The 72,089-nt window shown below is 41.6% G+C and overlaps 1 protein-coding gene across 1 annotated transcript; it reads left to right on the top strand.

Annotated features, from left to right (window-relative positions):
• Window positions 1-6,681: 6,681 nt before the first annotated feature.
• LOC130092594 (uncharacterized) lies at window positions 6,682-56,443 on the top strand. Its single transcript, XM_056260495.1, has 8 exons — window positions 6,682-6,855; window positions 13,864-13,980; window positions 51,298-51,402; window positions 53,250-55,218; window positions 55,344-55,436; window positions 55,550-55,577; window positions 55,820-55,922; window positions 56,396-56,443. Exons 1-8 carry the CDS (start codon window positions 6,682-6,684, stop codon window positions 56,441-56,443), a joined length of 2,637 nt encoding a protein of 878 aa, XP_056116470.1.
• The last annotated feature ends 15,646 nt before the right edge of the window (window positions 56,444-72,089 follow it).

Raw genomic sequence — 72,089 nt, forward strand, 5'->3', positions numbered from 1 at the left:
TAGTGCGGAAAATACGGTACACAAGACTGTAAACCATTTACACCGTTTCTTTCACAGTTTTATGCATGTTCATTTATAGATCAGTTAGTCTATGATTAATGCAGCAAAGTCTGTATTAAAGATTGTCTCTCTCTTGCGCATGTGGCCAAAGGAATGTGGTCGTAAAATTTCCTTATCAGCCCTGTAACATGACACTGTTTCAGCCCTGGGGTGTTCGTTTCATTTGGGATGTTAGTTTTGGAGTTTCATAAACCTTTGTATATAATGAATAATTAGTGTGTGTCTGATCATCTGATGGGTCCAGACCCTACAGAACATTTAAAACGAAAACAGAAGTTACACAAAGTTATATTTTTCACACAGAGTTTGTATTTCTTATCTTTTCCTCACATGACAAAACCGTAAGAACAGTAAGAAGATTGCTTCGAGTTCAATTCAAGATTTCACAAACAAAACAAAAAAGTCACGAGAGTCCTTGATTCATTAATGTCTTAAGTTCGTTCTTTTTTTCAAACTCAGTCCTTCGTGGTCAATTCCAACCAAAAGAAAAGAAATGGAAAACAAACCAAAGAAAAATAAATAATCAAAAAAATATATATATATATATAATTGGGCGTGTGTAGTGTGTGTGTATGGGTGTGTGTATGTGTGTTTGGCCACGTGAAACAGTCTGTGTAGCGGACGCAAATCCAGGCCCGGGAAAGGGTTTGGAGATTTCAGATTTGGCGTGAGGTTAAAAGATGATGGACATCAAGACTAGTACCTGAGGCAGGCGAACCAGGCTGTATAGTGTTGCACCAGGCAAGCGGAGCGAACCATGCAGAGCTCAGATTCTCCGTCACTTTGGCGATCGATCGCACCCAGTCAGCGCATACACAGAAATTCCAGCACAGAATAGTAACGACGTCCTTCAGGTAACTTGTGTCCCACTTCGATAACCTACTCGTTTGTTTGTTTTGTTTTTTCTCTTTCCGTTTCTAGCTCTCTTTTATACCTATTAAATTTCCTCATTGGTTTACGGCCATTAGAGAAAGTAAAAAGCTGGTGGTATGGTTTTCTTCCATATTGCCACAAACCCTTCAAAGTTGACTGACTCTCTAGACTAGAGTGTTAAAGTGCGCACCCCTGACATATCTATTAATAGCTTCGGAATGGATTAAAGGGATAGTTCGGCCAAAAATGATATTTAAACCATGCATTACTCACCCTCAAGCCGTTCGAGATGCATATGTCAATCTTGTTTCAGACGAACACATTTTCAGTTATTTTAGAAAATGTCTTAGACCCTTCAGTGGATATAATGTGAAGCAATGGGGTCCACCTCTTTCAAGTCCCAAAATGTGCATACATCCTACACAAAAGTAATCCATCCGGCTCCAGGGGGATAAACGAAGGCCTTATGAGGGTAATCCGTGCGTTTTTGTCGTAAAAATATACATATTTAAAACTTTATAAATGAAAATATCTGACTTCCGGCAACGATCGACGCGCGTTCACGGGTGATGTTTTGCTCTGCTCTCTGGCTGCGCGGGCGCGTTCTTTCTACGTCACGACGCTACGTCCTACCTCGTACGCCGACTTCCATCACCCGTGGACGCCCGTCGATCGTTGCCAGAAGTCAGATATTTTCATTTATAAAGTTTTAAATATGTATATTTTTACGACAAAACCGCACGGATTACCCTCATAAGGCCTTCGTTTATCCCCCTGGTGCCGGTAGGGGTGGGCGATATGAGCAAAAATTCATATCACGATATTTTTCACTGTCCGGACGATATCGATATTATATCGCGATATGAGAAAAAAAATTGGAATCACATTTTAGTACACCTTAGTTAAATTACAGGCAAAATATGTATTGTAACAGTAGATAACTAGAAACAGGTGAGGCATTTCATTGGACATAGACCTTAAATGTTTTTTGTTTTTTTTGTGCCATTTTTTTCCTCAAAAAGTGCAAACGTGCAACATGAGGTAGGCCTGAATGCACTTGTTATGTCTTTCCACTTTTTGCTCGTCTTGTCATAATGAGAACCGGCAGCGAATGAAGACTTTATTGATTTCTGAGTGAGAGCCGTCTTCGGGTGTGCTCTGTCTCCGGGAATATCTGTTGTTATAGTTTTGCTTTTTTAAATTAGTTTTTATTTTAATATCGTTTTCAATTTTGCTTTAAATTTCAGTTTAGTTTTAGCTAGTTTCATTAATGGTTTTGTTAGTTTTTATTTAGTTTTATTTTGCAAAGACATTTCTATATAGTTTTTATTTTATTTAGTTTCAGTTTTAGTAATTATAGTTTAGCTTTAGCAGAGCGAGCAGAACACTTCCAGTGTAGACCAAAGCGAGACGTTTCATTTAAGTTTAATGTTTGCACAGATTACAGTTAACTCTTAAGCAGACATCTTAATAATAAAAATAAAATTATGGTTTGAGATTGAACAAAGCACCAAATAAATAGAACTTAAAAGTATACAAGAAAAAAACAATGAAAATTTTCATACAAACTATTTAATTAGTGTAAGGAGACAGAATAAAGGCCTACAGTTTGTACAGTATAAAACCCATTACGTCTATGGAGAGTCCCCACAAAGATAGTGGACCAGTGTGTGTGTTGTGGCGGATTTAGCAAATTGGGGGCCCAAAGCGAAGGTACGTATGGGGGCCCCCCATATCATCTTTAGCAGAACGGAAAAAAAAAAATTACAGACTGAATGGTAGGAAAAGCTAATCTACGGGGAAGTAAAGGTTGGAGAGGAGAAAAAAAACCTTCCCCAACAGAGAATAAGGTTTCAGATAACACCTGTCTTTGCCAAAATGCCAGGAAACCCAGCACTGTTTATTCTTTTTTTAAGATCAAATCAATATCAATATAACCAGCAAGACAAGTAGTTAGGGTAAACCCCCTCAAACAGCCATATTAGCAAATATTGCCAAGATTAATAGTAGACTTTGTATGAGTGAGTGAGGTTGCAATTGGCATTGCACTTGAGATTGACATTTCAAACATTCTACAAACAAACATTTGTATAGGTTTGTATTAGTTTATATATTTTATAATGTAATAATTTCACAGTTAATCTACAAATGAATGTAGAGACAACATAAAGACAGTATATTTTAAATACTTGTTTAATGGCATCTTTTTATGAAAGAAGGTCGATATCACTGATACTAATACAGCTATTGATGTCTGGATAGAAAATATTTTTTCCCCTAATTTTAAACATTAATTATAGCCATCCAACATTACAGTGTACAAAAAATTTACATTTTGTTAGGCTTCAAAAAATATATAACAACTTTTAATTTACGTGAACTTAAAACAATCATCAGATAAACCCATAATAAATGTCATATTTACTTTTGCCCTTTCAGTCTTAGTATAACTTACACGTCCTCCTCAACTAGCGGCACAGCTGCTGCTGTAGCGGCATGTATCCCCAACAGTAGGCGTAAAAAGGTTTGTCATTTTTGGCAGCGTTGCCAAATACATATCGGCGTCTTTTGTCTTTTTTTCTTTTATTTGAGCCGCTTGGGTAACTTCGTTTCATTTTCGCGTTTAGACTCGTCTTGCTTCGTTGTCCTACTTCCCAGTCCTCCTGTCATGTTTATCTTTCGCGGTTTCGCGCCGCGCGCCGGTCGGACTAGTCCATTTTATTGCGAAAGTAGGGGGTGTTATGTGTAGGGACAGATAACCATGAACTGGACATTTTAACTACTACTTCAACATTTCAACGTATTTCTTAAGAATATTAATAACATTTACTATGCTTTTGAAGCGTTCATGAGGATAAGGGGCTTTTTCTTTTCTTTTATATATATATTTTTTGAGGTTGGTTGGGGGGCCCCCCTACTACGACCGCTGGTAGGGGGCCCCAAGCAGCCGCCTACCTATGCCTCTGTTAAGACCGCCACTGTGTATGCTCGCGCTTATGTGTGTGTCGTGTGTATGCGGGCGCTTATGTGTGTGTCGTGTGTATGCGGGCGCTTATGTGTGTGTCGTGTCCTGTTATTCATAGCCTAACGTTACATTGCGGGGAAATGTCTCCACGTGGATAAAATTATTAGCAGTAAATGCTTTGTAAAAACAAAGATAATAATAGCAGCTTTCAACCTTCATGAAAACATGACATCTCAAACATACAGAAGCCACAAAAAAACTTTAAAGTTTTTTTGTGCTTGAGGCACTTGTTTTGGTGTTGCACCCGCGTCTCGCAAATGAAACGGCATTCTAAAAATGCTGTGCTTAAATTAAAAGTCAAACTTGCGTCTCATTACCTTGTTATTTCCCATTCCACCGCAAAAGATGCATCCTTTATGAACAGCCGCTTAGCACTAGCGATGTGTTCTACGTTACGGTCCTTCATTGAACGCGTCACAGGACAGCGGTTAATCGCCTCAGCAACTTCACGCATGAAGCGCCAAATCAGCCATTTCCTTAAACAGCGTATTCGATTCTGTATCGTCATTAGTGTTAACAGTTGTAAAGAGTTGGCTACCAAATTGAACAAAACAATATAACTGCAAAATTTGAATTTATGAATACGGTATCCTCGGTATCGCAAAATCCATATCATGGCACAACATAATACCGGTATTCACGTTCATACCGGTATAGCGCCCACCCCTAGGTGCCGGATGGATTACTTCTGTGAAGGATATATGCACATTTTGGGACTTGAAAGAGGTGGACCCCATTGCTTCACATTATATCCACTGAAGGGTCTAAGACATTTTCTAAAATAACTGAAAATGTGTTCGTCTGAAACAAGATTGACATATGCATCTCGAACGGCTTGAGGGTGAGTAATGCATGGTTTAAATATCATTTTTGGCCGAACTATCCCTTTAAGGTATTAACTTACTTTAGGTATTAAAATTAAAATTAGGTATTAACTAAGGTATTAGCTGTGTTGACTTCCGCGAATGATAAGCCTTTGCACTAATGAGTGCAAATCTATAGCATTTTACCGCAAAACAGAGAAATGGTACTTTACCCTATCTAATGATAAAAAATGCTGTTGGTGTGTGAACCAATCACAGACCAATATAAAACAAACAATGACGTTGTCAGGTGTCCTAGGAACGTAAAAAAGGGGAGTGGTTTTGAATAAATCCCGCGTCTTCCCAGACACAGCTTTTAATATTCGGTCTTTGGACACAACACATTTGTATTGCGTATTTGTTCTGGTCAGATTTCAAAGAAAATCTTTTCAAATAAAATCAACATGGCCAAACGAAGATTCACTGCCGAGCTAGCTGCTAAAATAATTTTTGCCGAGAGCAATGAGAGTGATAACGGATCTGATCCAGATCGATTTGATTCAGATGAAGAGGATCAAATTCTCGACGGAATCGATCCATTTGAGGAGTAAGTATGAATGAAATATTGCTGATAATATTGTCTAATATATATTGTATCGTTTTTTTTTTTTTTGTCAAATTATTTTATTGTAGCTTTTCAGAAATAACGGTGCATTAATCAAATAATGTGCGCCATTACTATTATTAAGTAGATTTAAAAATGCATGGGCCTTTCTCTGCTACATAAACGGTAGTACAGTACCCTATTGCTAAAATGAGATTGCAGTTTTGGAAAAATAACATTTTATTGTAATGTTTTTAGGGAAATTTTATTGTAGCTTTTTTTTAGAAATAATAGTGCAGTAAGCCTTATCTAAGGCCTGTACTATTTGTACAGTGGGGAGGGGGTTTGGTTTAGACATTGTATTTACTATATGCGTATAATACAATGATGAAGGCTCCAGTAATAATTTAGTAGTTCAATGGATCTTTACTTGATGTAAAAATACACAAATGATGAGGAATCACATTGTAATAAAGGCTGTACAACTTTTGATATGTGGGAATGTAAACTAATTACAAAATCTGTGTGTTTTAGTCTAAATCAGGAAACCCCAGAGCAGCTGAGTACATCATCTGCTGAACTCAGGACCCCGACGGCTCGCCCTCTTCCACACTCTTAAGCACTTTGGTTCACCTATCGGTTGATGTGAAATAAAATACATTTACATTTACACTGCTCCTCCTGCAGCCCGCACATCCAGGTCTCCTCCTGCAGCCCGCACATCCAGGTCTCCTCCTGCAGCCCGCACATCCAGGTCTCCTCCTGCAGCCCGCACATCCAGGTCTCCTCCTGCAGCCCGCACATCCAGGTCTCCTCCTGCAGCCCGGAGATCAATTTCTCCTCTTCGACCCCGGCTCCTCCAGCACTGCCACAAAGCCACCAAGAGGACAGTCTGCGACCCCTACCTTGAGGTCACGCCCATCACCTGGAACAAGGATGGAAGACAGAAAAGGATCCTGATGTGGCCCCCATTCCACAAAGATTTTGCCCCAGATTGGAACCTGGAGTGCAATTGGACACGTCTGTAGAGCAAAGCCCCCTCTGCCTTTTCAAGCACTTTTTTAGTGCTGATTCAATCAGGACATTGTGTGCCAACACAAACAAGCTGGCAGAGAGAAACATTGCTGCTGGGAAAAAGTACAAGTGGACCACCATCAACCCTGCAGAGATTTTCAAATGTATTGGATTAGTTTTGTACATGGGAGTTCTAAAGCTGCCAGCAGTAAATGACTATTGGAAGAGAAAAAAAAATGTCTGTGACTCCGAACACTGTCACGACACGGGATAGGTACCGTACCATATCTTGGAATATCCATATGAGTGACCCAGAGGAAGATGTAGTAAATGACAGAAAGAAGCAGACCCAGCCAGATGAGTATGACACACTCTTTCGTTTGAAGCCACTGATGACTGAGATAAAGGCCGTCTGTCAGTCTGCCTACCATCCCAGGAAGCAGCTTTCCATTGATGAGAGGATGGTGGCCACCAAGGCAAGAACTGGGATGACCTAGTACATATAATCCAAACCCACCAAGTGGGAAATAAAGCTGTTTGTGCTGGCAGACTCCAGCAATAGCTGTACCTGTAACTTCAACATAAACACATGTAAAAGCAGGTTGGCCTCTGGGCTAGGGCTCTCATTTGACTCTGGTGTAATTGATGAAGCCATATTTCCTAGGCAGTGGTTATTATCACTTCTACTGTGATATTTTCTACACCTGCTCAAAACTCTTTCAGGCACCTGCTGTCCCTCAAATTTGGAGCCCGTGGTACCATACTTGAAGGGAGGAAGGAGGCTAAAAAAAAAAAAAAAAAAAAAAAACATAAACTGACCAAGAAATCCCCCAGAGGATCTCTCAGGTGGATAAGAGAAGATAACCTTGTCTTCACCAAGTGGATGGACAACAGGGAGGTGGCAATGTGCAGCAGTGTCCATGTTGCTTGTGATGGGGACACTGTCAAGAGGAAGCAGAAAAATAGGGATGGATCCTGGGAGACAACAAACATACCAGTACAAAAACCTATTGTGGATTACAACATATACATGGGGGGAGTGGACTTATTAGACTAGCTGATACAGTACTACTCAGTTCATCACACAACCAGAAGAACTGGACATACACCTGTGCCAATCTCAAAACCAATTGCAAGGCTGAGGTGTGAGAAATGTAAGGCAGATGGGGTCCCAAGAAAGGACACTTCATGGAAATGTAATGAGTGTAATGTGCCAGTCTGCCTACAGCCAGAGCGTAACTGCTTTCACATGTGGCACAACATAAGTATAATGTTGAAAGACTGATGTGCAAATACAGTGCCATCTAGTGGTTGTTTTTAGATGTGTTTGATAAATTGAGACAGAATATTAAATTCAAAATTAACATTTATGTTCCCTTTACATTTTCTTATATGTATAGGCGGACATAAAACCCCTTAGACCTTAAAGGGGTTAAAACTTGTAGCACGAGCAAGGCTGATGTAAAGGAAAGGGTGCCTCTTCAAAAAGGCAGTAAACCAGTCACAGCCAGCTTGCTGCAGCTCTGACCAGAGCTGTGTCCCAATGTGAAGGCTGCATCCTCCAAAGGCCGTATTTGAAGGCCGCTTGGCCCTATTTGAAGGCCGATTGCGTCACAGCGGCGCGACGAAGGACGTCCCAATTCAAAGGCTGCACCCTCAGAAGGTCGCATTTGAAGGCCAATTGCGTCATCGCAGCGCGATGAAGGCTTTCCCAATTCAATTCTGTGTCCTCCAAAGGCCGTATTCGAAGGCCGGTTGCGTCATTGCGGCGCGACGAAGGCTACCTTGATTCAAAAGCGAGGCCAAATGCACCCTTCGTTTCCCCGTGAAAGAGAGGATACATAAATGGATCCTAAGTTGATCCTAAGCGGCCTATCCTACCCCATAAGTCATTGCGCTGATGACGACAGCATTTTTTTTTTTTTTTTAAAGGGCGGCCGAGAGTTCGGTGGTGGGCGGCAAATTAACATTTAAATGTAAAAGTATTATGTGGAAACGTGACAAATAAAAAAATAAATTTCTGTATATTTCTTTATTCATCATTTTTTATTATTTTATGCAACTTTAAATGTGTAAATAAAATAAAATTCATGGCTCTGGACATTGTTTATTTTTGTAATGGTATCTGAGTGTTTGCAAGGTTGATAGGCTACATTTAAACTATATACTTTCGTGTAGTTTAATGTAACAATGCGCAGTGTTGCTGACCTGTGAGGGAAAAAGTAGGCTACTTCACATTTGTACATGAATACTTAATGCAGTATGAAGTTCCTTACATTCCCCCACTGGTTATTTTGAAAATTAAAGTAACAAAATGTAGGTCTATTGTCAATATTAACAAATTGTTACTAATTTACATGTCCGGTCCCCTCAGATTTCTGATTGCTTAAAAAAAAAAAAAAAAAGACTTTAGGAGGCAAAATATTTTTTTTGTGATTATTTTTAATTTTTTTATTTAACCTTTATTTATCCAGGTAAACTGTTTGAGAACCACTTCTTATTTACAAACATGACCTGGCCAAGATGTGAATTACACTGCGCAAACCAGGCTATACCCACCGGATGAATAAGGGTTTGCTCTCAGTCTCCACAGTACATAAAATATTCATTTTATTTTATTTTTCGTGTTCGCATTTATGAGGAAAAAAAACAATGTTCCGGACGTGTTCTCCGTTATGGACGTGAGCGCTCTGAAAGCGGCACTAAAAGATCATCAAACAGAAAGCACAAAACCTTTCTTTAACCCGAATTTCGTTTTATATTAATTGTATCTTAATTTTAATCAATGTTTCATCAACCAATTGCCTGGATTTAATAAATAAGAAGTAAATATGAACTGGAGCTCGTCTCATAAATTAACCGAAACTCAGCATATAAGGTAGCCTACTTGCCTCACATGTATACTTTTAAACAGAACAATTCAAAACGAAAGAAAACAGACTACAGACTGCTCTCTGCCTATGTAATCCTTATGAAATGTGCATTTCTCTCTGGCACCTTCACTACTGAAGATCGCGAGTCAGCATCGTCAACTTCATCTTAGCCGACAAAGAAAACACTTGTTTATTAATAAACAATTACAATATCTCCTTGCTATATTTTACATATTCATAATCATACTTTTGCCGGTTCTTTGTGACAGCTTTTAGGTGCTTTATTGGCAGCGCCACCCTTACGTTACATGAGTCGCCACCGCATCACCGCACCCACCACCAGAATAGACCTGTATATAAAATTCTGGCTATATATATATATATGTTGCCCCCTCATTTAAAAACGGGACTCCCCAAAAATAAAATTCTGGCTACGCCCCTGCTCCCATGTCCTTCAGTAAAATATAAAACAAAAAAATGACAATAGCCAATTCTGGCTCCATAGCTGTTTACTCAATTATATCAAATGAATGATCAGGATGGCAGCTGTACTCTCGCACTGTTGCTTGGCACCTGGAGCGGTAATCGGGAACACCTGGTTGCGCAATTAGGAAATCCCACGAAGGCTACATGGTGCGTCCTTCGAAGGACGGATAGGCTGCATCCTTCGAAGTCCGCGACCTTCAAAGGATGCAGCCTTCACATTGGGACACAGCTCGAGTCTCAGGCACCTTGATGTTATATGACACAGCAAGCTAAGGCTTGATGATAGGCCTAAGTAAATGTCGGCTGACTTGGACAGATACTTAAACAGCTCCACTTCCAAATCTGGGGAAAATATTTGTCTGTTCCTGATGTAACCAACAGCTACACCTAGCTCTTTCTTTGCCGCTACACCTAGCTCTTTCTTTGCCTTAAATCTCATGCTGGCTGGTTTTGTGGCAGTATCTACTTAGTGTGTTGAATGGTATTTTTTAAGTCCTTTGCTGTGCTCCTAATACTTCTGTTTTGAGTCTTCACCTGTCTGGCTGCCTCTAGCATAATTTGTGCCAGTGTCTATCCCCTGTCTGTTGTTATTAAATATTTTCTGACCATTTTGACTTCTAAAAGAAAAGTATTTCATACATAAGTTTATGTTCATAAGAATTTAACATACAATTCCAATAAAAATGTAAAGCATTATTATATTTATAAACATACAACATATATGGCTATACATGTGCCAACCAACCCCCAAATCAGTGTGTCAACCAACCCCACCCACATTAGGACACATCTCTTTACTGAAATGATCTTAGCCACATAGCATCACTCATCAGAGACTTTTAAATTTCATATAAAAATATAGCTGATCCTATCTCAATCAATTGAAATTCTTACATTTTATATAACTCTATCATAGTTCTAAAATGTATTTAGTGGGGGAAACTTTTTTTTTGTTTTGACTCTGTAAAATAGAGACAGTTACTTTAGTGTTTTTAGTAAATGGGTGTGTTCAGGTCAAGAGGGCAGTCATTTTGAAAAGACCATGTTGAAAATAAACAACAAAGTAAGTTGATCCACATATGACAGCCTCTGAACTTGGTCAATACTAATCTTATATACAGGCAGGCACTGGACTAAAAAAGCATTCAATCAGCCATCTCTCCCTAAATGAATTCGGGTAGTGACGGGTCATGTTGTTAAAGGTCCCCTGACATGGGGTTATTTTATTATTGTATAATGTTTCCTGGGTTGCCCTTATAATGTTAGGATGTTTTTTAGATCAAAAATAGTCATAATTTAGAAATAAAAGGCATTTTTCCTAGCCTGATTTTAGCCTCTGATTTGAACGCTCTGTTTGAAGGGGCGCGTCTGCTGTGTGTAACCGGCCTCTGCTGTGATTGGCTGACATGCTTGCATATGAAATAGCTATAACATGTGAAACTCTCTCGAATACTTTTACTACAGCTATTATATGTTTTTACTATTACAGCTATCGAGATTAACGAATCGTGAGAAGTTTTTAAAGTATTTAGATCTATTCCCATCACATAAAATGTTGCCGTGATGAGCATTGAGCAGATGACAGTGTGTTGATCGCGAGAATGAAGATCTTATCATTGCAACGCAGTTTCTGCACTCTCTTTAATGCTTTCACCAATGCAAAGACGATGATGTACATACAGTAAGAGCTTTGTTGTGCAGTATAACGTGCGTCATTGATATCATAACGAGTTGTCCAGATAAACTCGCACTGTGTGGAAAGATTGTTCTTTGACCGCTTTCTGTATAATTTGTTCACAATTTAAATAAGATTATTTTCATCCTACTAAAAGAAACAATGTGAAGTTGATATTTTAGTCACTGGCTTGACTTACTGATGCATAAACCGTATTGAATGATTTTGAGAGAAAGATTACCTGTCTGAACTTGAACAATTAGGCTACACATCAGAAATTGTTGCTTGGTAGCTCGATCGATTTATTTTCAGACGTTCATCGAGTTGAGGAAACAGTCGTCGGTGAAATGTTTGGACCATACAAAACTTTGGGAAGTTGTGTCTGCGCATTTCCAGAGAAAATAAAATTAACCCATTGTTTCTTCAGAGGCTCGGATGAAGGAACTAAAAAATACTTTTGTGTTCATTTGTACATCCGAACACTGATCAACTGCCATGCTTCGCTCGTTTGCAAGTCATGATATCTCTCGAGGAAAAACTCAAATCGCGCTCGCGCGTTCGTACTTCCTAGCTCATTTTCTCATGGGCGAGCCAAATTCTCTGGGCGGGCAAAGCAGAGAAAGGGGAGGTAACCTTTCCTCCGTATGACGTCATAAGGAGGAGATTCAAGATCAGCTCGTCTGAGCTGCAGAGAAGAGAAAAATAGCCAAAGCTCGGTTTACACAGATTGAAATTTCTAGCCATTGGGGGACCATATACAGGCTAGGGGAACTCATATTAATGTTAAAAAACCTCAGAAAGTGAAAATTTCATGTCAGGGGACCTTTAATGCTACAAATTAATTACAACAATAAACGGAAATTTCATCATGAACAACAATATCACATTAGACCACAGTAATTCCAAAATGACATTTCCCTTACATTCAACTCCGAAAAGTGCATTAATCTTTGACACGTTACATTAATTTAGTTGACTAGTGCTATACGCTGTATTAACAACAACATTAAATGGCATTAATAAAAACGTAAATAATAATAAAAACATACTTTGCCATATTAAGAACACTGTAGAGAAGAAAGATTCACATAGTATAAATTTTATGTCACTTGTAGGCCTAAAAGATTTTTTTAAGATATTAATCGAGCTATCGATAGGTAAAGGAATAGCTATCAATAGCTCACAGTGACCTTGCTCAACAGGGATATGGGTTGAATAATGCCAGAGTTATGCTTAAAGTTTTAAACAATTAATAAAAGTCACATTCATTTTTAAGACAATTTGTTGAATTTGTTGTCTTGTGCATACCAGTCAGAATTAAATTTTTGGGGGCTCCCATCTTAAAATGAGGGGGCAACTAATATATATATATATATATATATATATAGCCTATATAATATATATATATATATATGTATAGCTTAACACCTATAAATAAAACAGCTTAACGCCTGCACACATTTAAAACAGTATATTGCGGTTCATCAATTGCAGACAAGTCATTGGGCATTGTGCCGATCTGTGTCGTGGAAGTCTCACACTACACTCCTGTGATGAAATAGGCCTATGCGTTTCTGTGTCCTGAGAAGCCTCAGGTGCCACTTCACTCGCTGTCGCCTCGTAGTAAGCTGAAGCAGACTCAGATGTAGATGGCACATTTTCTCCTTCACGCTCATCTTTCCATGCTTTTTTGAAAAAATGTAATGTTGTACTTTGCGCACCTGCCATTGTCACGGCATATTAATGAACTCTCAAGCGAAGATGATAGCATAGGTTACGCACAACACGTGACATAATCAAATCAAGTTTGAAAACAGCCAAATTTTACTGCGCTGCATTTTGATCGGTCAATCTATCAATTTCTTTTATTTTTTATTGATCAAACCTAGTAAAACAACACAGTAAGGCAGTAATTATATTCCTCCATCACCATGAAAGGTTTCTATGATCTGCAGCAACATATATATTTTCCGCTTTGCATTTACACTTTAAGACATCATTAGATTATGTGAAAAAATAATGATATTGTATAGCTAAACCTGACAACATTGGAAATGTAAATCTCCTGTGTTCACAGCAAGGTTGAACTCGGCACCAGGTGAAAGACAGACTGTTAACGGAGATCAGGAAAATTTCTTTGGATTCAAAAGTTTATGAAGTGCTTGTGCACCTCAGCCTAAAAACAGGTTTGAATATACAGTCTGAGGATTTTAGGTCCCTTTTTTTTCTACTTAAAGAAGCTTTGTAAATACAGGCCCTGTCCTGTCATACCAGTGCTTACAGTCCTAGTTATCATTGTCATCCTCATTATCACCATCATCATTGTATACTAGTGTCTGTATGCTTGACATGGGGAGGACGGCCTGACTCAAGTATGGGTTGTCTACAGGAACAATGTCTGTTACATGTGGGTGAAACATCACAGTGGCTTGATGTTGTTTTCTTTCCAGCTGTTGGAGGCGTTGGATGAGAGCAGCTTTTGCACCAGGCTGATCTGTGTCTTTGATGGCAGAGCACAGAAAGGCATGCTGCTGATGGAGGTGTTCAGTTACAGTTCTCATTTCCTGGTAAAGCATGTGCTTTTCCTCAGCTGCCCGAGTCTTCATATGTAAGGCATCAATCCCTCGCCTTTTTAGACTCCTTGAAATATTTTCTTCTTCAGTCTTGAAGACAAAAGAAATAAAAAGTGCTGTCATGTTACTGTTGTGGCAAAAATTCATCTCAAACAAACATCACTGCGTAAGAGACACTCAGAGTCAAATTATATAAAATAGAAGTATTTATTCTTGCAAGAATAGGAGCAGTCTAATACACAGTTGTTACCCTGTGCAGAAGAGTGACACACCCCCAGACAGACTGAACTAGCTTTTATCTTAGTTTCAAGGCCTTCTTCCCCCCAGAGCCTTCCTCCCAGTAGTTTTCCATAGACGTCACTAGTTGGCCCAATAAGCCCCCCTGCACCAAAATGGCCTTCTGACATCTAGGTCAGAGGTCCTTGTTCGTCTGTTCTCTGGAGTGCAGGGGCGGACTGGCCATCTGTGTGATCTGGAGAATCACAGAACGGCCGGTACTCCAGGACGGCCGGCGGGCCGGCCCACCACCCGCCACACACGCAGTCACAGACATACCAAGTCTCCCGGAAGTTCCGGGAGTCTCCCGCATATTGATAGCGGCTCCCTGATGCCCGCAAATTAGTTAAAATCTCCCGGAATCTAGAGCGAGTAAGAGCGCGCATGGCATAAATTGTTATTTACAGAGTGGAGCGAGCTAGAGACCTTGTGTGTGTGTGCTAGTGTGTGTGTGTGCCTCATGAAGCGCATACAAGGACCCAACCAGTGCGGGCTGGCTTTTATCTTTACTACTCCCGAACCGAATTAATCAGAAATTAATTAGCAAGTTACTTGCTAGGGATGATGTTAGGAAGTGATATTCAGCTTGCTACATTTTTAATGATTACAGTAGTTAAAACAGCTAAACTTCAACATTTTAGCTGTAAAATGCAACATGCAGTAGCTAATATTAAGAAATATGTTGTGCTTTTACTTTTAAAAATGTTTGTAACGTTACAGTTAATGCTTACAAACTTTGAAGATTTTTAATACAGAAGTTACATTTGTAATGGTGTAGGGCCAGCCTATTTTCATTTAGATGTGGTATTATTATTTGTGCAGTAGCTAAGATTAATTACTGCATAAATTAATTAAGATTATTAAGTAATAAATTCATTTTAAGACAGCATGGAATAGATTGTATAATATGCTGTTAGCTATAATTTGGATGGTAGTATCATGAGCCACAATTGAAGTCATGTGACAGGCGGCAGGCGTTATTGTTGTCGAGTTTCCGCGCGCCGATTTCTTTGGGCCGGGCCTAGTCAAAGTCCAGGGCCGTTTTTTAGTCCCAGTCCGTCCCTGCTGGAGTGTCTCCCTCTTCTGCCTCCCCAGGTACATAAACAGAATCTTCTCTCACTACAAGTGAGACACACATGTGACATTCTTTGAATCATCTATATTTTACTAAAGATCAATGAATATCATTAAAATTGCCACTACAACTCCTCACTTTTTATCATTCTGATTACCCATAATCACAATAATAAACAATAAAACAAATTTTAATTCATATCATCACACTTATACTCTTTATCTCTGATTTTTGCATAAATGATCACTCTCCTTGAACCTGTGAAGAAAAGTTTAGAATGAAGAAGCATAAGGCTGTTTTTGTGGGGGAAAGGCCCCGTAATATTTTAGCTAGCAAGGAAACATTTTTACGACGCCGGGCTAAGCGAGAAATCACTGTTCCTGCGCTCCTGTAAACAGACCCTCAGTCACGCCAGTAAGGAAAAAGGTAGTTATAACATAGTAAGGAAACAAACAGATAAAAGTATAATAAAAATCACTCAGTTTCAAACCCTATCTTTGTACGCCATCTCGTAACACGGATGACCGCTGCTTGTAACCTTCTTTAAATCTTTTGCCCTTAATCTTTCTCAGAAAATAAACAAATAGAAGAAAAACAAACAGAACATACATTTAACACATATCTCACTGTAGCTCCCGCTACCTGTATCGTCACATAATTTTGTTCATCCTTGGGATAGACTGTCATTTTCACCAATTGAACAGACAGCATGTTTCACCTGTCACTGTAATCATATTCAACCATGAATAACAAAATTATTAGAATAACAATCCTAACTCCTATCATTAAGCCTTTTCCATTAATCTACGCCCATCTCCATATTTCACCTCGGTTTTCCTAACCATATTTTGTTCACTTCTAATTCAATTTAGTAAGCTCTATTTAATGCCATATTTAACAAAATCTAACCAGAGAAGTCTTATAATTTTATCCATTCTTCCAACCAATGCAGTTGTTCAATATTAACTCTAATATTTCCATTACAGACACAATCAATATATTTTCTACATTTACAATCAAATCAATACCTAGTTTGATTCAATCAAACAAAATCATCACAAAAACAGATTCTTCTGTTAAACATTTACAATCAAATAAAATCCTCAAAATAATCACAAAACCACATTCTTAAACCATTAGTCGGTTCACATCCTCCTCCAGGCGTGTTGATCATCTCGTTCGCCCCATGGACTATGGGATGGTTGTGGCCTGTCGGTGTAGGTGAGAGGCTTGGACCCAGGTGTCACACTCTCCAACCATTTTCTGATCCTTATAAGGTTTTCCCTTATATCACGACCGCACCCCCACTGGAGTGAACTGTCATCTGTGAATGGAGACCTTAAGTATTTTGTTAGTGACCGCTTGTCTTGCCGCTCGTCCCCTTTGGTGTGACCTGTGGAATCAACAACCTGAAACATTATCTCCGGATAATTTCTTGCTCACTTAATAGCACTCGGGGTCCTTTTACCCTGAAAAACACTCAACCCACTTTGCTCATGTCCACACAATATTTATACATTTGGAACAGAATTAGTTCTGTTTGATCCAATCCATCCTGACATTCTGTAAAAGGAAAATTTTAAGTTATGCGCTGCGCAGGTGTAGCACCTTTCTGCCATACTAATAACCCAGGCCAGGACAGTTAGCCAAATTCATCCATAACCATTATTTTATTGGCACATTTTGCCCTGTCTCCCAATCCTGCATGCTCCCTGTAAAGAGAAACAAATTTCGAGGTTATTGTCAGATAGTAAAGTACGCAGTTTCTTTTGTCTACTGTTCTCCCGTGTCCTTCGATGCCCTGGCGTTTCCTGTTGAAACAATCTTTGTTATTGGTGTGTGCACACTCACAGACATCAATTTTGTTAGGCAGAAAAATGGCCCCTAGTGTTCTCCCAAAATGTATTCAGCAAATGTGAACCCCTTAATAAACCATATTTGGCAATTGTTATACCATCTCCCTCTTGATGCACGACACAACTCGAGCATCAATTTAACATAACATTTAACATAGTGTTTTTTATAAAGTTTGCCATCAACACTAACCCAAACGGCGTCCTTCAGCCAAATTTTGCCTCTGAAACAAAAATATTACATTCTTCACTTAAAGCCACAATCTCATCTTCTTCTCGAAGTATTTGAAAGGCAACGGCCCTCAGTCTCACAGCGAATCTTGCTTTTCAGGCCTGTTGTTTGGTCTCTCAAGTCAGTCATCTACAAACATTTCCAAAGTCATCAATTTTCCCTATCAGGTCAAGTCGTGCTGTACAGACTTGGTCAATGTCAGTCAATCATTTCTCCCCCTTTGTTCACAATAATCATAAATGTGAGAGGCTCTCTTGATAATTTCATGTTGACTTAGCCAATATGTCACTTTGTTGTTTCCCTCAAATCTACAACATTTTCATTTATCTCAGCCCATGCCAGATGGTGATCTACAACTACACAATTCCAATTTACTGATCTTCAAATCTACATTATGTATGACAAAATTATTACTACCAGACAGAGCTTGATGGCCAATCAACTTAAAGCTTGTCCCATGTTCTGTATTGTCTTTTCATCAGAATTATCAGCTCCTTTAAAATTTGTCATTTGCCTTACCCCATCTGTAATGATAAACTCATTCCAGAGGTTAATGACGCAATATACACACCATTCAGGCGGAATATTAGTGCCCCAAACTAATACATACAAGACATAAAGTGCTGTCACCATCACACGCACTCATATTAGACACACATATGTTAACTGTTCATTTTCAATATTCATTTTTCTTTATATTATTGCTAAAAGATTTAAATTTTAAATAAGATTTTAAACTTCCCATTTTCCGGTAGCTTCTACCTAATTTTACATGGTCTCCCAAACAGTTTCAAAGCATGTCTTGTTCATTATTCATTAGAATTTAACAAGGTCAGCTGGGTTGTTTTGTTTCATTATCATTATTTTGCTTCAGCTTGCTCTAGCAGGCCAATAACAGAAAGACAGACACAGTTACCATCCCTTCCTCCGCTCAAGCAGTCTCTCTCACTATAAACAAATAATTTTTTTTCACCAGCCTCCTAAGGCTGTAACTTAGTCAAAATTTGTATTCATTACAATAACCTTTGACCATTCACCTTTGTCATCCAGACTTTCCTTAAATCAAAAGCTGTCTTCATCTTTAGCCACCACCATGTCTAACGACCTTCAAGAGTTAAAACTATGTTATAACATATTAGTTCAAAATCAACACTATGATTTTCCTTGCCCATAAGGCAAACCAGTACATAAAAAGTTTTGCTACTGTCTCCACAACAACTAATGGGAATCACTTCATGGCCTCAGCTGGCTCCTGCTCGCCCACTCCTGTTAGCCCTTTATCTATAATCTCCATCAGGGTGTTTTCCCCTGGCATATTTGCAGACGCTTGTCACAATAAAAAAAAACAAGCCATACAATGAATGCGGTTTCTTCTGGCGAGTGGTAAATAGAGGAACTCACATTTTCTGGGTCAGACCGCCGTGACTGTTCCTCACAGCGCATCTCACCTCTCAATGCTCTGCTGACCCCGGTGGCCTCCAGTAATCAGCGCTCAACTCTCATACCTTTCTCACATATAACACCTCCATCCCGGAGGTGCCCAATGTTCGTGACCCCCTGCGTTAGGCTGTCCCCTGGCCAGGAAGATCAAACCCGTCATTGAGTAGCCACTGTACACACTGGTGACCGCTCTTTCCCATCACAGGCTGTTTGCTTCAACAGAACTCAGCTGTTTTCTAGAGCTTAGGAAAGGCACGTTCAAGAGTCACCAGAGCCATTCCGATTGCCTAATAGTGTTCACATAGGGAGACAGGTCAATAACAACAGTATTTAATCACTTAAATCCATTAACCATCTTAAAAGCAGAAACCTAGCTGCTTGGATTATACTCAGTGACTTTAGATCACAACCGTACATTCAGTGTACTTCATCTGTAGCCGGAGCCATCGGTCCTGAATGGTGGAGACTAAATGAGACAGAAGTTACTGGTCCTAAAATAAGCTAATCAAAATGTCATCTCTATCTGTATTATTGTTTTAAATACTTCTTTAAAGTCATTCAGTTTTATTTTTAAAACATCTCTGTGTCTATGATCCTTCAACTGAAACACTGTGCTTTACACATTATCACAGATACCAGCTTTTAGCTGACTCATTGAATGAGAGAGACTCTGAGACTCTATTGGATGGTACACTGCTCTCTCATATACTTCTAACATCAAACTTTTATCTATCATCTTTTAACTCTATCCCAGCTTAAGGCATCTTTGCCAGAAATTACATACGGTTTCAAATAAACATATTATTTATATTTGTCTTTTGCCCACCTCAGGGAATTTAGACATTACAAATTTCCCCTCAGATTGAGTCTCTGTCGCACTGGCAGTTTCAGGCACAGCACACATCAGATTTTAGATAAGCGAACTGTTTCAATACAGCCCATAACAAACTTATCTTTTGAAAGCAAAACATCAGCTTCTAGTTCTTTCATGGTCAACTTTTCAAGCTGTTTGTTTAATCAGATGCCTTTCAACACATTTTACATTTAGCAACTGTTAATTCAGTAGCCTACTGCTTCTGCTTATTTGTTCTTACATAATGGTAATTATTCTAGTTCTCAATAACGCTTCACATTTCTCAATCTCAATTTTAGTTGTCAAGTTCTCAATTACCATAACTTAATATCTGACTTCAAAATTTTCTCTTCTAGGAGTTTATCAGTCTCCAATCAGGATTCACACTAACTTTGACAAGGCTACTCTGCATCTTTTGCAGTTATTATAAATCATCTTTGAGATCTGTCTCTCTATATTACCTTTACATATTTTGCAACTCACATTTGTTGGAGTCACAAAAGGATTCACTTTAAGACTTCAATCTTTGACCTTGTTTTTTTATCTCTTATTTCTCAGACCAAAAATTGTCACTGTCGTCATTTAAACACTGATCTATTTTCAAACCAATATTATTACCAGAAATGTGTTGTCATTTTATCACATTTTTAAACACCTTCTCGGTGGTCATTTACAGTTACCTATTAAATTGTCCTGATGACCACCGTTAAAACACTCTCTGTCATCTAGTGAATTTGTTTCAGCCTCAACTTCAGCATCAGACACCTTGCAGTTTGATCACTGTGAGTTTCCAAAGGGCTTCAACTTAACACGCCCTTGAAGCAGTGTGTGTCCCATTCAGGAATGTAAACAGACCCACTGATAAGCAGTTCTCTGTATTCCTTTGACCATCCACCAATGGCGGATTCAATCACAATAGCCAAATCATACTCTTCATCATTATTATTGGCAGAACATAATTTCATGAGCAGCACAGAAAATGCTCAAAATATTCGAATTTGTTTTCTGTCTTTACCTTACTAATTTGGTATTATCATCAACAACACTAATTACAAGTACTGTTGCTGTTATCCCAGCTTATCTTTTACAAAACATCATCTGCAAATCTCTTCAAAGTGAGATCTTCAGAGCAGAGCTGTTTACAGCATTTGCTCTCTTCTGTCTCACTATTTATTTACTTATTTATTTTCCCGGACTGTTCCGTTACTCTTCATAAAGTGTAACAATTTGTACATCATCATTTTCATTTCCACTGGTTTGAAGCCTTTTTCCCTTCCATCACATTATTGTCTCAGTCTTATCTCTACTGTTTCTCCAAAACAGATTATATTACTCAGTCCGTAAATTACACAGACAACCATTATAGCTACTTGCTTCAATACCCTTATTTTCTTAACATTAATAAAATAAAGCAGATATATCATCATTTCAATCATTATTTTATCAAAATCTAGAATTGTTCCCCATTCTGCTTAAAACATTCTTCATATCATGTTAATCCCTGTCAATCATACAATGCCTTATTTTATTCTAAAACTTTTCATATCATTTAAACATTTTACATTTGACTTCCATAAATTCTATCAGACCATGTCTATTTTCATCACATATAGTTTTCTACTATATTCCTCCTTTCTTTTCCCTACATGCCAGTTCCTTCATTATCCTCTCCTTTCTTTTCTCAAACATGCCAGTTCCTTCATTATCTAACCAGTACATGATTGTTTGAACAATCCCCACACACACACATGTTGAACGCAGCCACAACAACCTTTTGTCCCGCTGCCCTGTTCCACTGATTCTCGCACATTCTTAATCTATTTGTGCTCAGTGTTCCCTCCCTGGGAAAATCATGGTATTTTCTCAGTTTTTTTCCCAATATCTAAAATATACATTTCCCCCCATACTTTCCTAGTTCTACAGAAAACCGGTGTATCAAATTTCGCAAGCTTGCTTTTGAGACAAGCAAGACAAGATTGAGACAATCCCCATACTGGCTGTTCCCTTTCGTTGTCACTCCGAGTTCCGTCGGATGACGACGAATGGGGTTTCGCTTAGAAAGCCAATCGACTTCGAGTACTACAAAACGAGCCAATGGCAAAGAAATGCCATGGGTCTGCGGAATTTGCATAGCGTAGCACCGCCCCACCTCGTGGGTATTTAAGGAGCTCGCTGGCAGCAAACCGGCATGTTTTCGCTTCGGAGCCAAGGTGATCCTTCGCTCCACAAGCCATTCCTGTACTGTCAGTTCTGCAGACGAGCGAGATTCTCTGGTGTTGGTGTGACGGCGATCTCCGGCGAGGACGCGCTTCCTGCTTTTCTGTCCGTGATTCGACAGCGAGTGTGTTTCTCCCCGGGCGCTTCAACACAGTCAGAGTTTCTTTTTCTCACAAAAGAGCTTGCACGCGGCACGTCTTTTTAAAGATGCCTCGCCCGTGCACTTCTGGTTGCGGTAGACTCGTTGATGACTCTGATGGGCACGAGTGGTGCATAGTGTGTTTGGGCGTTAATCACGCTAGAGCAGCACTCGTGGATGACTCATGTTCTCTCTGTGGGAACATGACCATCGCAGCATTACGATCAAGACTCGGTGATCTCGCAAGAGTGAGGGTCCCCTCATCCACACCCCGATCTACTGACTCTAGAAATAGAGCTAGTACTTCGGCTGGTGGCCAGGGTGATCTGAGGATGACGGTTTGGAACAAAGCGCCGACTATCAGTCCGTGCCCAGCCGCATCCTCTCCAGTGCTGCAACCCGTGAGTGTTCGGGGGATTCCGGCGGGATCATCTTCGGGTGTCCCGCGGGTTTCCTTTGACGCTCCAGAGGATGACGCGATGTCTATCGCAGCATCACAAGGTGGGTCTGAGTCTTCTGGAAGTGAAGACTCATCACAGCTGCCACCTTCGGGTGTGAATACAGTTGTGCTAGAGTCTGATCCAGAGATGACGGCCATGCTGTCTCGAGCCGCCGCGAGCATCGGGTTAGAGTGGAACCCTCCGCCCTGCCCCGAGCGCTCGCGGCTGGATGACTGGTATTTGGGTCAGGCTGCGGACCCCCGTCCGCGTCAGGCCCCGATACCTTTCTTCCCGGACGTGCATGATGAGATCTCGAAGTCCTGGAAGACTCCCATGTCTTCCCGTGACCGCTCGCTGATTTCATCCGCCTTTCCTCCCCTCGATGAGGCCGCTGCCCGTGGGTACACTGGGCTCCCCCCGGTTGAACGCTCTGTTGCGATGCAACTGTGTCCTCAGAGCGCTTCTTCTCGTGGTGAGCCTAAGCACCCATCCAAAGCCTGTATGTACTCGTCTGCGTTAGTGGCGAAGTCCTACAGAGCTGCGGGACAGGCAGCCGCCTCTTTGCATGCCATGGCCATTCTGCAGGTCTACCAGGCCCAGATGCTCAGGGACATGCACGAGGGCAGGACAGACCCGGGGCTCTTCAATGAGCTGCGCGCCGCCACCGACCTTGCTCTCCGAGCGACGAAGGTGACCGCACGCTCCCTGGGTTTGGTGATGTCCACAGCCGTGGTCCAGGAGAGACACCTCTGGCTTAATCTTGCTGATGTGGAGGATGCCGAGCGGTCCCGGCTGCTCGACACCCCCATATCGCAAGATGGCCTTTTCGGCGGTGCAGTCGAGGATTTTGCCCAACAGTTCTCGACTGCCCAGAAACAGACTGAGGCTATTAAGCACATTCTGCCCCGACGGCCCGCTGCTGCCTCCACTCAGCCGACCGGGCAGAATACTCAGTCTGTTTCCCGCCGAGGGCGCCCTCCTACGGCTCCCACCCCTCCCGCCCGGCCCAAGCAGCAGCCTTCACCCGGGCCCGGTCGCGGAGGAGGCCGTAGGAAGGCGCCCCAGCCCTCTCCAGTCCCGCCCCCCGCTAAATGCCGGGTCAAGCGGCGCTCCTGAGACGGGCTGCTCAGGGATGATGTACACTTCTCAGGAGGTGGTAGCAGGACCACTCCTTCCCCCGGTGGAGGGCCGGGGGAGAATCTTGAGAGAAGTGACACATTCATCCCTGAGCATACGGAGTTCTTGGACGACACGGTGCGCCGCCCCCGGGCCGTGCACCCCTCGTCCTCCTCTGTCCCAGAGCCGGATGACAGTGCGCGCCGTCCCCGGACCGTGCCGCTCTCATCCCCCTCTGTCGCCAGACCCCTGGCAGAGCAGACCCCCGTGGAACGTTCGTCCTTCCCTGGTCTGCTCTGTCAGGACGCGGTCTATGACTGTACCCCCACATCGGGCCGCTATGCCGTCCACGTCTGGGTCAGTCATACCGCCTCGCTGCCCCACCGACGGGAAGTCTGTGGTTCGCATGACCCCGCTGGTTCAGTCCTTGGGAGCCTGGCTAGAGCTTCCCAACCTGTCCCGCTGGGTCGCACGAACGATCAGGCTCGGCTACGCGATTCAGTTCGCGCGGTCTCCTCCCCGCTTCAGGGGAGTCCGCTCCACTTTGGTCGGTGGCAATGCCCCTATCATGAGAGCGGAGGTTGCTACCCTGCTGGCGAAGGGTGCGATCGAGACTGTCCCTCCAGCCGAAATGAAGACCGGCTTCTACAGCCCGTATTTCATTGTCCCGAAGAAAACCGGTGGGTTACGGCCAATCCTGGACCTGCGCGTTCTGAACCGCTCCCTTCACAGGCTGCCGTTCAAGATGCTCACCGCCAAACGCGTTTTCGAATGTGTGCGGCACCAGGATTGGTTTGCAGCGATCGACCTGAAGGACGCCTACTTTCATGTCTCCATTCTCCCTCGACACAGACCGTTCCTTCGGTTTGCTTTCGAGGGTCAGGCATATCAGTACGCAGTTCTCCCATTCGGGCTAGCCCTGTCCCCTCGCGTCTTTACGAAGGTCGTCGAGGCAGCCCTTGTTCCCCTCCGGGAACACGGGGTTCGCATTCTGAACTATCTCGACGACTGGCTGATTCTAGCTCACTCTCGAGATCAGCTTTGCGAACACAGGGATTTGGTACTCCGCCATGTAGCCCGTTTGGGCCTTCGGGTCAACTGGGAGAAGAGCAAACTTTGCCCCGTGCAGAGGATCTCTTTTCTCGGTATGGAGATCGACTCGGTCGCCATGTCCGCGCAGCTTACGAGCGAGCGCGCGCAGTCACTGCTGACTTGCCTGAGACAGTTCGAGGGCAAGAGTGCGGTTCCACTGAAACTTTTTCAGAGGCTCCTGGGGCATATGGCATCTGCAGCCGCGGCAACGCCGCTCGGATTGCTTCATATGAGACCGCTTCAGCTTTGGCTTCGCGACCGAGTCCCGAGGTGGGCATGGCAACACGGCACGCTCCGAGTACCAGTTACTCCGACCTGCCGTCAGACCTTCACCCCGTGGGGGAACCTCAGCTTTCTACGGGCAGGAGTGCCTCTGGAACGAGCTTCCCGGCATGTTGTTGTAACGACAGATGCCTCCACCACGGGCTGGGGTGCCATGTGCAATGGACGTGCTGCCGCGGGCTCCTGGACAGGACCCCACCGCTTATGGCACATCAATTGCCTCGAGTTGCAGGCTGTACGTCTTGCTCTGCGCCGCTTCCGGGCCGTGCTCAAGAATCAACACGTACTAGTCCGAACAGACAATACCGCCACTGTAGCGTACATCAACCGTCAAGGTGGTCTGCGCTCCCGCCGTATGTCGCAACTCGCCCGCCACCTCCTCTTATGGAGTCAGAAGCATCTGAGGTCGCTTCGAGCCATTTACATCCCTGGAGCCCTGAACTGTGCAGCCGACGAGCTGTCACGGCTTCAGCCCCTCCCCGGAGATTGGCGACTCCATCCCCAGACGGTTCAGCTGATTTGGGACCAGTTCGGGGACGCACAGATAGATCTGTTTGCCTCTCACGACTCGACCCATTGCGCCCAGTATTATTCCCTGACCGAGGGCACGCTCGGCACGGATGCTCTGGCGCACAGCTGGCCGCGGGGCCGCAAATATGCGTTTCCCCCAGTGAGCCTTCTTGCGCAACTCCTGCGCAAGGTCAGGGAGGACGAGGAGCAGGTCACTCTGGTCGCGCCGTACTGGCCCACCCGGACCTGGTTCTCCGAACTTGTACTCCTCGCGACAGCACCTCCTTGGCCGATTCCTCTGAGGAAGGACCTCCTTTCTCAGGGACGGGGCACCCTATGGCACCCTCGTCCCGATCTTTGGAACCTCCACGTGTGGCTCCTGGACGGGACGAGGCAGGTTTGAGTACCCTGCCACCAGCGGTGGCGGCTACCATCACTTCCGCTAGAGCGTCGTCCACGAGACACCTCTACGCGTTGAAGTGGAACCTCTTCGTCAGCTGGTGCTCTTCTCGCCGAGAAGAGCCCCGGAGTTGTTCGATCAGTGTTGTGCTTTCCTTTCTTCAAGAAGGGTTGGAGCGAAGGCTGTCTCCCTCCACCCTTAAGGTCTATGTAGCCGCTATTGCCGCACAGCATGACCTTATAGAAGGTAAGTCTTTGGGGAAGCATGACCTGATCGTCAGGTTCCTGAGAGGAGCGAGGAGACTGAATCCTCCTCGCCCTCCTCTCGTACCCTCTTGGGACCTCGCAGTGGTCCTAACTGCCCTGCGTAGTGCTCCCTTTGAGCCTTTGCAGTCAGTCGAGCTAAACTTCCTATCTATGAAGACAGCGCTTCTGACTGCATTGGCCTCCGTTAAGAGGGTGGGGGACCTGCACGCATTCTCCGTTGACGAAGCGTGCCTAGAATTCGGGCCGGGCTATTCTCACGTGATCCTGAGACCCCGGCTTGGATATGTGCCCAAGGTTCCTACCACTCCCTTCCGGGACCAGGTGGTGAACCTGCAAGCGCTGCCCCCGGAGGAGGCAGACCCAGCCTTGGCACTGCTCTGTCCAGTACGTGCTCTTCGCATCTATGTAGACAGAACGCAGTGTTTCAGGACCTCAGACCAGCTCTTTGTCTGTTATGGTGGGAAGCTGAAGGGAAAGGCTCTCTCCAAGCAAAGGTTGTCTCACTGGATAGTGGACGCCATTGCTTTGGCATACCAGCAGCAAGGTCGACCGTGCCCCCTTGGTGTGACTGCCCACTCCACCCGGAGTGTGGCATCCTCTTGGGCTCTAGCCTGTGTCCTCTCATGTACTCGCTTTAACCAGCTAGTACCGGACTCGCTCAGGTGTCTTCGCTTGCTCGCCATTCCACTCTACGGACTGGATACGTGCGATATTCTCCTCAGGTGAGCTTCTCCGAAAGCCCTGAGTTCCTCCAGCACTCCTGACGTCGGCGCCAGTGTCTCTTGCCTGCGCGTCGGCTAGGTGCCTCCCGTGTGCATGGTACCTCCCGGAGCTACCCCCACATGTGTATTCCCACTGTAAGCCTCTCTGAGCATGTGTCTTTCCCTTGGCAAGCCACCTTGCCACCCCTGGGGTTGAAATATTCCACCTGCGGCTGGATACCCCAGTGATTCCCCATATGCATCCCTCGGGTCATATGTGTATTTCTAAGTCCCCCCCTCTGGGTTGGCAGTAATTGCATACTTCCCTAAGACCTGGGATATGCTCCCCAGTGTACCTTGGTATTCCTGTGTTAAATAGGAGTCCTTCGTCCGTGCTAGTCTCACGACAGGGATCTCAGATTTACGCAGGGCACTGGAAGACAGCTGAGAAGTGGCGTGATTAGACTGGTATCCCCATTCGTCGTCATCCGACGGAACTCGGAGTGACAACGAAAGGGAACGTCTCGGTTACGGATGTAACCCTCGTTCCCTGAGTAGGGAACGGAGACGTTCCGTCTTCCTGCCACTTCCGCTGTACCGCGGGGATCGCCTGAGCTCAGTCTTGGCTCCTCAGCGAAGAAAACATGCCGGTTTGCTGCCAGCGAGCTCCTTAAATACCCACGAGGTGGGGCGGTGCTACGCTATGCAAATTCCGCAGACCCATGGCATTTCTTTGCCATTGGCTCGTTTTGTAGTACTCGAAGTCGATTGGCTTTCTAAGCGAAACCCCATTCGTCGTCATCCGACGGAACGTCTCCGTTCCCTACTCAGGGAACGAGGGTTACATCCGTAACCGAGACGTTTTCTGTTCTCTGTGGATTTCTCTTCAACGCGCGTTTTCTTTAATCTGTTAGGCGTCCCTAAACAAATCCGATTCTTTTCTTTTAACCCAAATCGGTCGGGTTGCACTATTAGTGCCCTCCTAATTATGGTTTACCAAAAAATTCTGGTTCCCCCTAATTAGCCTCAGTACCTAAAAACAATTTGCTCCGTCGTGGAACAACTAATTTTCAGGGTACCTATCTGTTTGAAATCTCTTGATACGTTACAGTTCTCACTTAATCCCAGATTATTTATCTGCTTGAAATTTCTTGTTCTGTTACAGACCTCAATTAATCTCAGATCATTTTTCCCTCGTATCTGTTTGAAATTTCTTGATCTATATAGATCTCAATTAATCTCAGATTACGTACCACAGAAACAGCCTTCAGCCAATATGGTTCAATTTCACTCTTCTCCCCAATTAAACTGAATTTAATTAACTTACCCAAAAGAAAATAAATTGAACTGTCTCTTACCAGAGATGCTTCTGTTGCCACCTGCGGGTTCTTTAGATTCCAGTGGTCGATTCTCCCGGCCCTGATATCGGTCGGCCCCTCTCTCTCAAGTTTACGAGGTAGAGCTGGAACTTACTTAGTCCAGGTGGCCAAACACCGTCCGATCTCAGGTCCAGGAGGCACGTCCAAGGAATATCACTTCTGACACCAAAACTGTTGTGGCAAAAATTCATCTCAAACAAACATCACTGCGTAAGAGACACTCAGAGTCAAATTATATAAAATAGAAGTATTTATTCTTGCAAGAATAGGAGCAGTCTAATACACAGTTGTTACCCTGTGCAGAAGAGTGACACACCCCCAGACAGACTGAACTAGCTTTTATCTTAGTTTCAAGGCCTTCTTCCCCCCAGAGCCTTCCTCCCAGTAGTTTTCCATAGACGTCACTAGTTGGCCCAATAAGCCCCCCTGCACCAAAATGGCCTTCTGACATCTAGGTCAGAGGTCCTTGTTCGTCTGTTCTCTGGAGTGTCTCCCTCTTCTGCCTCCCCAGGTACATAAACAGAATCTTCTCTCACTACAAGTGAGACACACATGTGACATTCTTTGAATCATCTATATTTTACTAAAGATCAATGAATATCATTAAAATTGCCACTACATTACAAAGTGGTTTCTAAAATGATGGGCAGGTAGTTGTGATTGGTAAGCGGTTGTCAGATTGTTTCTTGAGTGACTGCTGTGTGGTTACTAGGGTTAGGTAATTATACTAAGAGTGTCATCAAAGCAGAAGTAGACTTGCCAAGAGGGATCGCATGCTTCCTGAAAATCAATTATTGTTGGGAAGATGCTCATCTGCGGTGGCCACTGAATGCGGTTGTATTCTTTTATTGCCTCTCTCAGTCTCTTGTTGGAGGTGGCTACCTGCTTGGACAGTCTAATGGCAATGCCCTGCCCATCTGTAGCAAAGTTAGAAAACACACATGCAGATAAATGAATTTATTAGTTTGTATTATGGTCCTTTTCAAAGTTGATCTTAATATCTTAATGTATCTACTTACCCACAGCACTTTACCTGGATATTTTCTTTTCAGATGGAGGACTGCTCTCTCCCTTGATTCAGTTCTAGCCTTGCCGATTAGTTGGCCTCTGAGCTCACGGTCAACATATTTAAGGGTAGACTGGAAGCCTGAATCAGATTCTTGCCATCTTCTCCCAATCCGGTGTTTTTTCTCTATGTTCAGCAGAGTTCTCAATTCTACAATGGTCAGCAAATAAATCTTATTAATTGTTATTTACACACTTGCTCAGAGAACAGTGACAGATTACTTCTTACTTACTGTTTCACACTCCATGTACGATTCACGAGTCCCAGATCTATACATACAAATAAAATAAACACACAGCACAAAAATTCAGTAGCTACCAAGCAGAAAGCATTACTGTGGTACACCCCTGACCAAACAGTGTATACGTTATAAGGGAGGCCTTGGTGATAATTGATTACTAATCACACCATATTCAATTACTGCAGTATTATAGCAAATCTTAATTTATAACCATTGTAACAGTTTCCTTCAAAACTATGCTGTTACTGTAATCACACCTAGGCTTCCATGTTGAAGCACATCAGCAGGGCACTTAAAGACGGCTGTAATTACCATATAGTCTTACATAAACACATTGAACTCTTACTTGAACTTGTACAACTGAATCAGCTTGATGATGTAGTCCCTTTTCCATCTACAGACAATGTCTGAAGAACAGATAAAGACATACTACTGCTCTAGTGGTTCATTTCATGTAACTTCTTCACATAGCTTACAGGATTGTATTTTATTACTGTACACGGAAAGGTACCATCTACTGGCTTCTCACACTGAGTTGTAAACACTTACAACTCAAAAATAATTGTAAGTGGTGTTTGCCAAGGAACGTTTAGGGTATATTATTTGAACAATCCCATAAACGAGTACTACTATACACTTCAGCATCAAACTTATCCTGCCAATGACAGTTTTACAGAAATGCATGATGATTGATATTACTTAAGATCAATCTTAAAATTTTCACTCAAGGATGATACAAAATGCAAAACACACACACACACACACACACACACACACACACACACACACACACACACACACACACACACACACACACACACACACACACACACACACACACACACAGAACACATTCCAAAAATGGAAAAATATAGTTTGAGTGTCCAATGTAAAATGCAATTAATCACAGGGAATAGTTGCATTTCAAGCAATATCTAAAATCAGTTTTGTGGTTTATTTGAAGCTGATTTTGCACACGTGATCAGGGGCCTGACAGTTGGATTATATCATTCTGATGATATCATTACATGCACAGGCTGCTCTCATATATCCATCATCACAGACCATTACACACTTATTGATTATTGATGTTGAACTTATGAGCGGGAGAATCCCGTCCTGATTGTTCTATGTTATGACTCCTGATGCCTTAAACTGACGATGACAAATGATCCCTGTGGCACAGTCACAGGGTCTAACTACAACAGAATGTCGTTATTCGTTCAGCTTGAACAGCGTAGAGGAAAAGAAGCAGCATCATTGATCATATTCATGAACACTTTAGAAACTCAAACATGAGAGCTTCAATTAGCTATTAGGCTTTGACAAGGTGGTTCTCTCTTTTTTTCCAGGAGATGACAGAATCGTGGATCTGATAGAGCTATTAGTGTGTGTGTGCGCGTGCATAAAGGAATCAATTCAATTCACATTTATTTGCATGGTGCTTTTCACAATACATATTGTTTTAAAGCAGCTTTACAGAAAATGCATGTTTCTACATTACAATTAAGAGTGATCTGCTATCAGAGGTGTCTCAGTTATGTATTTCATAAAAGTATCACTACATATACAAATCACGCAGTTAGCTAACAATGTATTTATGGCAGAAAACGGTCCCCACAAGAGAAATGCATTAATAAACATACAAAATTAGTCTATGAATATTTGAAAATGTCTCAGACAATTTTCTGTGATGGGTGTAGCAACTACAAGAATGAACCAAACACAATTTAAGCTTTTAGATGATTGTTAATACATAATCACACACAAGAGGCTTCACATTCCAGATTACCCCAGGCTCTGCAACCAAAAAGGACTTTTTGTTGTTTAACTAAAGAAAGAACGTTGTCAATGTCTTATAATTTGGCAAGACAGATCTGTTCAGAAATGGTGAAACAAGAGGCCCTAACAAGAGGTCACCTGACCCCTGCGACTAACAGACTACGCAGGGTTCTCAAGTCTCACGCATTGGCCGTGAGACACACGCAATTCAACCAGTTCACACGCTCACACGCCACACCGTGTATATCTCACGCTGAAAAGGCAATGCCAACCAAGTTGTCCTGCAAGCTTTATATATATAACGTTGTATACGAGGCGCATGCACACACACAGATAAGTTTCCTGCCGCCAGCGCGTCCGCATTTCGGCCAGATTGCGTTCGTTACTAGGCAACTTATAGACGCGCGAAGTCCGCGAACACACACGGAAGTTCGGCCACCGCGACATCGCGCGAACACACGTTGTGATGGAGAAAGTAAGTTGGAAGAAAGCTCGCCTAACATTTTTAGACTAGAACATTTAATATATAGCCCATCATATACATTATTGATGCAGTCAAAAACTCTACAACTGCTTTGCAACCAGGCCAAAAGCTTTGTCTCAGTTTGGCTAAGGAAATGTTATTGGGTATGGGAAGGAATGAAGATGTATTTCTTCAGTTTATTTTAAATTCTATATTATACTGTATTAATAGTATTTCTAGTTACATTAAGGCTAAAGCAGAGTGCTCTTGGTAATATTGTATATCCTGTCAAAACATACATTAGCCTAATCATTGCCATTACATTTGTATTTTTCAAAGATGTCAGGGAAAAATGTAAAAATATTTGTTTTTCCAAACATTTTGGAGCAATTTGTTATATATTTGTAGCCTAATTTTGAAATATAACATTAAAGAGTAGGCCTATATTTGATGTGATGAATTGCTCTGTCATTTATCAAATTTACCAATTGTTATAATTAAAATTTTTGCTGGTTAATTATGAACAATGGGTAAAATTGGGGGCGGGGGCTCCGTTTAGGCTCCTCCCCTAACCGCATGTGATCTCACTCCAAGCTTTTGATAAAACTTGAGAACCCTGGACTACGCCTTTCTTAAGGACCAAGGTCCCATGAGAGATGAACAAAACAGCCTTCAGCAGGAACTATTCTGACCTCAGACTGGAATGGCTTAAACCCCATAAACTCTACACACTAACACAATTTACATATCAAAATCCATAAACTCATCCCAGAACAATTCTCGATGGACTTATAATCAAACATCCTGCAACTACATAATTCTATGTTATATGTGTATGTCTAATATGCTTAGATGCCATAACAATTCATAATTGGTATAAATATTAGAGGTGTGAATGAAAGTGTCGTGCTTCCTGTCAGCAGGATTGTATGTTTTTAATTCAAAAGATGGCAAGATTGAAATCTGTGTAAAATGTTTTGTATTTTTTTTAATAGTAATAATGTCTAAACTGTGGCCTATTGTTCTCTCTGCTAGTGCTGGAGAACAAGGAGATCTCAGATAACCCATGATTCACGATAAGAAAAAAATAGGGCCGCTTTCTAATTGGCCAGAACCCATCCGGGAGGTTGGACAAACTTTGAGTTTAAAATCTTAGACCCGAACACAGAATCTCTCTCTTGTGTTCTTGTTCTCTTGCTCTTGTGCTCTCTCTGGTTCTCTGGGGCTCTTGCCCTCTGCTCTCTGATGCTCTTGCTCTCTCTCTCCCCCGCTCTCTGCCTCGGAAAAGGTCTCGGCAGAACAACAAGCCGGGTGGAGCAGACGATGGTTGTAGTAACCATGTAGACGCATAGAGACAAATGACCCAAATCAAAATCAGGGTTTAAAACATCTGCATTCAAGCCATCTCAACTCGTCTCACTTTCCTCTCTTTTCCTTTGTTTTCTTTTCGTTAAAAGTCTCGGTTCTAAGTTAAGTTTTGCTGCACAGTTTCGTTTAACCGTTTCGACTGCAACGCGCTTCCAACTTCAAAGACTTTCATCCGTCCGCCAACACACCACGTGATTGGCTGCCCAAGATCTAGCAGGCACGAGGAGACCGCTAGCCAAGCAACGGACCCGGGAAACCCCTTTACACCTACAAAAGGAGAACCCCCAAAGCAAGGACAAGCAAGTAGCCTTCAGACTCTTAACTGAACTGGTGCATTAATATAAAATTGAATAACCTGCCTAAGAAACGATAGAAGGGTTAAATCGATGATTGATGGTTCGTTCAGGTCATGTCTTTTAAGTGCATATAGAAACTTGGGATCTCACCATCTGACTCCTAAAACTCATTCTTCCTCACTCTCTGTCTTTCTGCAACTCGTATGAATGTGTGTGTGTGTGTGTGTGTGTGTGTGTTAGATATTAGTTTTATGTGTTAGTCATAGGCTTATAATCAATAAAGTATTGTTTGTATTTGAAAAGAGAAGCATTCCTTGTGTTATGTGCTTACGAATTTATTGTCTTGAACTTCGATCTAAGCTACTTATGCTTTTACCCTTGAATTATTTCTTAATTTAGCTGTTAGCTGGGAATTAGTCTTTCTTGGCCAGGAAGATATTATATTTCCTAGAATTAATAATTGTTTATGCTTTCCGTTCATTGGATGAACTGATAAAATGATCATACTATTGATTCTGCTACAGTAAATTCTGAAAATAATTAAATTATTGATCATAATCCGTTATGAATAATAATTAGTTATATTTATACGGGGGTATAAACGCTACATGGGTAAGTTCAGGGGAGAGAAATATCTGGGAAATATAAGGGATATCCGATCTTCAATTCTCACGCTATATGCAGATTTAATGGAGTTCACATCACTGACAGGAGCTAATTTCAAAATCAAAGACCGCAATCGGAGAGAGCGTGGCAACAGCACTGGTTAGATCATTTATTCACACTACGTTAAAGATCATTGTGTGTTGAGCGTCTGCGACTTATTTTCAGTTTTATTTTTGGTAGTTGTCTCGTCAGCATGCTAGTCAGATCATCAATGACGATGCGTGCTGCTGAAGTGCAGTCATATCTGGCTATAACAACAACAGCAACAAAAAAGGGGGTGTAAATTTTACATATGTGGTTTCAACAACCAGATGCAACTTGTTCAGTTTTGATTGGAATACGTCTCAGAACACCTCCTGAAGTGTTTTGAGTGATCGGATTTAAATCCGTCTCAAATGCGTTTCGGATGGGATTTACACCTAGCTGATCAGAAAAAAACTCATGAAGTGACCAGGTGTAAAAGACCCTGTGTGTGTGTGTGTGTGTGTGTGCGCGCGCGCTTGTGGTTAAATGACTGTAATGGAGTGTACTTAAATTTGTCCACGAAAATGTCTTACAATTTCAGACTCATTTCAACAACAAATCAATCGGTCCAATAAAAACAATCCAGTGAACGAACGAAGTTTTGAAAAAGTGTAGCTTGTTATCATCACCACTCGACTGTCAATTCAAACAGAAATAAGGATAACGTGTCACTGACTATCCGTATTTATGACTATGACTAACATATTTCAGCAGGGTATCTTGCCTTATTATTATTTATTATGAATTTCTTAAATAACCAAACTAAATAACATAAGGGCAGATCCTTTGAGCGCTGCTGTGATCAAGTATTCCAATGTATAAAAAAAGCTTTCATCCGTCCTCCTTTTCTTTCCTTGCAGCCTTCCCTCGCATCCTACAGGGGTGGAGCTGAGACGCGAGGAAAGGAAACGAGGAAAGGTAATGAGGATGCACAAATAAGAATTGAGAAGCACCCACAGACTCACTAACCTCCCTCGTGGAGACTTAAGTGTCGCGTCTCGGACAAGTCACAGGTATCGCACACCGGACATTCTATATGCGTGAGCTCAATTTTGAAACGACTCCTGTTAGAAGAGCTGCATGATGGGTGAGTTTTAACTTTATTTATTATTTAGTTTTTTTATGTTAAAGATGCTGTAGGTAACTTTTGTAAACAAATATTTTTTACATATTTGTTAAAACTGTCATTATGTCCTGACAGTAGAACATGAGACAGATAATCTGTGAAAAAATCAAGCTCCTCTGGCTCCTCCCAGTGGTCCTATTGCCATTTGCAGAAATACACCGCTCCCGGTCAGAAACAACCAATCAGAGCCAGGAGGAATGTCTTAGCAGTGTCAATCACGCTCGTGTACACGCTGATCACACCCCTCTCTTGTACAGCGCGTACCGTCGTTCAAACTCAAGATTGCCGGCGTGCTGCAGCTGTGCTAATGGCGGAGAAACAACCTAAACTGCCAATTTCTCGAGTGCCACCTGCTCATAAAACAAAGACGGGTAAAAGGAAAAAGTCCGATGACGATAAACAAGTGAAAAAGAAAGAATTAGACAGAGCCCATTGACTCGGTGTCAAAACTCTAGCCACGTAACATGTAGATAAAATGTCACGCACTGTGCAAAGCAACAATTGAAACCTGCTAATCCACTGGCTTGTCATGTTGCTGAAATAATGTTGTGGCGAGCAGGACGAGGCCGAGGGACATGAGAGCGGCGCGAGTGATTATGAAGGACACCTGTGAGACGCAACGGTCTCGCATCTCTCATGGAGGAGCGGAAGCATAAAGGAGGAGCGACGACAGTGGAGAGAGGAACAGGCCTCCTTCTTCCCATAACAACTGAACCCTGTTACAAATGTACTAGCAAACCTTATCTAGCATTAGGCCTACATATCGCTAGAATAATTACTTGAATTATATTATATATGTTACGTTAGTTACCGTTATATTATCTTACTAGCTATTTATAACTTAGAAAGGGTGCAACGTTATAAAGTTACATTACATGTATTGCGAAATACGTAATGATTTGAGGACCAAGTTTGTAGTCAAAGTATGGGCAGGCCTTAGTCAATGTAAAGCATATTGTTGATGTTTCGTCCCTACTAGTGAATGTGCCATAACTGGTTGTCCGCCATCATCGGTGGCCCTGTTTACTAGCCTGCGCGTTCACGACGAGCTCCGCTGTGGAGGACGAGCTGTGGAGGGAGGGCTGTAGCGCAGCAGAGAGCAAGGGGGTGGGGACCTGTAAGTTGTGCTTGTTCAAATTTTCAGGCTAAATCAACGTTTTCTCAAAACTCCCTACTGCAGCTTTAATAGGTGGTTTGCAGTCACGTGTTTGTGATGACGCGCGAAATTCAGATGGAGGGCAGGAAGTGAAGAGCGGAATGGACGAGATGGAGGAAAGTCCGTACTGTACTACTTTAGACGCTATTACAAGAGAAAGATATAAACAAAAAATCAAAACCTATGTTGGACGTGATGCTTACGTTATGAAGAGGAGCGATTTTTCAACTGAATTGAAAGATTTGCCTGCCATCGAGGCGGTAGATATCAGCAACTACCTTGTCCTACAGACATCCTTCTACTCAAGACAACAAATGAAAGCATACAAAAGTATGGAGGCATACAACTTTTTTGTAAGTGGTTGGGTCCACGATCTCTGTACCAAGATGCTCCACAATGACTGTTGTTTGGTTTTCGCCCAGGTGAGTGACATTTCTTTTTTGTCCTGTGGATTAATCCGTAACGTTAACCCTAACAACCATTCAACGCTGCGGCGCTTCTCGACGTTACTTTTACGGTTGTTTACTTTATGTTATTAGGTTAACCACTCTCAAAGGTCCGCTGAAACACCACTGAAGACGTGGATCATTGCGAATGAAAGCGGAGAAGTCATTACAGCTCATTGCAACTGTATGGCAGGGTAAGTTATTTTCGCCTGTATTTTGTATAACTGTTAGCTGTTAATGTTGCTTGTTCTATTTATTGTTTTAAACATATTGCCAGTGCACACCCATAGATTAACCATGCAAAATACAATGTTCAATTTGTGGTTAATTAAGAAATGTCTATTCTTTTCTCAGATTGTCAGAGTCCTGTTCTCATGTAGGGGCAGTTCTTTTTTCCATTGAAGCTGATGTTAAGATGCCTCCTGCAGAATGGAAAACTATAAATGGCTGATGCCATCACATGTAAAGGTATTCAAATGTACTGTACATAACATTTATTTTGTTTTGTATCCTACTTTACTAAGGGAAATGACAGCGACTGTCAATTCCTAAAACACGCCTGTGCAGGTAACACAGGGAAAGTATGATCTAACACTGCAACCACAATTCATATGGTTTGTCTTAGACTAATACAAACAACACAAATTGTAGTTGCAATGTCATATCTTAAATCTTAATCTTCCATATTATGGACCACAGTTAAAAATGACAAATTATATCAAAAATTGTCCGTTATTTTTTGTCATTTCCAGTAATAGGGCAGTACTTTATGTTCTTCATGCTTTTCAATTTTTCCAGATTCCAGCTGCTCCTATAGCTCTTATAGACTTCTCCTCAGCAAAAAACAAAAACTGGATGCCATCGCTGGGAGATCAACTGAACAACCTAAGGTTGTGAACCCAGTTCAATGTCCAAGAGTGAAGAAAGGGTCAGAAACATATGCTAGGTTTTTTGAGTCCTTAAGCAGAAACTGTCCAATGAGTGCTGCACTGATGGCTAGGGAGAATTACCACAAAGAATTTGTCCCCAAATCTTGTTTGCTGCCTAAAACTGTTCTTGAATACAGAACACCAGAGACTATGCAGCTACCCCCCAAAGAGCTTGGAGAGCTATGCCAGGATTTCCAGCTAGAAGAGCTAACCCCCTCTCAGGTCCAGGCTGTAGAGAAGGCAACTCAAAGCCAGGGTGGTTAGAAATTCCTGTGTTTTCGTTGTTGGAATCCATTCAGGAATCTGAGGACCAATTTGTTGAAGGTAAATAATATCACATCTACATAATATCGTCTTAAACTCGTTGCAGTGATAAAACAAAACTAGCTTTTTTCAACGTGTTTTTACAGATGAGATGAATGGCCCCAATGATTTGCAGGCAACGGAAACGAGCGTGTTTTCCCCTACAATCACCAGTAGCCCTCGTCCCATGTCTCCCGCTGAAACGCACAGACGGCGAGGCAAGGGCGTAGTAAAAAATTCTGGGCCCAGTAGAAAGGCATTCTCTATGGGCCCCTCCCCACATCCACAGCTATTAATTCTAGCATCTTTCTGGGCCCTCCTCACATGAGGGCCATGGGTACTCAGTCCCCTTTCTACCCCCAGTCCGACACCCCTGCACCGAGGTATAAAACAACGTTGTCTGTTGACAAAAAATATACTTCAAAACTGACCTTATTGTAATCCTAATGGTTTTGGGTTAAATGCACATTTGCACATCAAAATGATAACAAATAAAGGCTTGACATCTCACTTTGCATGTAATGTTTGCATGTCTATTACCGAAATAAATTAACTTTTGCACGATATTCTAATTTTTTGAGTTTCACCTGTAAACAGAAGGTGATAACAGAATAAATGAACACCAAAGCATGATTCAAAAGTAATCATTTTTATTTACAAAAAGAAAGTTACACAGCAAAAACAATGTACAACAAGTGTATACAGCATAAAAAAGCACATCTAGCCTCTGAAGATTATTTTTCCCTTACACAAAAAAACTGTTTCTGGTCTCTAACCAGTGATACTGCAGTTTACTACATTGTAGTCAAAAACGTCATTAGACCTGTGTAGGAATACAAATTTATTAAAATGTTTAATTTAGATTTCCCATACTATAGTATATAGAACTTTATTAGTGTGAATTTTTTTAACTAAGGTAAATGTCACAAACCTGTCCTGATCTTTCTATTGCAAGTTAAATTGATACCATCACCTTGTTCCCATCTCAGTACGAGAAGGCCATGCCTTTCCTGTTCTCGTGTCTCACCGGGTGAAGACTCATGCTGAGCAAGTTTGAACACCTGCTATTTTATTACTGAGACCATTTGTCTTGGGGTTCCTGTCTCAGTGCGGGAAGCTCTGCCCATCCGTTTCAGAGTGTCTCCACCTCTATGTAACCCCACCCCCTTAAAAAGGTATATCAGCTGCAATGTAAAGTTCCCTTAGTTAGACTTGACTTGATGAGGACTGCAGCTACCAACAGCTCGTGTTTCTCAATAAAGAATCTTGCTGAAGATATAACCAAGTCTCCTGGTCTTCGCTTCTGAGTTCCTACACTTTAGGAGAAAAAGTTCACAACACCTGTACGTGCATCTAGACCCTCAGCCTCTACAGTGGATGACAGTGCCCCGTCAGGCTGGTTGAATATACTCGTATCCCATTCTTCTCGGAACTCATCACCAGGGACGTGCACAGGAATTTTGAGGGGCAGTTGCTCTGACTGAAAAAAAACTCGCTTATATAAAAAAAAAAAACGCTTAGATTTTGGGAAAAAATACAATCCTTTTTTAACCTTTTGGCTTCCCGTACATTCAGTTGTGCTTCTTGCTCGTATTCAGTTCGTGAGCTATGTAAACCATTTGCCATTGCCACACAGTCACACCTGACACTTCAGTGCTCCCAATACAATCCTCCCTCCTTTAAACAAAACAGTCAAAGAATAAGTAGCTACAACAATATAGAACAGAATGAGGTTCAAACAAACAATATTTATTGAATAGAGTATTTTCTATAGAATGTTAACATAACAAGTGAATATTAACGTAAACATAAATAAGAAGAAAATAATAAATTATAACCCTGAGCTTTGGCTTTTGGGATTAACTTTGGTTCTCTCTACGGGTATTTTCGGCATCAGTATGATTTTTTTATTATTATTATGCATGTTGAAGCAATTCTTGATTTATGGTTATTATTTACTGAGGGATGTGCATTCATATTGAGCAGTATGTCCAGCTAATCAACATTTTAAATTCAATATAGCCTATAAATCAATAGTCAATCAATGTCAAATTGTCAATACATTGCTTTCTATCTTGCATAATTAGTGCAGTTGTTTAGAGTTTTTAACTACACTGAGACTAGATAATCAGTGTCTTGTTTTATAATGTGTACTTTGATGGGAGTGCCATCATTCACGTGCATGTATTGTACAGTATGTCTGGTCTCCACATATTTCTGCTTGAAAAATGCGAGTTTCATTTCGTGCACGCGCATGAACGCACGATAACACACGCGACGCGGTTATGTTTTCTGAGCTGCAGTAAACAAACACCGTTGCACTTTGTCGTTTATCAAAAACAAACGTAAAATTTTTTATTTTACTCTCACTTTTGTCAGGCACAAAGTGATGCAAGAGATGCACTGCCTGCCCAGCTAGGTTAGCAAGACCGAAAAACATCAAACTATGCTGACATCAAACTAGAGAGGAGAGAACGTCTCGGTTACGGATGTAACCCTCGTTCCCTGAGTAGGGAACGGAGACGTTCCGTCGGATGACGACGAATGGGGTTTCGCTTAGAAAGCCAATCGACTTCGAGTACTACAAAACGAGCCAATGGCAAAGAAATGCCATGGGTCTGCGGAATTTGCATAGCGTAGCACCGCCCCACCTCGTGGGTATTTAAGGAGCTCGCTGGCAGCAAACCGGCATGTTTTCTTCGCTGAGGAGCCAAGACTGAGCTCAGGCGATCCCCGCGGTACAGCGGAAGTGGCAGGAAGACGGAACGTCTCCGTTCCCTACTCAGGGAACGAGGGTTACATCCGTAACCGAGACGTTCCCTTTCGTTGTCACTCCGAGTTCCGTCGGATGACGACGAATGGGGATACCAGTCTAATCACGCCACTTCTCAGCTGTCTTCCAGTGCCCTGCGTAAATCTGAGATCCCTGTCGTGAGACTAGCACGGATGAAGGACTCCTATTTAACACAGGAATACCAAGGTACACTGGGGAGCATATCCCAGGTCTTAGGGAAGTATGCAATTACTGCCAACCCAGAGGGGGGGACTTAGAAATACACATATGACCCGAGGGATGCATATGGGGAATCACTGGGGTATCCAGCCGCAGGTGGAATATTTCAACCCCAGGGGTGGCAAGGTGGCTTGCCAAGGGAAAGACACATGCTCAGAGAGGCTTACAGTGGGAATACACATGTGGGGGTAGCTCCGGGAGGTACCATGCACACGGGAGGCACCTAGCCGACGCGCAGGCAAGAGACACTGGCGCCGACGTCAGGAGTGCTGGAGGAACTCAGGGCTTTCGGAGAAGCTCACCTGAGGAGAATATCGCACGTATCCAGTCCGTAGAGTGGAATGGCGAGCAAGCGAAGACACCTGAGCGAGTCCGGTACTAGCTGGTTGAAGCGAGTACATGAGAGGACACAGGCTCCACTCGGAGATTGTAGAATCTGGCGAATGTGTTAGGTGTCGCCCAGCCTGCAGCTCTGCAGATGTCTGTTAGCGAGGCGCCATGCGCTAGAGCCCAAGAGGATGCCACACTCCGGGTGGAGTGGGCAGTCACACCAAGGGGGCACGGTCGACCTTGCTGCTGGTATGCCAAAGCAATGGCGTCCACTATCCAGTGAGACAACCTTTGCTTGGAGAGAGCCTTTCCCTTCAGCTTCCCACCATAACAGACAAAGAGCTGGTCTGAGGTCCTGAAACACTGCGTTCTGTCTACATAGATGCGAAGAGCACGTACTGGACAGAGCAGTGCCAAGGCTGGGTCTGCCTCCTCCGGGGGCAGCGCTTGCAGGTTCACCACCTGGTCCCGGAAGGGAGTGGTAGGAACCTTGGGCACATATCCAAGCCGGGGTCTCAGGATCACGTGAGAATAGCCCGGCCCGAATTCTAGGCACGCTTCGTCAACGGAGAATGCGTGCAGGTCCCCCACCCTCTTAACGGAGGCCAATGCAGTCAGAAGCGCTGTCTTCATAGATAGGAAGTTTAGCTCGACTGACTGCAAAGGCTCAAAGGGAGCACTACGCAGGGCAGTTAGGACCACTGCGAGGTCCCAAGAGGGTACGAGAGGAGGGCGAGGAGGATTCAGTCTCCTCGCTCCTCTCAGGAACCTGACGATCAGGTCATGCTTCCCCAAAGACTTACCTTCTATAAGGTCATGCTGTGCGGCAATAGCGGCTACATAGACCTTAAGGGTGGAGGGAGACAGCCTTCGCTCCAACCCTTCTTGAAGAAAGGAAAGCACAACACTGATCGAACAACTCCGGGGCTCTTCTCGGCGAGAAGAGCACCAGCTGACGAAGAGGTTCCACTTCAACGCGTAGAGGTGTCTCGTGGACGACGCTCTAGCGGAAGTGATGGTAGCCGCCACCGCTGGTGGCAGGGTACTCAAACCTGCCTCGTCCCGTCCAGGAGCCACACGTGGAGGTTCCAAAGATCGGGACGAGGGTGCCATAGGGTGCCCCGTCCCTGAGAAAGGAGGTCCTTCCTCAGAGGAATCGGCCAAGGAGGTGCTGTCGCGAGGAGTACAAGTTCGGAGAACCAGGTCCGGGTGGGCCAGTACGGCGCGACCAGAGTGACCTGCTCCTCGTCCTCCCTGACCTTGCGCAGGAGTTGCGCAAGAAGGCTCACTGGGGGAAACGCATATTTGCGGCCCCGCGGCCAGCTGTGCGCCAGAGCATCCGTGCCGAGCGTGCCCTCGGTCAGGGAATAATACTGGGCGCAATGGGTCGAGTCGTGAGAGGCAAACAGATCTATCTGTGCGTCCCCGAACTGGTCCCAAATCAGCTGAACCGTCTGGGGATGGAGTCGCCAATCTCCGGGGAGGGGCTGAAGCCGTGACAGCTCGTCGGCTGCACAGTTCAGGGCTCCAGGGATGTAAATGGCTCGAAGCGACCTCAGATGCTTCTGACTCCATAAGAGGAGGTGGCGGGCGAGTTGCGACATACGGCGGGAGCGCAGACCACCTTGACGGTTGATGTACGCTACAGTGGCGGTATTGTCTGTTCGGACTAGTACGTGTTGATTCTTGAGCACGGCCCGGAAGCGGCGCAGAGCAAGACGTACAGCCTGCAACTCGAGGCAATTGATGTGCCATAAGCGGTGGGGTCCTGTCCAGGAGCCCGCGGCAGCACGTCCATTGCACATGGCACCCCAGCCCGTGGTGGAGGCATCTGTCGTTACAACAACATGCCGGGAAGCTCGTTCCAGAGGCACTCCTGCCCGTAGAAAGCTGAGGTTCCCCCACGGGGTGAAGGTCTGACGGCAGGTCGGAGTAACTGGTACTCGGAGCGTGCCGTGTTGCCATGCCCACCTCGGGACTCGGTCGCGAAGCCAAAGCTGAAGCGGTCTCATATGAAGCAATCCGAGCGGCGTTGCCGCGGCTGCAGATGCCATATGCCCCAGGAGCCTCTGAAAAAGTTTCAGTGGAACCGCACTCTTGCCCTCGAACTGTCTCAGGCAAGTCAGCAGTGACTGCGCGCGCTCGCTCGTAAGCTGCGCGGACATGGCGACCGAGTCGATCTCCATACCGAGAAAAGAGATCCTCTGCACGGGGCAAAGTTTGCTCTTCTCCCAGTTGACCCGAAGGCCCAAACGGGCTACATGGCGGAGTACCAAATCCCTGTGTTCGCAAAGCTGATCTCGAGAGTGAGCTAGAATCAGCCAGTCGTCGAGATAGTTCAGAATGCGAACCCCGTGTTCCCGGAGGGGAACAAGGGCTGCCTCGACGACCTTCGTAAAGACGCGAGGGGACAGGGCTAGCCCGAATGGGAGAACTGCGTACTGATATGCCTGACCCTCGAAAGCAAACCGAAGGAACGGTCTGTGTCGAGGGAGAATGGAGACATGAAAGTAGGCGTCCTTCAGGTCGATCGCTGCAAACCAATCCTGGTGCCGCACACATTCGAAAACGCGTTTGGCGGTGAGCATCTTGAACGGCAGCCTGTGAAGGGAGCGGTTCAGAACGCGCAGGTCCAGGATTGGCCGTAACCCACCGGTTTTCTTCGGGACAATGAAATACGGGCTGTAGAAGCCGGTCTTCATTTCGGCTGGAGGGACAGTCTCGATCGCACCCTTCGCCAGCAGGGTAGCAACCTCCGCTCTCATGATAGGGGCATTGCCACCGACCAAAGTGGAGCGGACTCCCCTGAAGCGGGGAGGAGACCGCGCGAACTGAATCGCGTAGCCGAGCCTGATCGTTCGTGCGACCCAGCGGGACAGGTTGGGAAGCTCTAGCCAGGCTCCCAAGGACTGAACCAGCGGGGTCATGCGAACCACAGACTTCCCGTCGGTGGGGCAGCGAGGCGGTATGACTGACCCAGACGTGGACGGCATAGCGGCCCGATGTGGGGGTACAGTCATAGACCGCGTCCTGACAGAGCAGACCAGGGAAGGACGAACGTTCCACGGGGGTCTGCTCTGCCAGGGGTCTGGCGACAGAGGGGGATGAGAGCGGCACGGTCCGGGGACGGCGCGCACTGTCATCCGGCTCTGGGACAGAGGAGGACGAGGGGTGCACGGCCCGGGGGCGGCGCACCGTGTCGTCCAAGAACTCCGTATGCTCAGGGATGAATGTGTCACTTCTCTCAAGATTCTCCCCCGGCCCTCCACCGGGGGAAGGAGTGGTCCTGCTACCACCTCCTGAGAAGTGTACATCATCCCTGAGCAGCCCGTCTCAGGAGCGCCGCTTGACCCGGCATTTAGCGGGGGGCGGGACTGGAGAGGGCTGGGGCGCCTTCCTACGGCCTCCTCCGCGACCGGGCCCGGGTGAAGGCTGCTGCTTGGGCCGGGCGGGAGGGGTGGGAGCCGTAGGAGGGCGCCCTCGGCGGGAAACAGACTGAGTATTCTGCCCGGTCGGCTGAGTGGAGGCAGCAGCGGGCCGTCGGGGCAGAATGTGCTTAATAGCCTCAGTCTGTTTCTGGGCAGTCGAGAACTGTTGGGCAAAATCCTCGACTGCACCGCCGAAAAGGCCATCTTGCGATATGGGGGTGTCGAGCAGCCGGGACCGCTCGGCATCCTCCACATCAGCAAGATTAAGCCAGAGGTGTCTCTCCTGGACCACGGCTGTGGACATCACCAAACCCAGGGAGCGTGCGGTCACCTTCGTCGCTCGGAGAGCAAGGTCGGTGGCGGCGCGCAGCTCATTGAAGAGCCCCGGGTCTGTCCTGCCCTCGTGCATGTCCCTGAGCATCTGGGCCTGGTAGACCTGCAGAATGGCCATGGCATGCAAAGAGGCGGCTGCCTGTCCCGCAGCTCTGTAGGACTTCGCCACTAACGCAGACGAGTACATACAGGCTTTGGATGGGTGCTTAGGCTCACCACGAGAAGAAGCGCTCTGAGGACACAGTTGCATCGCAACAGAGCGTTCAACCGGGGGGAGCCCAGTGTACCCACGGGCAGCGGCCTCATCGAGGGGAGGAAAGGCGGATGAAATCAGCGAGCGGTCACGGGAAGACATGGGAGTCTTCCAGGACTTCGAGATCTCATCATGCACGTCCGGGAAGAAAGGTATCGGGGCCTGACGCGGACGGGGGTCCGCAGCCTGACCCAAATACCAGTCATCCAGCCGCGAGCGCTCGGGGCAGGGCGGAGGGTTCCACTCTAACCCGATGCTCGCGGCGGCTCGAGACAGCATGGCCGTCATCTCTGGATCAGACTCTAGCACAACTGTATTCACACCCGAAGGTGGCAGCTGTGATGAGTCTTCACTTCCAGAAGACTCAGACCCACCTTGTGATGCTGCGATAGACATCGCGTCATCCTCTGGAGCGTCAAAGGAAACCCGCGGGACACCCGAAGATGATCCCGCCGGAATCCCCCGAACACTCACGGGTTGCAGCACTGGAGAGGATGCGGCTGGGCACGGACTGATAGTCGGCGCTTTGTTCCAAACCGTCATCCTCAGATCACCCTGGCCACCAGCCGAAGTACTAGCTCTATTTCTAGAGTCAGTAGATCGGGGTGTGGATGAGGGGACCCTCACTCTTGCGAGATCACCGAGTCTTGATCGTAATGCTGCGATGGTCATGTTCCCACAGAGAGAACATGAGTCATCCACGAGTGCTGCTCTAGCGTGATTAACGCCCAAACACACTATGCACCACTCGTGCCCATCAGAGTCATCAACGAGTCTACCGCAACCAGAAGTGCACGGGCGAGGCATCTTTAAAAAGACGTGCCGCGTGCAAGCTCTTTTGTGAGAAAAAGAAACTCTGACTGTGTTGAAGCGCCCGGGGAGAAACACACTCGCTGTCGAATCACGGACAGAAAAGCAGGAAGCGCGTCCTCGCCGGAGATCGCCGTCACACCAACACCAGAGAATCTCGCTCGTCTGCAGAACTGACAGTACAGGAATGGCTTGTGGAGCGAAGGATCACCTTGGCTCCGAAGCGAAAACATGCCGGTTTGCTGCCAGCGAGCTCCTTAAATACCCACGAGGTGGGGCGGTGCTACGCTATGCAAATTCCGCAGACCCATGGCATTTCTTTGCCATTGGCTCGTTTTGTAGTACTCGAAGTCGATTGGCTTTCTAAGCGAAACCCCATTCGTCGTCATCCGACGGAACTCGGAGTGACAACGAAAGGGAACACAAGTTTACCTGATTGTTGTTCCCGCAATTCACTCTCATGGTTTTTTCTTCTTCCTCTTTTCGTGACCAAACGGATAGTTTCGCTTCATTTTGTCATGGATGTTGTACACATTAATTGACGCGCTATGACACGAGATGGAGGCGGGGCCTTAAGTAATTTGCGGGGTCTTACGCACCGGTCGCGTGCAGCGCTGCAGCCACGAAAACAGTTGAGCTGAGTGCCCGAATGGAAGTGAATGAGGCTTTGCGATTTTTTTTTATTTTTTTTATCTAGGCCTACGTGAAATTCTGCATCCATTGTACGATTTTTTATTTTTATTTTATTTTTCCCTCGGAAGGGCAACCTGAGTCGAGAAGGGCATATGGGCAGTTGCCCGGGCAACCTGAGCAACCCCCCTGTGCACGTCCCTGCTCATCACCATTCATTTCACAGAGGTTATGCAGAACACAACATGCTATAACCAGGGATTTGACCTTGTGTGTATTGCAGTCATTTCGTTTTAGCAAACACCACCTCCATCTGCCCTTTAGTCTGCCAAAAGCATTCTCAACCACCACCTTGGCTCTGCTTGTTTTCTGGTTGTACACAAGTTGTTGGGGTGTCAGTCGTCCGTTGTCTGTGAAAGGTTTCATCAGCCAGCTCTTCAAAGGATAGGCTGCATCACCAAGGACATAATACCCCACATCATGTCCACAAATGTTCTTTGTTACATCAGGTAGTAACAAACCCCTATCCACTAGGTCCCACAATCCTGACAAACGCAGCACTCTGGCATCATGCAGGCTACCTGGCACTCATAAAAAAACAGCCTGTAGGATGATCGAATGCCAGCCCTTTCGGTTGAATTACTCTGTGTGGTACTTCTCTGGTCCAAGAATGGGGATATGTGATCTATCAATTGCACCTACACACTGTGGCAGACCTCATCTGGGCTCAAAATACGCCGCCATTTCTTTGAACTTTTCACTGTTTGGTAACTGGATAACTTCTTGCATGAGTACCTTCTCAACAGATGAGCAGAAATCGTGAACACAGCAACACACAGAAGCAACTCTGACTCCAAAAAAATGAGAGATGCTTGTATACTCTGAGTTGGTCACAAGTTTCCACTAGGGCTGGGCAAAAAAATAGATTTTTCGATTAATTGTTTTTTAAAATGTGGTCGATTCAAAATCGATTCTCAACGGCCACGAATCGGTTTTTTCCATATTCAGGGCTCGCGGTGCTGCATCTTCTCTCTCTGCACAAGGCAAGCGTCAAGCGCTGCAGGCGTCGATACACACTTGCGTTTAGGAGCCAGGACATGACGGAATATTCCCTTGCACAATCGGGCCAGCATTGCATCGTAACTAACGTTTATCATTTTCACATCTTTTTTTACCAGTTTTACCAGTTTAAACATTCAAGCAATTTTAAACTATCCAGTGCTCGCGCACTCTCAGGGATGTTTTTCACTGCGTGCACATAGAGTAAAGCCTAAATCCGGCTCACAAACAGCTCGCCAGTAATAAAAGTTCTTTCTCGTGGATTATATCGCTTTAACAGTTAAAAACACGCAAAATTATGGTCTTGGTGAGTAACCTCGTAAACACAGTCGGTTATGTCTTAAATAAGTACATGTCTTAAATAAGCATAAAACGCGTGTGACAGACAGTATAATGAAACAGTAATGGATCCGTGCACTAGTTCTTAAAGGGTCATGAAACCCCCCTCTTTCAGCTCAAGTCTAGCTCACAATCTTTTTTAACCCTCTGGGCTTCTTCGTAAATGGGTTACACTTAGCTTCCTCCCGGTCAAAAATGGACGAAGCCTTAAAATGTAACTTTACTTCTTCCCAGGATAACCATTCAAATATATTTTTGTTCTATAATATTTTCTGATTATTATTTTGAATTTTTTAAATTTTTTATGATACTTTGCATTAATTATATAATTTTTATGAGCTATTTTTTTCATTAGAATTAATATACATATTTTTATTTTATATATATATATATATTTTTCAATAAATACAACATTTCACATCAAAATAGAGTGTCAGCTTAATAAAAAAAATAATTCAAGTAGAAGAGCGCCACCTAGTGGCTTTAAAAATAGTTACATGTGTGCAATGTCCTGTACAGCCTGTAGGCTGCCTATAGCTTCCTATATAAATACATAGAAAGGCTTTTTGATTCTTTTTGTTGGTTTAGACATGATTTCTCAATCTTATTCGTTTTTTATTTATTTAAATATACATTTAGATATTCTAAAAGACAAATTTTTTTTTTTTTTACTAATTTTTTAAGATAAGTATTAGGTTTTGCGTTATGATTACAATCAAACTATAGCATTTGGTTAGAAAGGGAACACAATGCAAACATTTTTGTTACTCAGTATTTGATCATTCAAATAATTTAACAAAAAAAGGGATGGTTAGTGATAACTCAAAACACTTCATACAGACATTTTGCAATAAATTGGTATTTTTTATTAATTTTAATTCAATAAGTAGTAATAACTTCAAAAGGGAACAGCAATTGTGATGAACGTAAATAAACAAAATAAATAACAGCAAACAATCATTTACTAGGTTAAAAAATAAAATGTTAATAATAATAATGATAACAATAATAAACATTATTTTAACTATATACATACAAAACTGTAATTATTTTATTTATTGTTGAATATGGAATAGATATCAGGAACTCATTCTAAAATAAAAACAAACAATAATCATCAAACAGTAAATTGATTTTTTTTTAAAGTACGGTAATAATAATAATAATACAGATTATTTGAACTATATACATACAAACTGTCTGCTAATTGTTTCACTTATGACTGCAGATGCAACAGATAGTGACAGTGTGTTTCTTGCAGACTGGAAGTGTGCATTTTTTGCAGAATCTGCTGGTTTTTATATCTTCCGGCCAGCACATTTGGCACCTTTTTCTTTTTTTGGGTTGTTGGAGTACCAGTCTGCATGCACCGGCAGACGAGGGACCAGCTGTAGGTGGACCAGCAGATGAGGCAGACGAGGGACCAGCTGTTGGTGGACCAGCAGACGAGGGACCAGCTGACAGGGGCGGGTGTTGCTCCGATTTCGCGTCCAGCCGTGCACGAGCTCAAAACCTCACAACACCCGCCCCTGTCAGTGATTGGTTGGAACACTTTATTTTGGTTTTGAGTGGTGGTTGTACACATTTGTTTTTGTGTGCAGATCTCAGAGCCTAGGCTGCCTACAGAGACGCGGTTTTTGGACGGCATGCTTATGGGGCGGGCAGCTAGCAGATCGTTAGGAAAGATTAGACATTTATTTTTAGGCCTGAAATCACTGATACAACCTTTAATACTGCAATATGGGTCTGCTGCAGGGGCATGGCCAACAGCATGACAGGGTCTGCAAATGCTGCTCAAAACAACATGTTCCTCACCAAATTAATGAGAAGGGTTTTTAATCTAAGCGCTAGTATTGTAAAATGTTTTGATGTGATTAATCACTTAACAAATTACTTATTTAATAATCAAATAACGAAAACAGCATGTCATCAACATCGCCTAAGATGCGAGATGCGTACTTGTCAGAATGTGTTGTGGACGTGCTCTTCCTAGAACAAAGCGCTGACAGCAGCCAAATCTCAACGATTTAATAAAATGGTGTTCTAATGTTAAAGGTCCCATTCTTCGCTATTCCATTTTTCAAACTTTAGTTAATGTGTAATGTTGCTGTTAGAGCATAAATAATACCTGTAAAATTATAAAGCTCAAAGTTTAATGCTTAGCGAGATTTTTTTATTTAACATTTCCCTTTCAAAGCCTCCAGCGAACGGCCGGTTTGGACTACATCCCTCTACTTCCTTTTTTAATGACGTAACGAGAACAGTTTTTGACTAATCTCCGCCCACAGGAATACACAAAAAAGGGGGCGTGGTCTTGTTGCGCTCCCATGGAGAAGCTCATGTGTTTCGTTTGTAGAGAGGGCAATAAGCTGCTTATTAACGTGCGATAAGCTGCTCTGGAATCACAAAACTGGAACCGCAAGTGACTGGCCAATCAACTAGCCCGACATACTCTTTTACTGGCCCCGGGCCATTGCTTATGTCGAGCCCTGAGCACTTTGCTAGCGCATTATTTAACTCAAAGAAAGGCATTCTATATGAGATTAATCAGATGTATACAAAATAAACATAATTTTGTGCAGATACAATCTGTAATATTAAGTGTGCTTCAAGAAAAACTTGAACGAAGTTCCGTGCCATTCAGAATGACTCATGTTGTGGACGCTCTTCCTGGAGCAACGCAGTGAAACACAGCATTCACAATGTTTTATTACAATATTGTTTTATCAATCATCGATTAATCGTTAACATCCCTAGTCTATATAGATGTTTTCTTGCTAAGTATTGCTTGAGAGAGAGGTCTGTGGAGCTACAGCGTGCACAACACGAAAGGCGATGACTGAGAGACTGTAGGGGTCGAGACTGACAGGAGCCGTCTTTACACAAATTCACATGATCTATGGTCATGTGACCTGTCAGTCTCAGCCGCTGTGTATCTGTGCATATGTGTATTTAATTTATATTTATCTCTTTTGCCAGGACACGGACAGTGAAGTGGATACAGTTATTCTCGATTTACCCAGTTCTTCTGAATCACCAAGAGCCTGTGATATCCCAGAGCTAAAGAGGACTGACAGTGTATTTGTAAGTTTCTCACTCGTGTGTGTGTGTGTGATATTTTGTCTTAAAGGGGTGCTAAAACACGATTTCACTGGAGTGTTGTTGCCGCAATGCCGTCGAACCACTGTTATTTTCATTCGGATTGCAGGTCCACTTTGTTCAGCCTTCCTCGGGACGGGGGATTTAGGAATCAATGGTTAATTTTATTTTTAACTCGGTCCCTAATAATTATTACGATTATAATTATAATGTGCTGCACATTAACAGAGGAAAGCTTCCACAATCTTTGCGAGTTCAATGCAGGATTCGCACAACGGCTTGTCCTGAAAGATGGAGCAGTTCCAACTTTAATAATAGAAGCTGTTTATGGGCCACGACCTGCAAGTATGATTTATTTTTCGTCTGTGTTTTCCTGTAATAGTTTGTATTGTTTAATTGTACGTTGTAGCAAGGAAGTAAACAAATGACAACGCTGTCAGGCTCTGATAGTATGTCTTTGATAGGCGGATACCTCATAGGCGCTGTTCTGGATTAGTGGGAGTGGCTTGCGGAGCTGTGCAATGTGGTGCATTTTGGGAGTTGTTGTCTTTCATACAAATGCGCCCTAAAGTTACTTTATGTCTTTTCTCAGTCAAGAAGGCACCAAATTTGAAATTTATTTTACATTTCGACTAATACTATTAGTAGTAAAAAAATACGTACTGCATGCGGACTGCAAACGGAGTACGTGTGAAACGGGCATTAAGCCTAAGTCAGGGAACTACACTAATCTTTTCCACTGGTGGCACTTGCGCTACTAACTTTTTCAGTTACTGGCGCAAAACATGATTGGGTCGCACAAATTATTTATAGTAAGCCGCTCTGGATAATAATGAACAATAATGAAACTGTATTGCATACAGATGTGCTTTTTATTTTACTTGCCATCTTTTAAACCACATGCCTTGTTTTCTTTAAAATTGGTTAGGGGTGTAACGGTTCACAAAATTCTTGGTTCGGTTCGATACAGTGATGTCACGGTTCGTTACGTTTTCGAAACAGCAAAAATAAAGAAATGCCAGAGAAATGTCCTATTTATTAAAAGAGAAAATATTTTTAAATAAGTGTGAGTTTTCCTACATCTTAAAACTTTTAGTTTTATAAATGGGGGTCATCTTTGAAGTATGAATTTTTTTTTTTTTTAATGAACAAATTTTGTTTTGGCCATCACATAAAAAATAACATTTAAATATGATATTTGAGTTTTGAAGTGCTGGACAAAGATGCGTGATGTAGATCTACCTGAAAGCATTTTACTATTTCTGCCAAACTTCCATGGTTACAGTTAGTTATTTACTATATTAAATCCATGGTGAATGTTGCTGATCTGTGAACTTAAAGCCTATAACTTGTTCATTCATGGCATAATGTTTCTCCTGGTTTCCACGTCAGCGCTGTTTGATCCATTAATAACAGAGAAATGTGAATGCTTCTCACTAGATCTCGCAGTGATGTTATTACTTCAGTGGCGAATTCAAATGCTTTCTTTACTGGATCTCTTAGCGCTGTGCTGTAACATGAAGATCGGCTCGCGCTGCACTGACATTGATTGAAGCGTCTTTTATTTGAATATTACATGTACTCTGAACTCCCGTTGAACCCTGCATACAGATATCCACTTTGATTATGGTTTTTGTGGCGAGCAGGACGAGGCTGAGGACCGTAAAAGATACGAGACCGGTGGGCTTGCCAGCTGTGGCTCATAATCAATCACGGCACCGGCCTCGTGCCGTCCTCGCACTGCCCTCAGCCTGGTCCTGCTCGCCAACTTTTTTTACTTTTTAGCTCGCCAAGTTTTAAACTAAAGCTATGTTTTTTTGTTTTATTTACAGCTTACTAAAAAATCCTTAAACATCAGTTCCACTTCAGATGACTCAGTTAGCAGTATCGACAACAGCGAAGATGATTATGTGCCTGACTCTGAAAGCTGTTCAGAAGAATCAGAAGAGAGCATTCCACAGCCTTTGTCCAGTCCATCTCCCAGTATAACATTCGATGATAATGTTAATTCATTTTCCACGAATGAAGACAAGGAATGTCCCCCACATGAGGATGAGACTATGACTCATTCAGACAATGACAGCAGTGAAGAGGTTTCAGTTATGAAAGTGAAAAAGACTGCAACAGGCAAAAGAATGTTCAACAAAAAACAGTACTGCTTTTATTGCGCCAAACCATTCTCCAAAATAGCAAGACACTTGTCCCAGGTACATAAAAATGAGGTCGAAGTCGCAAAGGCTCTTTCCTTTCCAAAATGTTCTAAAGAACGGAGGATCAATCTAGATTTATTAAGGAATAAAGGCAACCGTGTACACAACACAAATGTTCTTAAAGATGGCAAAGGAGTATTGGTGCCACGTCAGCAATCCACTGCTAAACATGTGAACGTTAAGGACTACATGCACTGTTTGAACTGCCAAGGGCTGTTCAGAAGAAAAGCACTTTGGAGGCATATGCAAAGGTGCAACCTTGCCAAAAAGTGCCAGGTCACAAAACAAGGTAGATCCAGAGTTCAAGCACTCTGTGCTTACGCGCAGCCTGTTCCTGAAGGAGTAACAAAAAAATTATGGAAACTGATCAGTGACATGAAGCAAGATGAAGTAACACAGGCGGTTAAAAGTGATACATGTATCATCAAGTTCGGAGAACACTTGTGCAACAAAATGGGGAGTGACAAAACCAAGCACGAATACATCAGAACTAAAATGCGTGAGGCTGGAAGGCTGTTGGTGTGTGCTAGGAAAGTGGGAAGTCTACAGAGTATTAAAGACTTTTTCATACCCTCAAACTTCTATCACGTTATCAAGGCTGTTAAAGATACTGCGGGATTCCAAGATGAAGATGAAGTCTTCACAATTCCATCTTTGGCATTAAAACTGGGCCACAACCTTAAAAAAATGTCTGATATTGCAGAATGTGAAGCAATGATCGCAGGAGAGGGAAATGATGTCCAAAATGTAAAAATGTTCAAGCAAATGTATGAAACAAAGTGGAATGAGTACGTGTCATCCTCAGCCTTGAAAACGCTTCATGAAGCGAAATGGAACTCTCCAGAACTACTTCCTTTTACTGAGGATGTTAAAAAAATGCACATCCATCTCAGCAATCAAACTAAACTGTACCAAGATAAGCTCAAACTTGAGAAAAGTCAGAATAACTGGTCAAAACTTGCCCAAATAACTCTGTGTGAAGTTATTCTGTTTAATCGCAGGAGAGCAGGAGAAGTTTCGAAAATGAGGTTGAATTCATATCTTCTTCGAAACACATCTGTTTTACACTCCGATGTTGCTGATGCTTTATCTGAAGTTGAGCAGAAGCTCTGTCAGCATTTCCAACGCATCGAAATTAGAGGCAAGCGAGACCGAAAGGTCCCAATACTCTTGACCCCAAGTATGATGGACTCCATGGAACTACTTGTAAATAATCGTCAAACATGTGGTGTACTGGATGAGAATTTTTTTTTCGCAAAGCCCATGACTGAGACCTCATTCTACCGTGGCACGGATTGCATCAGAAAAGTAGCCCACCAGTGTGGAGCCAAACATCCAAAGAATTTGTCATCGACAAAGCTGCGGAAACATATTGCGACATTATCAAAAGTGCTTAATCTAAAAGATACTGAGATGGACCAGTTAGCCGATTTTATGGGACACGATATAAGAGTCCATAGAAAGTTTTACCGGTTGCCGGAAGGGACGTTACAACTAGCAAAGATCAGCAAGGTGCTGATGGCCCTTGAACAGGGAAGAGTATCAGAATTCAAGGGGAAAAACCTTGATGAAATTAACCTTGAGCCTTACGGTAAGAACACATGGCATAAAAATGTTTGCTCTTATACATATTATATGTTCACACTATTTATTTCAGTTACAAGGAGCTCTATATGGTGCATAGAAACAAATTATTTTCTACACACTTTTCTGCAGAGAAAGTGAATGTAGGTAGTGATGTGTCTGAAAGTGAGGATGAAGAGAGTGAGATGCCAGAGCCAAAAAAGCGACTTCAGTCTTCAGCTACAGGTATGGTCAGCTGCGATCTGATGTGAATTCCTGGGGGATAAAGAATTCTTTATCAATGATAGATTTTGCTATTTGTATTATAAAAATCTGTATGGTTGTCCCTGATAAAACAGGTTTGCGGCCCTCTGACTCACAAAGCAGGTAAGGAACTTTATCTCATTCTCACCCAATGCCTACTGGTCATGCCTCTGCACATCTCTGACCACTGTTTCTTTCAGTTCATTTCATTCTCTGTTCCACCACTACTGGGTTTTTTATACTTCAACCTGTCTCCCACCCACTTCTCATTGGTCGCCTAAACTCTATATCGACACATTTTCTTCACTGGAGGTCAATGATGCCACAGAGTATCTCTGCTCTACGCTAAGCTCATGTCTGGACAGGCTGTGTCCTCTATCCACCAAACCTGCTCGCTCAAACCAGCCTCACCCTTTGCTGATTCTACCATCTGAAATCTGCATACTGATCTCAGAGCTGCTGAGAGATGTCAGAATTTTAGTGATCCAACTAATCTCAAGGGTTACCCTGCACTCCTATTTTCCTCCTTATCCAGCATTAGTGCTGTTAAAATGGCTTTCTACAACGATGTTCCAAAGCCACTAACCTCTGTTGATCTATTTGCTGCTTTCTTGACTGAAAAAGTGGCAGCCATTAGTGACCAATTCTCTGAGCCACTTGGAAACAACCTGTCTTCCCCATCAACTGCGCATCACTTCCACCATTCGCTCACTGACTTGTGGCCATCCTACTGCATGTCTGCTGGACCCCATTCTTACTAACCCTCATCCAAGCCATAACTTTTAACATTGTGTCAGCAATCACACGTTTCACTGGCTTCTGGAACATTTCATACCGCATTAAAACAGGCTTGGGTAACTCCCCTGCTCAAACCTTCTCTCAGTCCTGCAGAGTCTATGAAAAGAGCAGTTTTCAAACAGGTCTCTGAATTTCTCTCACAGAATGACAACCTGAATCCAAGTAAGTTGCGAGAAACCTGGGTGTCATGACCAGTTGTCTTTTTCTGACCACGTCAATATGTTGCCACCCAGTTCAGGCATTGGCCATGGCTATCTCTGCCCTTGACTTTATATAAACGATATGTAGTGTGAATCGATTGGCCTGGCCTTGTCTTGCTTAGTACAACCTGTATTTCATTTGTATTTTTTAATTGCTTGCTTTTGGTTATGGTGTACGGTAAAAGTCTTATTTTCTGTCCTTCAGAGGAATCTTTGTTTGGCAGCCAGTCTTCGAGGGAGAGTGAGATGCCTCAGCCAAAGAAGCGATGTCATTCCCCTTCAACATCTACAGGTAAAGTCAAACCCGTGCTCTGAAAATGACTTTTAATGGTCATCATTATTGATGCTTTTGGTTACAGTGCGCCAAAATGTCGAAGTGTTTTTTTTCTTTATCTTCCAGAAGAGCTTTCATTTGGCCGCAAGTCAGCAAAGGAGAAAGAGTTGCCTTCAAAGTCAGGTAAAGAGTCAAGACTTCTAAGAACTGACTTGCCTAGTTACAGTTATTGTGACTTTAAAATGCATTAGAGACCACTTTAAAGTGCCCCTATTATGCTAGTCAATGTAAAGTTTCCTAATGTTGTTTTGGAGTCTCTTAAAATTTAATTATAATAAAATTTAATAAAATTTAATTTCCTCGTAATATACAATTGCACATCACATTTTTAATGATTCTCAAACGACTCGTCAAATGAATCAATCTCTCTAAATCCCTCATTTCCACAAGCTACTCTGCTCTGATTGGCCAGACAGCTCAGTCTGTTGTGATTGGTCTACCGTGTATAGCACTTGTCGAAAACATAAACACCCATTGCCATAACGTCAGCTCTGCGTGTCCTGAGGCTTCCTACACCGCAAACTAAACGCAGTAATAAACTATGATGACAATTTTACCATATCAATCCGTGCGTGAGTGCGATAATGACACATTGGAGTATTCAAACCAACCCTCTATCGCAAGGACGACTTGAACAGGACGTTTCTCAGTGATGCGCTATTTAGTTTGAGGTACGTTACGAGATGTTGCAACTGTAATTACTTAGGTAAAGTTGGTTTTATATTCGCATATTCACACATTCGCGGACTTCCGCGTTCAATAACTCGTGAACTAAACGTTGTTGCTACACACAACACCTATCACATATAACTACAGATAAAACACCAGAAGCTACAACATAAATTTCCTCAAAACGATCTTTCCTTCGCACTGGACAAAATACATTGATCTCTATGCGCAGGCTGCTAAGAAGGGACCATCTGCAAAGTGCAAACCCGAAGGAAAGCTCGTTTTGAGGAGATTAAAATATTAAAACAATGTTATTTGTCATGTTCCAAAGGTTGTAGTATGTTCCTACTGACCAGACTGACTTACTACAGGTGGAATTTTGACAGTACCTCCCATTCAGTATACAAATATTAATAAAAAAAATTACAGTAATTCCCCTAAAGTATTTTTTCCTGTTCCAAAGGCTGTAGTGCTTTCCTAGTGATCAGACTGACTTACTAGAGGTGAAATTTTGACAATAACTCCCTTACTGTACAATTATCAAATTTATTTATGTAATAAACATTATTACATGTGTTTATTACATATGTTTATGTAATAAACTTTAATTCACCTATAGTGTTTTTTTATATTTATATTCCAAAGGCTGTAGTGCTTTCCTAGTGATCAGACTGACTTACTTCAGGTGAAATTTTGACAATAACTCCCTTACTGTACGTACAATAAACTAATAAGTTCCAGAAAAAATTACTGTAATTCCCCTAAAGCATTTTTTCCTGTTTCAAAGGCTGTAGTGCTTTCCTAGTGACCTGACTGACTTACTACAGGTGAAATTTTGACAATAACTCCCTTACTGTACGTACAATAAACTAATTAGTTGAAGAAAAAAATACTGTAATTCTCCTAAAGTATTTTTTCTTGTTTCAAAGGCTGTAGTGCTTTCCTAGTTATCAGACTGACTTACTACAGGTGAAATTTTGACAATAACTCCCTTACTGTACGTACAATAAACTAATAAGTTGAAGAAAAAATTACTGTAATTCCCCTAAAGTATTTTTTCCTGTTTCAAATGCTGTAGTCCTTTCCTACTGATCAGACTGACTTACTACAGGTGAAATTTTGACAATAACTCCCTTACTGTACGCACAATAAACTAATAAGTTGAAGAAAAAATTACTGTAATTCCCCTTAAGTATTTTTTTCCTGTTTCAAATGCTGTAGTCCTTTCCTACTGATCAGACTGACTTACTACAGGTGAAATTTTGACAATAACTTCCTTACTGTACGTACAATAAACTAATAAGTTGAAGAAAAAATTACTGTAATTCCCCTAAAGTATTTTTTCCTGTTTCAAATGCTGTAGTCCTTTCCTAGTGATCAGACTGACTTACTACAGGTGAAATTTTGACAATAACTCCCTTACTGTACGTACAATAAACTAATAAGTTGAAGAAAAAATTACTGTAATTCCCCTAAAGTATTTTTTCCTGTTTCAAATGCTGTAGTCCTTTCCTAGTGATCAGACTGACTTACTACAGGTGAAATTTTGACAATAACTCCCTTACTGTACGTACAATAAACTAATAAGTTGAAGAAAAAATTACTGTAATTCTCCTAAAGTATTTTTTCTTGTTTCAAAGGCTGTAGTGCTTTCCTAGTGATCAGACTGACTTACTACAGGTGAAATTTTGACAATAACTCCCTTACTGTACATACAATAAACTAATAAGTTGAAGAAAAAATTACTGTAATTCCCCTAAAGTATTTTTTCTTGTTTCAAAGGCTGTAGTGCTTTCCTAGTTATCAGATTGACTTACTACAGGTGAAATTTTGACAATAACTCCCTTACTGTACGTACAATAAACTAATAAGTTGAAGAAAAAATTACTGTAATTCCCCTAAAGTATTTTTTCCTGTTTCAAATGCTGTAGTCCTTTCCTAGTGATCAGACTGACTTACTACAGGTGAAATTTTGACAATAACTCCCTTACTGTACGTACAATAAACTAATAAGTTGAAGAAAAAATTACTGTAATTCCCCTAAAGCATTTTTTCCTGTTTCAAAGGCTGTAGTCCTTTCCTAGTGATCAGACTGACTTACTACAGGTGAAATTTTGACGACAACTCCCTTACTGTACGTACAATAAACTAATAAGTTCAAGAAAAAATTACAGTAATACCCCTAAAGTATTTTTTCCTGTTCCAAAGGCTGTAGTGCTTTCCTAGTGATCAGACTGACTTACTACAGGTGAAATTTTGACAATGACTCCCTTACTGTACAATTATCAAATATATTTATGTAATAAACATTATTACGTGTGTTTATTACATATGTTTATGTAATAAACTTTAATTCACCTATAGTGTTTTTTAATATTTATATTTATATTCCAAAGGCTGTAGTGCTTTCCTAGTGATCAGACTGACTTACTACAGGTGACATTTTGACAATAACTCCCTTACTGTACGTACAATAAACTAATCAGTTGAAGAAAATATTACTGTAATTCCCCTAAAGTATTATTTTCGTGTTTCAAAGGCTGTAGTGCTTTCCTAGTGACCTGACTGACTTACTACAGGTGAAATTTTGACAATAACTCCCATACTGTACGTGCTATTGTCAAATATGTTTATGAAAAATTAACTGTAAATGACTGTAACTATTTTTCCACGTTACAAATGTTGTAGTACTTTCCTAATGACCAGTGTGACTTACTACAGGTGAAATTTTGACAATATCTCCCTTACTTTATGTGTACTATTGTCAATTATGTTTATGAAAAAATTACTGTAAATCACCGTAAGTATTTTTTGATGTTTCAAATGGTGTAGTACTCTCCTAATGACCAGTGTGACTTACTACAGGTGAAATTTTGACAATAACTGCCTTACTGTATATACTATTATCAAATAGGTTTATGAAAAATTACTGTAATTGACTAAGTATTTTTTAGTGTTCCAAAGGGTGTAGTGCTTTCCTAGTGACCTGACTGACTTACTACAGGTGAAATTTTGACAATACCTACCATACTGTACATACAATTATCAAATGTTTATTTAAAAAAAATACTCTAATTTCCCTAAATCATTATTTTCATGTTTCAAAGGGTGTAGTGCTTTCCTAGTGACCAGACTGACTTAATACACGTGAAATTTTGACAATACTTAATAATACTGTATTACATATTAATATAATACTGTAATTCACTAAAAGGGGTTTTGTTTGTTTAAGGTTGTAGTGAATGAACCTGTTCACGTTGTTGCAGCAAATCTGACAGATAATGTACAGCAAGATCAAGAAGGCATTAAAGGCATTATGACCAACATGTAATTTTTGCTTCTTGTACAGCAGGAATAAAAGGGTCTGATTGCACAAGTCCGAGTCCGGTATATTTTTTGTATGCAAGGTTATCCAAAATAATGGTTTGTTCAGAGGATGCTGTTGGCATCATCTTTTCTGACACTGACTCTCCTGTCAATCTGTATGTAGTGTAGTTGTCCTTCATGGTCAATATTTTCACATATTAAGTCACATGTGCTGATATAGCCACCAGCCAACAAACTTTGTCCTTACATGACATTTACTTTTATGATCTTTCTCCCCCCTCCAAATTCAACTTAAAATTCAACCAAAGTAACGTAGAGAGTCACTGTTGATGTAAACACTGTTTTATTTGTATTATCTTTCTAATTGTCCATGGAATACAACTGTGATTATACATAAAAGTTGTAATTAATTCTTCATGGTTAGAGTAATATTTCAATATCACCTCTTCATAATTCTGCTGTTGTTGATCCTCTCTTGGTTTAAGTTGTTCTTATATTATCATAAACCCTTTAACTGATTGTTTTGTCACGTCATTTTTACTTTACTATATTTTATTTTAGTGAAGTGACGATAAAATAAAAATTGAATAAAAATAAATGTGTGTGTTTGAATGAAAATATTGTTTTCAGCACAGTTTTCAGCAACAGTGCAAAATATTGGTACCATGCCTTGGATTATCACCAGACAAGCTACCTGGAAAGATGCCCAATGGTTGTGCTCACCTTGTTGCAATATAGATTACCACTGTATACAGTTAAAGACCCAAGGACCAGATACGATTAATTAAAACCAGGCAGTTAGTCAGTCAATTTAAGACAAGAGTCAGAATTATAATAAATTAATGAAAGATTTACTGAAGATAGTTTGTAGTTTCATCATGCAAAAGTTAGCTTCAAGACTCACAAGGAGTTCGTAGGCCACTCTGTTACAGTTACAAAGATCAGCAATTATACCCTTCACCAAGGTCTAAGCTAAATCAACTGATATGACAAGATATGAAGTCTCAAGATCTCAGCACGTCGTTAAACAACTCATCAAACAGCACTTTAAGGCCATTGCACACTGAGTCCGAAATTCACATCTGAAATTTCCGCACGTTAAAAAATAAATACGACCTAACGTTATGTCAATCACGCTTGCACACTGCCTCCGAAACTTTCGTCCGTCATAAAAAAAATCGGATCTGGTTTGATTTTCTGCGTTTTTCGCATCTGTAGTAAGCAGTGTGAATGGTGTTTTGACAATTCAGAGCCACCGAATTACGAATCCGAAAAAACGCATACGACAATTTCGAGCTCAGTGTGCAATGGCTAGTCTTATTCTTATTAGCACTTATTAGCACGTCTACAGAAGTTCTTAAGAGAATTAACAGAGGTTCAGAATTTGATGACTTATTGTTTCGTTTAAGGTCACCATGATGGAGATCAGCGTTTGCTTTAGTTGGTTTCCTGACCCTTGACTTTTGAAGACAAGATTTTCTCTGTCTGCTGAAACTTGTGTGTTTATAAAGCACATTTGTTATGGCACGAAAGTCAAGAGAAAATGTGATCAGATGTTGATGGTTAAGTGTTGACGTCAGTCATCATGTAGTGACCTGATTCAATGATTTCTTTCAGTGTGTAATATCTGATTAAAAAGGGTGGCAAATTATAGTTTTATTAAAAACTGTGATTTTACAGCAAAGGGCCAGCAGTGTTACGACATCAGATACAATTAAGGATTTTACAAGCAGTGTTCACAAAAAGTTTTCATCTATGGCTTTACTAAAACTAACATAGACATCAAGAATCAGCATATTAATCTCAACAATGGTGACCATTAAATAACGATTCATGCTGCAATGCATGCTGGGTACTAGCATAATACAAAATGTATCCATGGCTCCCAGCATGCATTGCGGCATGAATCACTTTTTAATGGTCACCATTGTTGAGATTCATATGCTGATTATTGATGTCTGTGTTAGTCTTAATAATGCAATAGATGAAAGCTTTTTGTGCGAAAATTGTTCGTAAAATCCTTTCTTTTATCCGATTCTGAATTTAAATAAATAGGCAAACCTAATAATACATCACTTGTTTAATCAGACTCTGTAAAAGTTCAGTCATCATGTCATTTAATGATGATTTTCATCATTAAAGCACAACCATTGACACCCGATCATATTTTCTTTTGACTTTTGTGCCATAACAAATGTGTTTTATATACACATGAGTTACAGCAGCCAAAGACAAACTAATTTTCAAGGGTCAAGAGTCCAACTAAAACAACCGCTAATCTCCAATATGGTGACCTTGAACGAAACTCAATAAATCATCACCTTCTAAACCTCTGTCACTTCTTCTTGTGTCACTCCATCTATGTCTGACTCTGGTTTGACAATAAAAGGCTAAATGTTTTTGAAATTTTCAGTGCATGTTTGTTTGAGGTAAAAGGACGGAACCTCTTGAGGCTCCGCCCCCTGTGCTGGGAGCAGCAGCTCATTTACATTTCAAGTTTTTCTTTCCTTCAGTGATTGTGCCTGTTAACAGCAGGTGTTCATCACTAATGCTCAATCATTACTTAATTAGTCACTTAAATAATTGCTTAAAATAAAAATTAAATTAAGGTAATCGGTGTCCTCAAATGTAATGAGTTAGCTTAACTTAAAGGATTTGACTTTGTGTGTGATAGTGTGAGCTAGTAGTAACTACAAGCACTTAAAAGTTAATTTAAAGTTTGTAATTTCACTGTTTTTACTCAATATATAATATCAAATATCAAGATATTTGAATGCAGAAGTTTAATTGTGTATTGAGAAATATCCTTGTTTTAGTGGATTTGGTTAAAATAAGTTCAGAGTACTCATAACTATTGTTTTTTAAACTTAATTGAATTGAGGTAATCGGTCTCAACTGAAATGAGTTTGCATAACGTGTTGGGTTTTACAGTGCACCTCTCAGATTTTCAATACAGAGAATACATGAAATAACATTTTAGATAATCACACTGGTCATTTTAAAACAAAGTACAATCTCATAAGCCTAGAGAATTCATTCAACTCCTTTGATATTTAGAAGGAAAATATTGATTAATACCTTGATTAAATTAGCTCATTAGATATACATTGAAGCAGCAATGGATTCCAGATTTGAATCATTACAATAAGATTGTTGCTTATTTCTAACGTCAAAAATATGATTAAGCTAAAATCTTTACAGTTTTTAATCAATGAACAAAATGTGTTGTACCAGGAACAGCAGTTCTAATACCTACTTTTACCTAATACATTTATCAAAATTAATTGAGTAGAGTGATCACTAGGAACATACTATAACCTTTGGAACATGAAGAAACACTTAAGGTGAATTACAGTAATTTTTTCATAAAAAATATGTATGTACTGTACTTACAGTAAGGCAGGTATTGGCAATATTTAACCTTTAGTAAGTTAGTCTGATCACTAGGAATATTCTCCAACCTTTGAAACATGAAAATAATGCTTTAGGGGAATTACAGTAATTGTTTCACAAACATATTTGATTATTGTACATACAGTAAGGAAGATATTGTCAAAATTTCACCTGGAGTAAGTCACACTGGTCATTAGGAAAGCACTACACCCTTTGGAACACAAAAATAATACTTTAGGGGAAATACAGTATTTTTTTTTTAAATAAACATTTGATAATTGTGCGTACAGTATGCGAGTTGTTGTGGAAATTTCACCTGTAGTAAGTCAGTCAGGTCACTGGGAAAGCACTACAGCCTTTGAAACACGAAAATAATACTTTAGGGGAAATACAGTAATTTTTTTAATAAACATTTGATAATTGTACGTACAGTAAGGGAGTTATTGTGGAAATTTCACCTGTAGTAAGTCACACTGGTCATTAGGAAAGTACTACAGCCTTTGGAACGTGGAAAAATAGTTACGGTCATTTACAGTTAATTTTTCATAAACATATTTTACAATAGCACGTACAGTATGTGAGTTATTGTCAAAATTTCACCTGTAGTAAGTCACACTGGTCACTAGGAACGTACTACAGCCTTTGGAACGCAGAAAAATAGTTACGGTCATTTACAGTTAATTTTTCATAAACATAATTGACAATAGTACGTACAGTAAGGGAGATATTGTCAAATTTTCACCTGGAGTAAGTCACACTGGTCATTAGAAAAGCACTACACCCTTTGGAACACTAAAAAATACTTACAGTGAATTACAGTAATTTTTTCATAAACCTATTTGATAATAGTATATACAGTTAGGGAGTTATTGTCAAAATTTCACCTGAAGTAAGTAACACTGGTCATTAGGAAAGCACTACATCCCTTGGAACGGGAAAATAATACTTTAGGGGAATTACAGTAATTGTTTCATAAACATATTTGATTATTATACGTACAGTAAGGGAGTTATTGTCAAAATGTCACCTGTAGTAAGTCAGTCTGATCAGTATGAAAGCACTTCAGCCCTTGGAACGGGAAAAAATACTTTAGGGGAATTACAGTAATTGTTTCATAAACATTTTAGTTTATTGTACGTACAGTAAGGGAGTTATTGTCAAAATTTCACCTGTAGTAAGTCAGTGTGGTCACTGGGAAAGCACTACAGCCTTTGGAACGGGGAAAAATACTTTAGGGGAATTACAGTAATTGTTTCATAAACATATTAGTTTATTGTACGTACAGTAAGGGAGTTATTGTCAAAATTTCACCTGAAGTAAGTAACACTGGTCATTAGGAAAGCACTACATCCCTTGGAACGGGAAAAAATACTTTAGGGGAATTACAGTAATTGTTTCATAAACATTTTAGTTTATTGTACGTACAGTAAGGGAGTTATTGTCAAAATTTCACCTGTAGTAAGTCAGTCTGATCAGTAGGAAAGCACTACAGCCCTTGGAACGGGAAAAAATACTTTAGGGGAATTACAGTAATTGTTTCATAAACATTTTAGTTTATTGTACGTACAGTATGGGAGTTATTGTCAAAATTTCACCTGTAGTAAGTCAGTGTGGTCACTGGGAAAGTACTACAGCCTTTGGAACGCAGAAAAATAGTTACGGTCATTTACAGTTAATTTTTCATAAACATAATTGACAATAGTACGTACAGTAAGGGAGATATTGTCAAATTTTCACCTGGAGTAAGTCACACTGGTCATTAGAAAAGCACTACACCCTTTGGAACACTAAAAAATACTTACAGTGAATTACAGTAATTTTTTCATAAACCTATTTGATAATAGTATATACAGTTAGGGAGTTATTGTCAAAATTTCACCTGAAGTAAGTAACACTGGTCATTAGGAAAGCACTACATCCCTTGGAACGGGAAAATAATACTTTAGGGGAATTACAGTAATTGTTTCATAAACATATTTGATTATTATACGTACAGTAAGGGAGTTATTGTCCAAATTTCACCTGTAGTAAGTCAGTCTGATCAGTAGGAAAGCACTACAGCCCTTGGAACGGGAAAAAATACTTTAGGGGAATTACTGTAATTGTTTCATAAACATATTAGTTTATTGTACGTACAGTAAGGGAGTTATTGTCAAAATTTCACCTGTAGGAAGTCAGTGTGGTCACTGGGAAAGCACTACAGCCTTTGGAACGGGGAAAAATACTTTAGGGGAATTACAGTAATTGTTTCATAAACATATTAGTTTATTGTACGTACAGTAAGGGAGTTATTGTCAAAATTTCACCTGTAGTAAGTCAGTGTGGTCACTGGGAAAGGACTACAGCCCTTGAAACGGGAAAAAATACTTTAGGGGAAATACAGTTCATTTTTCATAAACATATTTGACAATAGCACGTACAGTATGCAAGTTATTGTCAAAATTTGACCTGTAGTAAGTCAGTCAGGTCACTAGGAAAGCACTACACCCTTTGAAACACGAAAAGAATACTTTAGGCCAGGGGAATTACAGACTTTTTTTTAATAAACATTTGATAATTGTACGTACAGTATGGGAGTTATTGTGGAAATTTCAGCTGTAGTAAGTCAGTGTGGTCACTAGGAAAGCACTACAGCCTTTGGAACAGGAAAAAATACTTTAGGGGTATTACAGTATTTTTTTCTTGAACTTATTAGTTTATTGTACGTACAGTAAGGGAGTTATTGTCAAAATTGCACCTGTAGTAAGTCAGTGTGATAACTAGGAACGCACTACAGCCTTTGAAACAAGAAAAAATACTTTAGGGGAATTACAGTAATTTTTTCTTCAACTTATTAGTTTATTGTACGTACAGTAAGGGAGTTATTGTCAAAATTTCACCTGTAGTAAGTCAGTCTGATCACTAGGAAAGGACTACAGCCTTTGAAACAGGAAAAAATGCTTTAGGGGAATTACAGTAATTTTTTCTTGAACTTATTAGTTTATTGTACGTACAGTAAGGGAGTTATTGTCAAAATTTCACCTGTAGTAAGTCAGTCGGATCACTAGGAAAGGACTACAGCCTTTGAGACAGGAAAAAATGCTTTAGGGGAATTACAGTAATTTTTTCTTGAACTTATTAGTTTATTGTACGTACAGTAAGGGAGTTATTGTCAAAATTTCACCTGTAGTAAGTCAGCGTGGTCACTAGGAAAGCACTACAGCCTTTGGAACGGGAAAAAATACTTTAGGGGAAATACAGTTAATTTTTCATAAACATATTTGACAATAGCACGTACAGTATGCAAGTTATTGTCAAAATTTGACCTGTAGTAAGTCAGTCAGGTCACTAGGAAAGCACTACACCCTTTGAAACACGAAAAGAATACTTTAGGCCAGGGGAATTACAGACTTTTTTTTAATAAACATTTGATAATTGTACGTACAGTATGGGAGTTATTGTGGAAATTTCAGCTGTAGTAAGTCAGTGTGGTCACTAGGAAAGCACTACAGCCTTTAAAACAAGAATACTTTAGGGGAAATACAGTCATTTTTTTAATACACATTTGATAATTGTACGTACAGTAAGGGAGATATTTTCAAAACTGTACTTTGTTTAATGGTTTTAATGTTTTTTTTAAAGCAAATCATTCTTCTATACATCCATGAAGTAAAGAAGTTACTGTTTTCAGCCATTACAGTAATAAATACATTTAGATAATGTAATATTTTTTGATGGAAGGTGTGCCATTGAAGAACCCCATAGGACTTTTGCTAGTTTTTTAAATGTTCACCTGTTAGGGGCGCACAGTCAAAGACTCAGAACCAGATATGAAGAAATGAAGAGCAGGAGTCAGAATTATAAAAAAAGAAAAGATTTACTGAAGATAGTTTTCAGTTTCATCAGCAGAAGTCAGCTTCAAGACTCTCACAGGAGTTCGTAGGCCGTTACAAAGATCACAGAATCACTAAATGAGCAAGCACTGTTACTGCTTTCAGATATCAAATACAGACATTAGAAAATACATGAAACAAACATTTCAGTAATCATACTGGTAACTTCTAGTTGGCTAAAATGTAGTTGTCTGTTTGCACACGATGAAAAACAATATAAACTTTTTAGACGGTCCCTATCTTGGTTACCACACTACATTGAATATTCAACAAAGTGTGTATGCATTAAAAATATACTTACCCATTTTGATCGATTGTAGAAAATGTTGTAGTTCACAATCTTTGTTGTCAATATTAAGTAGCTGCTTCGAATCTGAAAAAAAAATGCTTCATTGACTATTTAATTGAGAAAGTTCTTTAACGCGAATGTGCGAATATAAAACCAACTTTACCTAAGTACTGTAATTCCTAACCATCAGCTTTAACAAGTGTATGTCCATCAACTAACCGATTCTTTTTTTTGAGTACTTTTCTAATATATTGCAGTGAACACGTGGAAACTGATCAATAACAGTGCATGTAGGCTATGCAATGTATACATTAGCCAAGCTCTAGCATGAATGACTGATGTAACGTAAACGTTTGTAAAACAAATCTTGCTCCAAAGTAATCTTTCCTCGAAGTAGTGAGAACGACAGATAATCTGCATTAATAGACAGTTTTAGGTAATAGTGGCCCACAGCTTATCAGCAGAAGTATTCCAGTGAGACAATTAGCAGGAGACATACACAATATAAAACTCAAAACTAAGTATTTTGAACACTATCTTTCAAGAGCAGGCGGTTTGTGAATCCTGCATTGAACTCCGAGATTTGAGGAGCAGTCGTCAGTAAAATAAAGGGAACACAGCAATAGTTTAGGATTATACTGCTGTGATATCTTGGTAAAGATGACTTTTAACCACTGATTCTTCACATGCTGGCCTTGGGGAGTGAAAAAACTGGCTTTACCTTCACATTGTAGAGCACAGTGTCTTCTCGACGTGATGCTGTCCAGTACAGGAATCAGCTGCCGGTTTGAGTTTCAAGTTTCCCTGGTGTCTGTGTGCGCAATAAGTGGACAGGCAATATACTAGTGTTTCGTCTAGACATCACACCGAAACTAAATTAATCGTTTTTCATCGACTCTTACTTTTGAAAGAGAATAACTTTATATACGGGGCACTTTCAGATTTAAAACTGATGTTACACACTACATGAAGGTCATTTTCAAAAATCCATAATAGGGGCACATTTAATTATATTACAGTATTTCTTGATATTTTCATTAACTGTATTTGGGATATATTCTGTGTTATGCTTGCTGAAGTGCAAGAACAAAGATTAAAGGGATAGTTCACCCAAAAATGAAAATGTGATGTTTATCTGCTTACCCCCAGGGCATCCAAGATATAGGTGACTGTTTCATCAGTTGAACACAAACGAAGATTTTTAACTCCAACCGTTGCAGTCTGTCAGTCACTACATCAACAGCATTGAGCACACGATCAGTTACGGTGCGTGAGGTCAGAACACTCCACGCATGCGTAAACAACACGAAACCGTGTTCTGACCTCACGCACCGTGAGTGATTGCACGCTCATGGCTGTTGGACATAGTTGTGTATTAGTGGGAAAAAGTATATAAATACCGTTCGGTTTTTTTTTTTTTTACTCTGTATGTTTTTTTACTCTGATAGATTTTGCTTTCAATTTGTTGCCATTCACATGCATTATACGACTGACAGACTGCAACGGTTGGAGTTAAAAATCTTCATTTGTGTTCTATTGATGAAACAGTCACCTATATCTTGGATGCCCTGGGGGTAAGCAGATAAACATCACATTTTCATTTTTGGGTGAACTAATGGAGACAAACAAATTGTTGTTAAAGGAATAGTGTTGTCAAAAGTACCGACTTCAATACCAAGTCGGTACTTAAATTTTACAATGTGAGGCTTTGAGCGCTGTTGAGCAGAATCGTAAACACCTCTGATTGGCCATTGTGTTCACACGCTCATCGGATATGTCTGTGATTGGCTACAATGATCAGCACTTCAAAAACTTGTAAATATACATCAATGATGCTCTTCACGGAGCGCTTGCACAGACAGACACACGCGAGCGTTTGAAAGTAGGACTGCTCCGCTGATAGATGCTGCTTCTGCTTTCAAAACCTCCCACTCCCGTTTAAAAAAAAAAATCTTTCAAACACTTACGTGTGCTCTCAAACGCTCCCATGCGTTGATCATTTTAGCCAATCACAGACATCCCCGATGAGCGAATGAACACAATGGCCAATCAGGTGTTTACAATTCAGCTCAACAGCGCTCAAAGTGTCACATTTTTTAAATGTCAGTACCTACTTGGTACTGAAGTCGGTAATTTTGACAACACGCGTCTTCATGCATTCATAAGGTTAACAAATTCCTCTACATACGATTCTGTACAATAATTTTCCTACACACTTGATAAACAGGGACTGGATGGCTACACCCTTTAATAACTTCAATCAAACACATAGCCTGAAAGTGACAATCACAGGCCACGTAATCTGCATCTGCAATCGCATGACTCGGCGACCTAGCCAGCAGCTGCAGTGAATGCAGTCTAGTTTCCTGCAGATTTACTGAAGATAAAAATATCCTAGGTCTCAATATTAATGGTCTGGTACTCTATTTGGTATTGAATGCAGATGTCCTAGTGTGCGTAATGCAAAGTGCGTACACTTTTTTGTGTACTCTGCACTCAGCTTTTTAAAGTGAGGTGAAAGATTGTCTCTTTTGAAAGTTGAGTTAAAATTATTTTTATTTTTAGGTGTGTCAAAAAGCCAAAAAAGAAAATGGACTGAAGATGAGGTGAAGGCAGTGGAGAACAAACTTCTGCATTGTATCACATCTGGCAGGGTACCAGGGAAAAGAGAGTGTGAAGACTGCATCAGGTCAGCGCCGGTATTGCTCCAGAATAGAACCTGGGAAGCCGTGAAATTTTACATAAAGAACCAAATTACAGCACTCAAGAGGGAGTGTGAGAAAAGAAAATAAAGGTTTTCATGGAAGACAATGTAGGAACAACGTTAAAAATGAGTGCAAAATGTTACTTTTGTGTAAATGCAACATGCACACCCACATTTCATTGAAATCTAACTGTTGAACTGTTTGTTCAAAAGCTGTGACAAATAAAGTTGTCAGAACTACTTTTGTCAAAGAATAATTTATTTGAATGCAATAGAATTAGGGATGTTAATGATTAATCGACGATCGATTAATTGTCGATAATACATTTAATCGATAAAACTTATTGATCTTGGATTAAGCAGGTTCATGCGCGTGCGTGCTGCTCAACCATGCAAGCGAGCGCGCCGGAGTTATGTGTGGGACTGTTTTACACCTTCATCATGTAAGTTCAAATATAAGTTATAATAGTTTATTTTGTATATGCCCATCTATATCTGATTTATCTCATATCGGATGCATTTGGTTAAGAATTGACACTAAAGCGTGATCTTTAGCGCGCGCAGCTCAAACGGCAATGCACGACTTATGACTGTTTTATTACAATATTTTTCTCTTTATAATGTTATGTAATATGACAATGTGAATTATTTGGGTTTAGTTGCCGTGTCACGTTGTTCCAAGAAGAGCGCATCCACAACATGAGTCATTCTGAATGGTAACTTAGTTCAAGTTGTGATCAATTTAGATTAAAAACCCTTCTCATTAATTTGGTGAGGAACATGTTGTTTTGAGCAGCATTTGCAGACACTGTCATGCTGTTGGCCATGCCCCTGCTGTCACAAGAACGGGGCGGAAGCAATTGCAAGTTAACTCCTTTATTGGTAGTCAGAAGACACAAAGACAATCTCAAGGAACACAGCAGATGGTGGCGCAGGGACTCAGTGGTCAGCGTGCAGGTGATGGTGATACCAGTGCGGGTGACAGAGAATCCAGTGCAGGTGAACATCAGACGAGACAGGATACGAAGACACCGAACAGGAACTCGAAC

The sequence above is a fragment of the Rhinichthys klamathensis genome, unplaced genomic scaffold (genome assembly GCF_029890125.1).
Source record: "Rhinichthys klamathensis goyatoka isolate OS25496 unplaced genomic scaffold, OSU_Roscu_1.1 h1tg000176l_1, whole genome shotgun sequence".
Classification (NCBI taxonomy): Eukaryota; Metazoa; Chordata; class Actinopteri; order Cypriniformes; family Leuciscidae; genus Rhinichthys; species Rhinichthys klamathensis.

What these genes read in the sequence shown, in the direction of transcription:
- LOC130092594 (XM_056260495.1), top strand. Translation starts at nt 6,682, where the DNA reads ATGAGTGACCCAGAGGAAGATGTAGTAAATGACAGAAAGAAGCAGACC. An exon ending in AGAGGACTGACAGTGTATTT is followed by an intron (nt 51,403 to 53,249) that starts GTAAGTTTCTCA and finishes TTTTATTTACAG; the next exon opens with CTTACTAAAAAATCCTTAAA. An exon ending in CCCTCTGACTCACAAAGCAG is followed by an intron (nt 55,578 to 55,819) that starts GTAAGGAACTTT and finishes ATGTCTGGACAG; the next exon opens with GCTGTGTCCTCTATCCACCA.